Source organism: Rattus rattus, chromosome 15, assembly GCF_011064425.1.
Source record: "Rattus rattus isolate New Zealand chromosome 15, Rrattus_CSIRO_v1, whole genome shotgun sequence".
NCBI classification, from domain to species: Eukaryota; Metazoa; Chordata; class Mammalia; order Rodentia; family Muridae; genus Rattus; species Rattus rattus.
Genome location: NC_046168.1, coordinates 830,369 through 902,457, shown reverse-complemented (window position 1 = coordinate 902,457; position 72,089 = coordinate 830,369). Strand labels below are relative to the sequence as shown.

Below are 72,089 nucleotides of genomic sequence, written 5' to 3'. Positions count from 1 at the left end.
AGTTTATTGGCCATTTATCATTCATCTTTTTATTATTGTGAGAAGTGGCATGGTTTATAATGTATGTATGAAGATCAGAAGAAGACATTGTGGATAAGGTTTACAATACTTTCTGGAGATGAAACCCCAATTGTCAAATCTGTATGGCAAGCACCTTTGCCCCACTGAGCTATCTCACTTGCCCCCAGTGTACTTCATTCTGGAGAACTGGCTACTCATTTAATTAGTTCCATTTTGGATTAGGTTGTTTGATCAAGGCAGATTTAATTTGTGTTTTCTCTTATAGCTAAGGATATTGAATACTTCTTAGGTATTTACTGGGTATTTGTGTTTCCTACTGGAACTGTTAATTTCAGTTATTGGTCTTTTTATTCACTAGATGATCTAAGTTGGAGGTATTTAATTTTTGCAGTCCTTTAAATACCCTTGATGTTAAATCCATGTATGACATGCAGTTGGTGAGGAATTTTCTTTACCAGTCTGGAGGTTATTTTTAGGCTTATATTTTTCAAAATCCACCTTTAATAAGGATTCTGAAATGCTTTAGATTCCTCCTAGCCACTAGTGGAAAAGAAAGGTTAATAGGGCAAAGGAAGATGTGGACCTGCTAAGAAATAGTTCTTTGGAGAGAATCCAATCTGTGTGGCCAGTGTATCAGCAGTTCAGTCCACATAAATCAGCAGTTGTAGCTTAACCCATTTGCAAACACCATTCATGAATCAACAATGGCAGTCCTATCCAGCAGAAACTGAGAGACTGCCATTCTGTGCAAGTCAACAGAAGGGGCAAGAAGGTGCCAGAACACCACCAGAAATTCTTTGGTGTGTTTCTATGAAGTCACAACAAATGAGAACCCACAAAGAATGGTAAGGCAAACCAATACCATCAGCACCATCAGTGAGGACCAGTATCACTGAAGCCCAAGGATGACCAACGAAAAATTATAAGGTATATAAATACCACACAGCATTATCCACTGTTTGTTGGGTTATATTCATACCTTTTCCAAACACCACATGTTTCTCAAGCATCCACCTTAATAAAACAACACACGACCTTTTCAAGGCTACTTGCAGAAAAACACCATGAGTCTGTTCTCAGCAAAACATCCTCCCACGTGTCTGTTTCAGCAACAAAAAAAAATTGCCCTCTCATAAAACAGTTTCCAGAAAAACATCACCTGGCAAAATTGAGTCTCCAAAGATACCCAAAATTTCCACTTCAACTACTTCCTTACTTTAGTAATTATTTCCTTTACTGTGTAGAAACTTCTAACTCTTTTTCAGCTTTCCGACTCTTCTTCAGAAAATTATTTCCTAAACATATATTTGAAATGCTTTTGTCTAGAAGTTTCAAAGTCTTAGATCTTACATTTAAGATTTTTGACACATTTTGAATTAATCTTTATTCAGTGTGAGAGACATGGGTCTAGTTTCATTCTACTTAAGGAAGTCCAATTTTCCTTTTATTGAAAAGGCTATTTTTTTTCTACAATGAATTTTTGACAGCTTTGTCAAAAATGGGTCTCTTGTAGCTGTGTGGCTCATTTCAGGGTCATCTATTTTATTTCATTAGTGTACTTGTCTTATTCTGCCAGTAGTGTCCTTTTTTAATTATCATGTTTCTATATTTAAGATCATTGCTCTTTCTACTTTAGTTATTTGGAGACTTGTATGCCTCTAAGTGAATCTTAGGCTTTCTTTCTAATTCTGTGAAGAATGTTATTATTATTTCTATGTGTATTGTGTTTAATCTGTAGGTTAATTTTTGTAATATAACTATTTTCATGCTGTTAATTCTCTAACTCATGAATATGGTATGTCTTTCCACCCAATACTTCTTCAATTGCTTTCTTTGGTATCTTAATTTTTTTTACCATAGAGGTCTTTTGCATCTGTGGCTATATTTATTCCTAGATATTTTTTAATTTTGCCTTTTTTTAAATTTCTTTTTTCCTTTTTTGGATTTTTTATTTACATTTCAAATGTTATTCCCTTTCCCAGTTTCCTGAACATAAGCCCCGTATCCCATCCCCCTTCTCTTCTTCTATAAGGGTGTTCTCCTCCCCATCCACCCCCTTTCCCACCACTCTGACATTCCCATACAATGGGGGTCCAACCTTGGCAGGACCAAGGGCTTCTCTTTCATTGGTGCCCAACAAGGTCATCCTCTGCTACATATGTAGCTGGAGCAGAGCATGTATAATCTTTGGGTAGTGGTTTAGTCCCTGGGAGCTCTGGTTCCTAGCATTGTTGTTCTTATGGGGTTGTAAGCTCCTTCAGCTCAGTCAATCCTTTCTCTAATTCCTCCAATTGGGGTCCCATTCTCAGTTCAATGGCTTGCTGCTAGCATTCGCCTCTGTATTTGACATGCTCTGGCTGCGTCTCTCAGGAGATATGTATCCGGTTCCTGTCAGCGTGTGTGTGTGTGTGTGTGTGTGTGTGTGTGTGTGTGTGTGTGTGTGTGTGTGTGTGTGTGTATACAGACATATATATGCGCCATGTGTGGGGCAGGCTCTAAAAGGCTACTCCTTTAATCTCTGCTCCAAACTTTGCCTCCATATCCCCTCCTATGAATATTTTTGTTCACCCTTCTAAGAAGGAGTGAAGCATCCACTTTTTGGTCATCCTTCTTCTTGAGCTTTATGTGATCTGTGGATTGTATTTTGGGTACTATGAACTTTTGGGCTAATATCCACTTATCAGTGAGTGCATACCATATGTGTTTTGTGTTATTGGATTACCTCACTCAGGTTGATATTTTCCAGTTCAATCCATTTGCCTATGAATTTCATGAAGTCATTATTTTTGTTGATTGAGTAGTAGTCCATTGGGTAGATGTACCACATTTTCTGTATCCATTCTTCTGTTAAAAGGCATCTGAGTTCTTTCCACCTTCTGGCTATTATAAATAAGGCTGTTATGAACATAGTGGAGCACAAGTCTTTGTTGTATGTTGGAGCGTTTTTTGGGTATATGCCAAGGAAAGGTATATCTGTGTCCTCAGGTACTGTGAATGTCCAATTTTCTGAGGAACCTCCAGATTGATTTCTAGAGTGGTTGTACCAGTTTGCAATCCCACCAACAATGGAGGAGTGTTCCACTTTCTCCACATCCTCGCTAGCATATGTTGTCACCTGAGTTTTTTATCTTAGCCATTCTGACTGGTGTGAGGTGGAATCTCGTGGTTGTTTTGATTTGCATGTCCCTGATGACTAAGGATGTTGAACATTTCTTTAGGTATTTCTCAGCCATTCAATATTCCTCAGCTGGAAATTCTTTGTTTAGGACTGTACCCCATTTTAACAGGGTTGTCTTGCTCTCTGGAGTCTAACTTCTTAAGTTCTTTGTATATTTTGGATATTAGCTTTCTCAGGTCTTTCATTTTTGAGACAAGATTTTATGTAGCCAGAATAGAGTCCTATGATTGCAGGAATGTACCATGATGTCTGGATTTGTATGTGATGCTGCAGATTGGACCCAGGTCTTAGTGTGTTCGGTGTCAGCACTATACCAACTGAGAGATATATGCTGCCTTTAGATTTTGAAAAGCCATTACCAGTGAGATTTCACCACTGTGACCACCCAATTTCTTCCTCAATGTTTAGTTTTGGTATATATAAAAGCTACAGTTTTGTGTTGATTTTTCTGTTAGATCTAACAGTTTTTTGAGTGAGATCTTTCGGCATCTAAGTTAGTTAGTTAGTTAGTTAGTTAGTTAGTTAGTTAGTTAGTTAGGTTTTCTAAGACAGGGTCTCTGACTTAGAACTCACTATATAAACCAAAATGGCATCACATTCAATGAGATCGGCTTGCTTCTGCCTCCCAAGTGCTGTATTTAAGGGTATTTCCCATCACACTCAGCCTATCTTTAGAGTCTTTAAAGTATGAAACAATATCATCTGAAAATTGGAACAATTTGACTTCTATCCTATTTACTTTCCCTTTATTGCTTTCTTGTGTTACTCTCACTAAGACTTCAATCACTGCATTGAATAAATGCACAGACCGGGTATTCTTCTCTCATTCTTAGTGTTGTTGTTGGTGGTGGTGGTTTGCTTTTTCTGTTTGTTTTGTGTTTTCTTGGCTTGATTAGATTATTGATTATTCTTTACTTTCTCCTTTATCATCATTAAAGGTTTGTTGGTTTATTGTGTAGAACACAACAAGGTCTTTACTGGTTCTGTTTCTCAGCTATTCTTTTCAAGAAATTTCTTCATGAATTTATGAAATTGGAGAATTCAATGGAAATAGTAAGTTTCTTTTGTTAAGTTATCCCATATCACTTATAAGGTTTACAGTTTTCTCCAAATTGATTCTCTGACTATTTTATTTTTCTTATCCTATGGATTTTGTTACTGTGTGATATATTACTTTACATACTTTTATTTAGCTGAACATTAATCTTATCTTTTCCACACCTTATGCAACTAAAGTCTTTTTCCAGACTTAAAGCAATTTTTAAAGTGAACAGTTAACTCTTCTAAAAATTAGTAGTTATCATTTGGGCTATCAGATATTGGAGAATCCAAAACTACTACTGACCTAGAAGCTTCCTCCCTACTGGCTAGATTTCATAGTGCCTGAAGGTTTTATATTAGCTATTGAGGACAAAAGTAATCAGTAGTCTACTCAACTATTAACACTGTAAAATATAATAACAACTGTTCTGGAAAGTTGTGTAGCTATTGTTGAAAGAATGGTATGAATGATATGGGGGTAACCATCCACTTTCTGATTGGATTTAAGATCCAATTGACAGGATGGGACTCATGTCTGGTACTATAAGCTTAGCCAAGAATTGTGGCTAAAGATTTTATAGGCCACTTTTATTTTGCTATATAGACATACATCAAATTGGTCTCCACATACTTATCTTTACACTCATGGCATAGTGCAGCTCTCAGCCTTTATCAGTAGAACTTCTTTTTGAAGTTAATAGAAGTTAATATAGAGATTTACAACTGCTCAAAGTACGGAGAATAAGTGAATGTTAGCCACACATGCAACATTCAACCCCAAGCTTAATGGAAAATAGTAGAAATAGGGACAGAAAGAGTCTAAAGGTCAAAGATTGCTTGAAAAACACTGTCTTCTGAATATGACAGGACCATTGTACTCATGATAGAACAAGACTAGACTTGCACAAGACCAGGCCAGCCAAAAATTCTAGCTAGAATGGAGAGGATATTATGAAGTTCTTCCTGTTGGCTGAGGATCTATTCTCAGTTGATTGTTGTTAAGGGATAAAAAGTCAGTTTTCTTCAGGGATGTGGCCCCCTTGTAGGTATCCAATGCTGTAGTGTGTGGACTGACATCCATGTAAGCGACATTGTCTGGACTTAATGGGTTATTTTTTTTATTTTTTTATTTTTTGAAACAAGGTTTCTCTGTGTATCCCTGGATGTCCTGAAACTTGCTTTGTGGACCAAGTTAGCCTGGAACTTAAAGATTAGTCTGTTTCTACCTCCTTAATTTTAGGATTAAAGCCATGCACCACCATACCTGATGTTAAATGGGATTTTTCTAAAGAGGACTTGTATTCTTCCTCAATCTATATATTCAGAGATTTTTAATTTTCTTTAGTCTTTCTCCCCCACTTGACTAAAGGAGGTCTAATCTTAAGTATTTTATTTTCTTTGAGGCTATAGTGAATTGGAGTGTGTTATCGATCTTTTTTGGCATACTTAGTGGTGGTGTACAGAAAGGCTAAATGTGTTTGTAAGTTGATTTTGTATACTGCTGAAACTGCTGGTTGTAGCCATACTTTTTGGTTACTTTATTGTCTTCTTTTCCCCAGAATCCTTCTCTACCTTTGTGCTATGAAAGGAAGATTAGAATAAAAAGGGGTTGTCAATGTTGTTAGACTACTTCCTGCTGATTAGGTGTCATCGAGTTCCTTGGAGCAACTCTAGTCTTCATCATCAGGATATCTTCAACCAGTGATCCAGCAAACAACAACCAGCATAAGGATGCGCAGCAGCAGCTACCTTTCTGAGGGCTCTGGCATTTTTATACTCTGAAGAGTCCCCAGGACTTCAAAGTAGTTTATCTTCATTTGGCAAAATCATACCCCTGCCAGAACATGAGACAAATCATAGTTAGCTGCTCTGGATATTCTGAAGCAGCCTCATATCCCACACCTGGGATTAAAGCAAAAACATATTCACATAACATGTTTGTGTTGTTAAAGAAACCAAAATTCCCACTTGTCTTAGTGTTTTATTGCTTGGAACAGACATCATGACTGAGGCAACTCTCTTATAAGGACAACAATTAACTGAGGTTGGCTTACAGGTTCAGAGGTTCGGTCCATTATCACCAAGGTTGCATCCAGGCAGGTGCGGTGCAGGAGGACCTGAAAGTTCTACATCTTCACCTGAAGGCTGCTAACAGAATACTGACTTCCAGGCAACTAGGACTAGGGTATTAAAGTGATACAGTGACACACCTACTCCAACAAGGCCACACCTACTCTGACAAGACGACATCTCCAAATAGTGCCATTCATTGGGCCAACATCACACCACTATAGTTGGTCATTCCCAGAAATTTTCTGGTAGAATTTTTGGGACCTCATATGTAGTATATCATTGGCCAATAGAAATATTTGATTTCTCTTTCTATTTTCATCTGCTTACTTTCTCTTTTGTCTTACTGTTCTAGTCAGTGGTACAAACACTGTATTTAAAGGGAGTGGAAATAATGCAGATTCCTGTATCATTCCTGGTTTTAACGAAATCGTTTTTGAGGTTTTCTTTTTCTCTATTTAATATGTGTTAGAAGTAGTGTGTTGACAGTGCTGGGGTTAAATCTAGAGCCTTTGTGTCCTAGGTAAGATGTTGCCACTGTGTTATATACCCAGCTCCTTCTTATATAGTTTATGGTGTTGTATTTTCAAGGTCATTATGCCTTAGTATTCTGTATTCTTTTTATAGTTGTTTTTAGATAGTCTTGATTACTATTAAAGTTATTTTGTATTTTATTGGGTTATGGTATATAATTTTCTTCTCACCTGTTTGCATCTGACTTTCCTTATAACAGTTGAGAATACTCCTCTTGGGCTTAATATTTCTCAGCCTTGATTTGACTCATTAAACACTTGACAAATGAGCTTCATCACATTTAAATTTTTCCACAGTTGTGATTTTTAAACCTCCCTTCTTGTCTTCTTCTAAGTAGGAGGGATTTTCTTTTTCTAACTACAAAGTCATACATTGTATTTTAATTTTTCTGGTCACTACTTCAAAATTCTTTTTTTTTTTTTTTTGGTTCTTTTTTTTCGGAGCTGGGGACCGAACCCAGGGCCTTGCACTTTCTAGGCAAGCGCTCTACCACTGATTCAAAATTCTTAATATGCAACCTTACATTCACTTTCTTTCTCTGTTTCTTAAACAATTTGTGTGGCACCTGTAAATTATTTCTCCTGGTTCATGAATGAACTTCAGTCTAAGATTCGGGAGAAGGTGAAGATACTTTCAGAACTCTCTAGTACATGACAGGTAGTAACTAATTCAAGGGAACTTCTACAATTTCTATTTCTGTGAACAAAGGTAAGAAAACTATAATGCATCTGAAAATCCTGAACCCACCTGGATTCTGAATTTTATGATGCTTGACTGGTTTTGTAAGTCTTTTCTAGAAACCAGATCTATATTTTGCTTGTACTCAGTGTCACCAATAAAAAATTCGTTGTTAGTCTGACTCTTAGCTCTCTGTGTATAATATATTCTTTTGGTCACTGGCATTCTTAAATTTCTTCAAAATCTGCTGCTGCTGCTTTACATTTTGTTTTGTAATCATGGGAATTTCTTCAATCAAAAGTCATTTTCAGCATTCTTTAATATTTAACCATCTCTTTCTATTATTTCTTCAACAAACAATTCTCAAGTGATAGTCCTTGAAGCACACAGCTCTAATTGGGATTCCTTCATTATGTACCACCCTCAGAGCTTAGGGAACCCCTCTGAAGAGGAGGCAGAAATAGAGTAAGAGCAAGAAGTGATGGAAGACATGCAGAGAACAAGGTTCTCTGAATCAACTGAACAAAGCCTGTGTGGATCACAGGGACTAAAGCAGCAAGCACAGGTCCTACATGTGTCAGCACTAGGTCTTCTGTGTACATATTACAGCTTTGAAATGGAAATTTCTAGTTGTCTCATACAGAGTCATATGATGTTTTGCTGAAGCAAGAGCCATAAGAGGACAAATGATGTTTGTATAAACAGGACTCAACAGATAGTGACAGTGAGAGGATACTTGCAAAGCTACCTGTGTGATGCTTTGCTGTTCTCACATCTTCGCTAGTCTTCACTTTATTAGTGAGAGAAGTATGGCAGAGAACTTCTCTTGTATTTTTCCTGGTTCTGTTTGCTCCCTGCTGAATTGTGCTGATTTGATAAAGGGCTAGATCCTTCTGCTGGATCATGCCATGCTGCTGATTTGTGCTTAGTGACATTCTTTTATTTATTTATTTATTTATTTATTTATTTATTTATTTATTTAAACACTTCAGATTTTTTATTGGATATTTTTTATTTACATTTCAAATGTTAACCCCTTTCCTCATTTCCCGTCCATAGCCCCCCTATCCTATCCCCCTTCTTCTATGAGGGTGTCCCCCAACCCAACCACCCACCTCTTCCAGACTCCCTGCCCTGACATTCACCTATACTGAGGGGTTCAGCCTTGGCAGGATCAAGGGCTTTCCTCCTATTGGTGCCCAACAAGGCATCTTCTGCTATATATGCAGCTGGAGCCATGGGTCTGTCCATGTGTACTCTAGATGGTGGCTTAGTCCCCGGGAGCTCTAGTTGGTTGGTATTGTTGTTCTTATGGGATTGCAAGGCACTTCAGCTCCTTCAATCCTTTCTCTATCTCCTCAAATAAGGAACACATTCTCAGTTCAATGGCTGGCTGGGAGCATTCACCTCTGTATTTGTCATACTCTGGCAGAGACTTTCAGGAGACAGCTAGATCAGACTCCTGTCAGCATGCACTTCTTGGCATCAGCAATATTGTCTGGGTTTGGTGGCTGTGTGTATATGAGCTGGATCCCCAGGTGAGGCAGCCTTTGAATGGCCATTCTTTCAGTCTCTGCTCCAAACATTGTCTCCATATCTCCTCCTATGAATATTTTGGCTCTCCCTTTAAGAAGGACTGAAGCATCTGCACTTTGGTCTTCCTTCTTCTTGAGTTTAATATGGTCTGTGAATTGTATCTTAGGTAATCAGAGCTTTGGGACTAATACCCACATATCAGTCAATGCATATCATGTGTGGGATATTTTGTGATTGGCTTACCTCACTCAGGATGATATTTTCTAGTTCCATCCATTTGCCTATAAATTTCATGAAGTCATTGTTTTTAATACCTGAGTATACTCCATTGTGTAGATGTACCACAGTTTCTGTATCCATTCCTCTGTTGAAGGACATCTTGGTTCTTTCCAGCTTCTGGCTATTATAAATTGGACTGATATGAACATAGTGGAGCAAGTGTGCTTGTGACTTGGAGCATCTTTTGGGTATATGCCAAGGAGAGGTATAATTGGGTCCAATTTTCTGAGGAACTGCAAAACTAAATTCCAGCATGGTTATACCAGCTTGCAATCTCACCAACAATGAAGGAGTGTTCTTCTTTCTCCACATCCTCACAGGCATCTGTTGTCACCTCAGTTTTTATCTTAGCCATTCTGTGAGCCATGGTGTGAGGTGGAATCTAAGGGTTCTTTTGATTTGCATTTCCCTGATAACTAAGGATAATGTTGAACATTTGTTTAGGTACTTCTCACCCATTCCATATCCCTCAGCTGAGAATTCAGTGTTTAGTGTTTATTTGGTTGTTTGATTCTCTGGAGTCTAACTTCTTGAGTTCTTTGTATATATTGGATATCGGCTCTCTATCAGATGTAGGATTAGTAAAGATCTTTTTGCAATCTGTTGGTTGCCGTTTTGTCCTAATGACAGTGTCCTTTGCCTTACAGAGGCTTTCCAGTTTTATGAGGTCCCATTTGTCAATTCTTGGTCTTAAAGCATAAACCATTGGTGTTCTGTTGAGGAAATTTTCCCCAGTGCCCATATGTTTAAGGCTCTTCCCCAATTTTACTTCTATTAGTTTAAGTATATCTGGTTTGATATGGAGGTCCTTGATCCATTTGGACTTAAGCTTTGTACAGGGTGATAAGAATGGATCAATTTGCCTCCTTCTATATGCTGACCTCCAGTTGAACCATTTGTTGAAAATGCTATCTTTTTCCCACTGGATGCTTTTAGTGACTTTATAAAAGATCAGTGACTTTATATGTGTGTGGATTCATTTCTTGGTCTTCAATTCTATTCCACTGCTCTATCTTCCTGTCTCTGTACCAGTACCATGCATTTTTATCACTATTGCTCTGTAATACAGCTTGAGGTCAGGGTTGGTGATTCCCCAAAAAGTTCTTTTATTGGTGAGCATAGTTTTCTCTATCCTGTGTTTTTTCTTATTCAAAATGAATTTGCAAATTGCTCTTTCTAACTCTATGAAGAATTGAGTTGGAATTTTGACGGAGATTGCATTGAGACTGTATATTGCTTAGGGCAAGATGGCCATTTTACTACATTAATCCTGCAATCCATGAGCATGGGAAATCTTTCCATTTTCTGAGATCTACGTCAATTTCTTTCTTCAGGGACTTGAAGTTCTTGTCATACAGATCTTTCACTTGATTAGTTAGAGTCATACCAAGGTATTTTATGTTATTTGTGACTATTGTGAAGGATGTCCTTTGCCTAATTTCTTTCTCAGCCTGTTTATCTTTTGAGTAGAGGAATGCTATTTATTTGTTGAGTTAATTTTATATCCAGCCACTTTGCTGAAGTTGTTTATCAGGCTGAGGACTTCTCTAGTGGAACTTTTGGGGTCACTTTCATACTATCATATCATATCATATCATATCATATCACTATTTTGACTTCTTCCCTTGTGATTTATATCCAATTGACCTCCTTTTGTTGTCTGATTGCTGTGGCTAGGACGTTGAGTACTATATTGAATAAGTAGGGAGAGAGTAGGCAGCCTTATCTACTTCCTGATTGTAGTGGGATTACTTCAGGTTTCTCACCATTTGGTTTGGTGTTGGCTACTGGTTTCCTGTATATTTATTTTACTTTGTTTAGGTATGGGCCTTGAATTTCTGATCTTTCCAAGACTTTTATCATGAAGGGGTGTGGAATTTTGTCAAATGATTTCTCAGCATCTAGTGAAATGATCATCTGGTTTTTTTCTTTGAGTTTATTTATATAGTGGATTATATTGATGGATTTCCATATATTGAACCATCCCTGCATCCCTAGAATGAAACCTCCTTGATCATGGTGAATGACCATTTTGATGTATTCTTGAATTTGGTTTGGGAGAATTTTATTGAATATTTTGCATCAATATTCATAAGGGAAATTGGTCTGAAATTCTCTTTGTTGGATCTTTGTGTGATTTAGGTATAAGTATACTTGTGACTTCATAGAAGGACTGGGTAGTGTTCCTTCTGTTTCGACTTTGTGGAATAGTTTTGGCAGTATTGGTATTAGTTCTTCTATAATGATCTGATAGAGAATTCTTCACTAACCCATCTGGTTCTGGGCTTTCTTTGATTGGCAGACAGTTTACAACTGCTTCTATTTCTTTAAAAGTTATGGGACAGTTTAGCTTTTACTTGTCCTGATTTAACTATGGTACCTAGTGTCTGTCTAGAAAATTGTCCATTTCTCCAGATTTTCCAGTTTTGTTGAATATAGGCTTTTGTAGTAGGATTTGATGATTTTTTTCATTTTCTTCAGATTCTGCTGTTATGTCTTCCATTTCTGATTTTGTTAATTTGAATATTGTCTCTGTGCCCTCTGGTTAGTCTGTCTATGGGTTTATCTATCTTGTTGATTTTCTAAAAGAACCAGCTCCTGGTTTTATTTATCCTTTGGATAGTTCTTTTTGTTCTACTTGGTTGATTTCAGCCCTGAGTTTGATAATTTCCTGCCTTTACTCCTCTTGCGTGTATTTGTTTCCTTTTGTTCTAGAAATTTTAGGTGTACTGTCAAGCTGCTAGTGTATGCTCTCTCCAATTTCTTTTTGGAGGCACTCAGAGCTATGAGTTTTCCTCTTATCACTGCTTTCGTTGTGTCCCTTAAGTTTGGGTATGTTGTGCTTTCATTGTCATCAAATTCTAAAAAGTCTTAATTTCTTTTTTTATTTCTTTCTTAACCAAGTTATCATTAAGTAGAGCATTGTTCAACTTCCATATGTATGTGGGCTTTCTGCTTTATTTTTTATATTATTATTATTATTATAGACCAGACTTAGACCATGGTGAACTGATAGGATGCATGGGATTATATTTAAATCTTCTTGTATCTGTTGAGGCCTGCTTTGTGACTGATTATATGGCCAATTTTGGAGAAGGTACAATGAGGTGCTGAGAAGAAGGTATATTCTTTTGTTTTAGAATGAAATGTTCTATAGATATCTGATAAATCCATTTGGTTCATAACTTCTGTTGGTAGCTCTGTCTCTCTCTTTAGTGTCTGTTTTCATGAACTGTCCATTTTTGAGAGTAGGGTGTTTCAGTCTCCCACTATTATTGTGTGAAGAGCAATGTATGTTTTGAGCTTAGTAAGGTTTCTTTTATGAATGTAAGTGCCTTTGCATTTGGAGCATACATATTCAGGATTGAGAGTTCATCTTGGTAGATTTTTTCCTTCGATGAATATGAAGTGTCCTTCCTTATACTTTTCGATAACTTTTGGTTAAAAGTCGATTTTACTCTTTATTAGAATGGCTACTCCAGCTTGTTTCTTGAGACCATTTGCTTGGAAATTTTTTTCCAGTCTTTTACTCTGAGGTAGTGTCTGTTGTTGTCACTGAGATGTGTTTCCTGTATGCAGCAAAATGCTGGGTCCTCATTATGTATCCAGCCTTTTGGTCTCTGTCTTTTTTTATTGGGGAATTGAATCTACTGATATTAATTGATATTAAGGAACATTGATTGTTGTTTCCTGGTATTTTTGTTGTCAAAGGTGGGATTATGTTTGTATGGTCTTGTATTTTGTGTTTGTTGCAAGAAAATTACTTTCTTGCTTTTCCTAGGGTGCACTTTCCCTCCTTGTGTTGGAGTTTTCCTTTTCTTATCCTTTGTAGGGATGGATTTGTGGAAAGATATTGTGTAAAGTTGGTATTGTGTAAATTTTTCATGGAATGTCTTGGTTTCTCATCTATGTTAATTGAGAGTTTTGCTGGATGTAGTAGCCTGGGCTGGCATTTGTGTTCTCTTCAGAACTGTATGACATCTGCCCAGGTTTTTCTGGCTTTTAGAGTCTTTGGTGAGAAGTCTGGTGTAATTCTTATAGGTCTACTTTTATATGTTACTTGACTTTTTTCCCTTACAACTTTTAAAATTCTTTCTTTGTTTTGTGCATTTGGTATTTTGACTATTATGTGATGTGAGGAATTTATTTTCTTGCCCAATCTATTTGGAGTTCTGTAGGCTTTTTGTATGTTCGTGGGCATCTCTTTCTTTAGGTTAGGGAAGTTTTCTTCTGTAAATTTGTTGAAGATATTTACTGGCTCTTTAAGTTGGGAATCTTTGCTCTCTTCTAAACCTATTATCCTTAGTTTTGATCTTCGCATTGTGTTCTGTGTTTCCTGGATGTTTTGAGTTAGGAACTTTTTTTGCGTTTTGCATTTTCTTTGATGGTTTTGTCCATGTTTTCTATGGTATCTTCTGCCCTTGAGATTCTTTCTTCTATCTCTTGTATTCTGTTGGTGATGCTTGCTTCTATGACTCCTGATCTCTTTCCTAGGATTTCTATATCCAGGGTTGTTTGCCTTTGTGATTTCTTAATTGTTTCTATTTCCATTTTAGATCCTGGATGGTTTTGTCCAGTTCCTTCGTCTGTTGGGTTGTGCTTTCCTGTAACTCTTTAAGGGATTTTTCTGTTTTCTCTTTAAGGGCTTCTATTTGTTTACCTGTGTTGTTCTGTATTTCTTTAAGGGAATTATTTATGTCCTTCTTAATGTCCACTATCTTCATCATGAGTTGTGATTTTAAGTCCAAATCTTGCTTTTCCAGTGTATTGAGATATCCAGTATTTTCTGTGGTAGGAGAACTGGTCTCTAATGATCCCAAGTAGTCTCGGTTTCTGTTGCTTACATCCTTGTGTTTCCCTCTTGCCAGTTTGTTGTCTCTGGTGTTAGCTGGTCTTGCTGTCTTTGACAGTGGCTTGACCCTCTCATGAGACTGTGTGTCAGCACTTCTGGGGACTGGCTTTCTCTCAGCAGGATCTTCGTACATAGAGCTGTGTCAGCTCTGAGCACAGGCAGAAACTGGAAGGATCCTGTCCCAGACTGCTCCTGGGTTCCTGTGTTTTGAGGGCTCCAGCCAGGTCCCTCAGAGCAGGAGTGGTGGTCTTATCTCTGCTCTCAGGTATGTCAGAGCTCCTAGAAATAGGCTTTCATCTCTGGAAAGTTCCTGTCCCTGACTACTTCTAGGTTTCTATGTCCAGAGGCCTCTAGGCAGGTTCCTCTTGGACCAGGAATGTGAGCCAAAGTGTTGGTCTCCCTGAGTTCTCAGGTTTTTCCCCACTTCTGAGCTTCCAGCTCTCTCCCCCATGAAATTGTTGTACAGAGCCCTGTGGGTCTGGGTCAGACACAGGCAGTAACTTGCACTCCAGATTTTATTCCCCTCCAGGTCCACCTCCAAAGGGTTTCAGAAACCATACCTCCCCCCTGCTCTGCCCCTCACTCTCCTCTCACCAACTCCCATCTCCAAAAAGGATGTCCACACCCCACCCACCCCACCAGACCTCTAAACTTCCTCGGGCTGCCAGTCTCTTGAGGAATAGGTGCATCTTCTCTGACTGAATCCAGACCCAGGAGTCCTCTGCTATAAATGTGTTGGAGGCCTCATCTCAGCTGAGGTAGCCTGGTTGGTGATCCAGTGTCCAAGAGATCTCACGGGTCCAAGTTAATTGAGTCTGTTGTTCCTCCTACAGGGTTGTGCTCCTCAGCTTCTTCCAACTTTACCCTAATTAAACCAAAAGGGTCTGCAGCTTCCATTCATTGATTGGGTGCACATATCTGTATATGACTCTCTCAGTGCTTGTTGGGTCTTTTGGAGGGCAGTCAAGTTAGGTCCCTTTTTGTGGCTGCTCCATAGCCTAAGTAATGGTGTCAGGTCTTGGGGCCTACACTTGAGCTAGATCCCACTTTGAGCTTGTTGCTGGACCTTCTTTTCCTCAGGTTCTTTTCCATTTCCATCCCTGCAGTTCTTTCAAACAGGAAGAATTATTGGCTGTGGGATAACAATCACATCCCTCACTTGATGCCCTGTCTTTCTGCTGTAGTGTGTTAAATAAGTTCCCTCTCCCCACTGTAGCATCATTTATCTAGAGTCCCCCACCCCTTGAACCCTGAGAGTCTCTCACTTCCCAAGTCTCTGGTACATTCTAGAGGGTCCTCCCAACCTCTTTCCTCCCAATGTCGCCTGTTTCCATTCTTTCTGCTGACCCTCAGGCTTCAGTTGGTTCTCCTCACCCAATACCAGATCATATTTTCCTCTTTCCCCAACCCCATTCTCTTTCCTGTACCCCCTCCATTCCTCCTTGTGGTTGCTTTCTTCTTTATCCCAAGTGGGACTGGGGCATCCTCATTTGGGCTCTTTAGCTTGTTGACTTTCTTGAATTCTGTGGACTGAATCTTGGGTATTCTATATTTTTTTTACTAATATCCACTTATTGGTGAGAACATACCATGCATGTCCTTTGGGGTCTGAGTTACTTCACTCAGGATGGTTCCATCCAAATGCTGTAAAACTTAGGATGCCCTCATTCTTAAAAGCTGAGTAGTATTCTATTGTGGACATGGACCACATTTTCTGTATCCATTCTTCTGTCATGGGACATCTGGGTTATTTCTAGCTCCTGGCTATCACAAATAGGCTGCTATGAACATAGTGGATCATGTACCCCTGTGGCATGGTGGGGCAACATTGGGGTATGATCAAAAGGTGTACTGCTGTGTCTTTAGGTAGGTCTATTTCCAATTTTCTAAGGAACCTTAAAATTGATTTCCAGAGTTGTTATACAACACTATTTAGTCATAGTCACACTTCCCCCAATCACTTCTGTGGGGCAGTGAGCTTTGAAAAGCACCCTAATTCCTGGTCAAGACAGGATGAATCCTTGGAAACCCTAATAGGGATGGCAGGTGAATTCCCAGACTCTCAGATCAAGGCCTTACTAGCTGCAGCCCCCCACAAACTCCTGTAGAGAGCTTTGAAACATACCAGTCACATACCTCCTCCACAGGTGAGGACTTGACCACACGTCATGTAGGCTCAAGACAGATCAGTCATAGAAACGGGATCACGTCCCCAAAAATATAGGTGAGGTCTTCTCCCAAGTTCTCAGGCCAAACAAATGTGAAGTACCTACTGTCAGACACTGACATATCCAAAAAAACTGTATGCACATGTCATGTTCAAAATTAAAAGGTACAGGAATTATTCCATCTGAGAGCTTCTGTGATAAGAGCTCTAACAACACCGCTTGAGGAAGAGATCTGCTCCCCCAAAATCGCCTCCAGAAGCTCTCTTGAACATCTTGCTGGCTAGTTAGTATCCTGCTGGCTCAGCCTGGCCCAGGCAACTGAAGTGGCAGTGGCAGAAAGGAGCAGAACTGGCAGTGGGGGAGGTGGAAGCTGTTTCCCATCCCTGCCTGAGTTCTGAGCCCTACCTACACACTCCCAGATCTAACCTCATTCTCTACCCATCCAACTATATTTATTCTTTCCCCCTTTCTGTTTCTCATTAGATAATAACAGGATTCTAAAAGATAACAACCAAATTAGCAAAATAAAGTACAATAAGGTAAAATAAAAACCATCACATTAAGGCTAGACAAGGCAACCCAATAGAAGGAAAAAACCCCAAGAACAGGCACTAAAATCAGAGACACACTCATTCACTTACTGAGGAGTCACATAAAAATATTAAGCAGTGTAGGATTGAATTTTAAAAACCCACTTTACTAAGGGTTTTCCAAAACTTTAGCCCCCCATTTTTAGCCACCATTCAAAAGCAGGAGAGAAAAGATGGTAAATAGGACAAGGGGATGTGGGCTTGTTTAGAAGTAGTTCTTTAGGGCAATTCCAATTTCCATTTGTCAGGATACCAACAGTCCAATTAAAGAATGTCACTACACAGTGAAACCAATAGAGGTTATGAACCAAATGGATTTAACAGATATCTACAGAACATTTCACCCTAAAACAAACGAATACACCTTCTTTTCAGCACCTCATGGTACTGTCTTAAAAACTGATCATACAATTGGTCACAAAACAACCCTCAACAGATACAAGAAGATTAAAATAATTAAATGCACTCCATCAGACCACCATGGCCTAAAGCTGGTCTTCAACAACAGCAAAAGCAACAGAAAACCCACAGACATGTAGAAACTGAACAACTATGTACTCAATGATAATTTGGTCAAGGATGATGTAAAGAAAGAAATTGAAGACTTCTTGGAATTTAATGAAAATGTTGACAAATCATTCCCAAACCTATGGTACACAATGAAAGCAGTGCTAAGAGGAAAGTTCATAGCACTAAGTACACTGGTAAAGAAACTGAAGAGATCTTACACTAGCAACTTAACAACACACCTGAGAGCTCTAGAAAAAAGAAGCAAACTCACCCAAGAGGAGTAGAATGAAGGTAATAGTCAAATTTAGGGCTGAAATCAACCAAATGGAAACAAAGAGAACAATACAGAGAATCAGTAAAATCAAAAGCTGATTCTTTGAAAGAATAAAAAATATAGATAAACCCTTACCCAAACTAACTAAATGGTCCAGAGGCAGTATCCATATTAATAAAATCAGAAATGAAAAAGGAGACATAACAACAGAAATGGAAGAAATTCAAAAAATCATCAAAAACTACTACAAAAGCCTATACTCAATAAAACTGGCAAATCTAGATGAAATGGATGGTTTTCTAGAAAGATACTACATACCAAAGTTAAATCAAGAGCAGGTAAACTTTCTAAAGAGGCCTATATCCCATAAGGAAATAGAAGACATTGAAAACCTCCCCAACAAACAAACAAACAAACAAAAAACAAAAAAAATAAAACAAACCAAACCGAACCAAAACAGCAATAACAAAACAACAACAACAACAACAAACCAGGGCCCAATGGATTTAACTCAGAATTCTACCAGACCTTCAAAGAAGACCTGATACCAATATTTCTTAAACTACTCCATAAAATAGAAACAGAAGGAACACTACCTAATTCATTCTATGAAGCCACAATTACTCTGATACCTAAATCACACAAGAATCCTACCAAAATGAGAACTTCAGACCAATCTCACTTATGAATATTGATGCAAATGTACTCAATAAGATTCTCCCAAACAGAATCCAAGAACACATCAACACAATCATTCATCACAATCAAGTAGGCTTCATCCCAGGAATGCAAGGTTGGTTCAATATATGAAAATCCATTAATGTAATCCACTATGTAGACAAACTCAGAAAAAATCACATGAGCATCTCCTCAGTTGCAGAAAAAGCATTTAACAAAATACACCTTCATGCTAAAAGTATTGGAGAGATCAGGAATTCAAGGCTCATACACAAACATAATAAAAGCAATTTACTGAAAACCAACAGCCAATATATTAAATGAAGAGATACTTGAAGCAATCCCACTAAAGTCAGGGACAAGACAAGGATGACCACTCTCCCAATATCTATTCAACATAGCATTGGAACTGCTATCTAGAACAACAAGAGATTAAGGGGATACGAATTGGCAAAAAATAATTAAATGAATCACTATTTGCAGGTGATATGATAGTATACAAAAGTGATCCCAAAAATTCTACTAGAGAACTTCTCCAGCTGATAAACAACTTCAGCAAAGTGGATGGATGTAAAATTAACCCAAATAAATCAGAAGCCTTCCTTTATACAAATGATAAACAGAATGAGAAAGAAATTAGAGAGACAATTCACTTCACAATAGCAACAGATAATATAAAATATCTTGAAATAACTCTAACCAAACAAGTGAAAGGCCTTTATGATAAGAACTTCAAGTCTCTCAAGAAAGAAATCAAAGATCTCAGAAAGTGGAGAGATCTCCCATGCTCATGGCCTGGCAGAACTGACAGTAAATATAGCCATCCTACCAAAGGCAATCTACAGATTCAATGAAATCTCCATCAAAATCCCAACACAATTGTTCAAGGACATGGAAAGATCAATTCTAAACTTCATCTGGAAAGGCAAAAACCCAGGACAGCAAAAAAAAATTCTTAACAATAAAACAACAGCCAGGGGAATCACCAGCCATAAACTCAAGCTCTACTACAGAACAATAGTGATAAAAACTGAATGGTATTGGTACAGAGACAGGTTGATCAATGGAATAAGATTGAAGACCTAGAAATAAAGTCACACACTTATCCACACCTGATCTTTGACAAAGAAGCTGAAAATATACAATGGAAAAAAAGAAAACATCTTAAATAGATGAGGCTCATTTAATTAAATGTCTGTATGTAGAAAAATGAAAGTAGACCTATATTTGTCACCATGTACAAAGCTCAAGTCCAAGTGAATCAAGGACCTCAACATAAAACCAGATAAACTGAATCTAGTAGAAGAAAAAGAGTCTTGAAGTCATTGGCACAGGCAGAAATTTCTTAAACAGAACTCCAATGACTCACACTCTAAGATTGAAAATTGATAAATGGGACCTCATGGATGGGCAGGATTAATATAGTAAAAATGGCCATTTTGCCAAAAGTGATCTACAGATTCAATGTAATCCCTATCAAAATTCCAACCCAACTCTTCATAGAGTTAGACAGAACAATTTACAAATTCATCTGGAATTACAAAAAACCCAGGATAGCTAAAACTATCCTCAGCAATAAAAGGACTTCCGGGGGAATCACTATCCCTGAACTCAAGCAGTATTACAAAGCAATAGTGATAAAAACTGCATGGCATTGGTACCCCGACGGACAGATAGACTAGTGGAATAGAATTGAAGACCCAGAAATGAACCCACACACCTGTGGGCACTTGATTTTTGACAGAGGAGCCAAAACAATCCAATGGAAAAAAGATAGCATTTTCAGCAAATGGTGCTGGTTCAACTGGAGGTCAACATGTAGAAGAATGCAGATCGATCCATTCTTATCACCCTGTACAGAGCTTAAGTCCAAGTGGATCAAGGACTTCCACATCAAACCATATACACTCAAACTAATAGAAGAAATATTGGGGAACCATCTCGAACACATGGGCACTGGAGAAAATTTCCTGAACAAAACACCAATGGCTTATGCTCTAAGATCAAGAATCAACAAATGGGATCTCATAAAACTGCAAAGCTTCTGTAAGGCAAAGGACACTGTTGTTAGGACAAAACTGCAACCAGCAGATTGGGAAAAGATCTTTACCAATCCTACAAGTGACAGAGGGCTTATATCCATAATACACAAAGAACTCAAGAAGTTATACTGCAGGGAGAGAAATAACCCTATCAAAAATTGGGGTTCAGAGTTAATCAAGGAATTCACAGCTGAGGAATGCCAAATTGCTGAGAAACACCTAAAGAAATGTTCAACATCTTTAGTCATAAGGGAAATGCAAATCAAAACAACCCTGAGATTCCACCTCACACCAGTGAGAATGGCTAAGATCAAAAACTCAGGTGACAGCAAATGCTGTTGAGAATGTGGAGAAAGAGGAACACTTCTCCATTGTTGGTGGGATTGCAGACTGGTACAACCATTCTGGAAATCAGTCTGGAGGTTCCTCAGAAAATTGGACATTGAACTACCTGAGGATGCAGCTATACCTCTCTTGGGCATATACCCTAGAGATGCCCCAACATATAACAAAGACACATACTCCACTATGTTCATAGCAGCCTTATTTATAATAGCCAGAAGCAGGAAAGAACCCAAATGCCCCTTTTTTCATGTATTTATTCATTTATTTTTTTATCCTTATTAAATTGGGTATTTCTAATTTACATTTCGATTGTCATTCCCTCTCCCAGTTTCTGGGCCACCATCTCCCTAACCCCTCCCCTTCCCCTTCTTTATGGGTGTTCTCCTCCCCATCCCCCCCACCACCCTTCCCCCAACAATCACGTTCACTGGGGGTTCAGTCTTGGCAGGACCAAGGTCTTCCCCCTTCCACTGGTGCTCTTACTAGGCTATTCATTGCTACCTATGCTGTTGGAGCCCAGGGTCAGTCCATGTATACTCTTTGGGTAGTGGCTTAGTCCCTTGAAGCTCTGATTAGTTGGCATTGTTGTTCATATGGGGTCTCAAGCCCTTCAAGCTCTTTCATTCTTTTCTAAGATTTCCTCAACAGGGGTCCCGTTCTCAGTTCAGTGCTTTAATGATGGCAATCGCCTGTGTATTTGCTGTATTTTGGCTGTGTCTCTCAGGAGAGATCTACATCCAGTCCCTGTTGTCCTGCACTTCTTTGCTTCATCCATCTTATCTAGTTTGGTGGCTGTATATGTATGGGCCACATGTGGGGCAGGCTCTGAATGGGTGTTCCTTCTACCTCTGTTCTAAACTTTGCCTCCCTATTCCCTCCCAAGGGTATTGTTCCCCTTTTAAAGAGGGTGTGAAGCATTCGTATTTTGGTCATCCTTCTTGAGTTTCATGTGTCCTGTGCCTCTAGGGTAATTCAAGCATTTGGGCTAATAGCTACTTATCAATGAGTGCATACCATGTGTGTTTTTCTGTGATTGGGTTAGCTTACTCAGGATGATATTTTCCAGTTCCATCCATTTGCCTATGAATTTCATAAAGTCTTTGTTTTTGATAGCTGAGTAATATTCCATTGTGTAGATGTACCACATTTGCTGTATCCATTCCTCTGTTGAAGGGCATCTGGGTTCTTTCCAACTTCTGGCTATTATATCGTTGTTGTTTTTTGTTAGTTCATACAACAATTATGATAGTTCAGGTAACAAATGTAATTGTTTTAGGTAGGTATGCTTTCTTACATTACTATGAGTCAGTTATTTCTCTTGATAAATACATATAAGAAAGAGATACATGTTTCAGTACTTTATAGAACTTTTAAAGGAAAGAGCATGTGCTTTAAGATGGAAAGATAGTAATAAGTACCAGAGAACCCTAGTTAATCATTACTGTCTCTTAACTCCCTCATCTAGAAATTCTTCAGGGCTGGAGACATGGCTCCATTGGTAAGAACACTTGAAAAACAAGTGTGAGAACCTGAGTTTGAATTCAAGCACCCAGGTAAAAAGATGGTTTTGGCTATGTACTCCTCTAAACCAGTGCTGTGGGGGATACAAGCAAGAGGATCACTTTGTCTTGCTGGCAGCCAGACTAACTCTGTGTTCAGAGAAAGACCCTGTTCTCAAGAGGTAAGTACACTCAATGTCCTCCTCTGGCTTTTGTAGATATGTACATGTGCATCATATGAAGAGTTAGTGTAAATTGTTACCTACCAGCTATTGAGTTTGAGAACAGAAAGAGAGAGAGCAAATACTCAAGTCTTAGTCAATGTACAATTATTCAATGAATATCTTTACCTGCAATGTGTATTGTCACTTGTTTCCAGGACTCTGGTATTCAGTGTCCAGAAACAAAAGTAGATAGTTTATTTTTAACTTGCCATTCAACAGATACAGTAGATCTTTCCCCTTCCCAGGCAGCGGTCACCATTGAGACTTGGGCTATCAGTCTAAAATAGCCTTCAGCTTCCCTGGAATTTTTCTTAGGGTTTGCCATCATGTAATAGATTCTATAATGTTTGCCAAATGATTCTTTGGGGCTAATATTGAAGTCAGGAATCCATAACCCATACTAACCTGCCATATTGACAAGAATCAGATAGGCTATTAACCTCCCTCTGTCATTTCTACATTGCCTATATTGAGTTTATGACCATAATAAAATGGCTGTTGTGTGGTTTCAAGTTTTGAGGTGACTTTTTGCATAACAATAGGCAACTGTAATTTCTTTTGTACTAATTTCCCAAAAAATTTACTTTGTTCCATGGTGTGGTTGAGTTTCTCAGTACCAGTTGACTACTTTGTTTGTCAATAGGTTCCAGCCTATTTCTATGACATCGGCTAAAGTTCTATTACAATGACTAGGCTCCATGTCTAAAAATTTTATTGGTTATATTTTTATCCATTTATTTCCTTTTACTATGAATTTTTGTTTCAAAATATTATTCATCTCTGCAAGTGTCTTAAACTATCTTAGTCTGAATGATACTTTTAAAAACTACTATCTCATTTTTTTCTTCTACTTCTCCCCTCTATTTATATCCTAGGCAACCTGGGTATGGCCAATAATTATGTCTTACAATAATTATTCAGACTTCACCTAACTGGGAATATATATATATATATATATATATATATATATATATATATATATATATGGTTTTGTCAAGTTTGTTGGGCTGAAAGTGCTATAAAGTCTGGAGGCTGTGTCTGTTTTATAGTCTATAAATACAACATGCTAATGAATAGCTTCAGGTATCTGAAGCATAGTTTTTCAACTAAATTTCGTAATAGTAGATGCACTCCAGATTCTGATGTAAACAGAGACTATAATTTCTATTCTCCATTTGTCACAGAGAAGATTTGATTTAAATAATAACCATGTTAATAGCAGCCAATACCAGAATTCCACTCTTACACTCAGAGAACCAAGATATTGTTTGATATAGGTTGTACCTGATACTATAGAGAGGGAAGCTCAACAAGATGCTAAGCCTTCAATTTCTAAAGGACCAGAGAGCATGTAGTTTTGCTACACTGTCTAAGCTCCAGGAATGGTCTGTGGTACCAGCCCCCACCCAGCTTCCCTTGAAATCACAGATAAAAGACATACACACAGGTTCAACTTACCTTCTTGGCACAATTGCTGGGCACTACTATCGTTCACCTGGAAATGCATGCCCTTATCAATTATCTCCATACCTCACACATGCCCTAATTTTTAGTTGCTAAGATACATCTAGTCCCTGCTAAACATTCCCAACCAACCACATATAGGAGCAGCCATAGCCCCCCACTCCTCCCAAAACCTCTCATGGCTGTTTGGTTCTTCTCTCTCCAAAGCATAATAAACCTGTCTCCTCCCTTGTGTCTGTTTCTTTTTCTCCAGGAACTCAGAAGTCCCACCTATTCCTTCCATCCAGCAATTGGCCCATGGCTTCTTTACTGACAGATCAGAGCCAATTGGGGAACAGGACCTAAGGGTCAGAACTGCCCCTATATCTTACCTTTTCTGTCCAATAAAAAAGTTAAAAAAAAAACCTCTGCTCCCAGACATAAATTGAACAAAATCATACAGTTAGCAGTTGTGTAAATTGCACAGGATATACAAATGGCATCCAGTCCATCATATTTGTTAATTAGATAAAGTACTCTACCATCATTCCTAATTTAAAGAATTATGTTCCTATCCCTAGATTATTTTTAGATTTTAGCCTGTAATTCCATCTGAAAACCATGTCTTCCATTCTATAATGTTCAAACTTGAGTTTTATTATGAGACTAAAACTAGTCTTCCACCCCCTCAGAAATCTGAGAATGACTTAAACATTACTGGATATATAGGAATCACCAAACAAAGCTTCTCAAACGTGAACAATTGTAGAGACAGATGACTACCTGGACAGCCCCCTAATTTCTCAAAATGTTGGAGTATCAGTCTTCAGCCTTCTGGCCCAGGGTCATCGGACAGACTTTTGAAAAGCAGTATTACAAAGGATTGTTTACCCTTTTTTGGCAAAGCCAACAGTCGACTAGTCTGTATAATGTGTCCTTTTCCTGGACTGTATTTTGTCAACAGATTAAACAGTCAATTTCTGCTCAGTGGCTACCTTGCCACAATATGCAGCCTCACTTGGAGTGGGGATGCTCTAATTCTTCTTTGAACAAGAAGGTGCTATCAAGAGCAGACATGCCTCATTGTCAAATGATTTAAATAACGTTAAATGTCACATTCTGTGGATTTTTGATGTTTTTGAAGAATATACGAACGTTAAACCTTGACTACTCTTAGCTATATCTAATTGAAATATATCAAAAACACCATTTTGTAATTAAATCTGGATCTAATATAACCATGGGTTTGCTATCCGGCCCTTAACTTGTATTGCTTAATCATCTAATCAGTTTGTAATAGCAGTTATTAGAAGGACTGTATCTAAGCTTTATGTTCTTAAATGCATTGCATAGGCACAATGCCTATCTAAGAGTAACAATATTAATCTCAAATTTTGTATCAATATAAGAAATTCATACCAATAAAAACCTTAAATCTGTATCAAAATAAATTCTGTACCAATGTAAGAAATTAAAACTTCAACTTTACATCAATTATAAAGATTTCTACCAATTGAAATTATGGCTACACAATCCAACCCACCTATTTCTTCCCTGTTCAAAATTATGACCATACCCAAATTATCCCTTAAAATGACAACTTTAAAATAACCATTACCAGACCCCAAAACCCAGGGAATTTAGCTGACAACTCTCATAACTTCTTCCTCTTGGACAGGGGTGACAAAAATTCTTTAAAAGAGTGTGGAGGTGTAGGAAAACTAAAAAATTTGGTTAGACTTTAAAAAATTAACTTTAGCATCTGTTATCCAGTCTTTGTATGCATAGAAGGTTCAGGGTTTGATTGAAGTTCTGACTAGATCGACTTGAAAGGTTGGATGAGGCAAGGTGACCTGGAATTCATGACAATCTCTGAACCTTTTTTGGGCAGCAACCAGAAGCAGGAGTCCAAGCAGGTCAGTTCAGCATCTCTGAGGATGAATCTCAGCAAAACTGTACATCCTATATAATATACAAATCTTACAACAAAAATTTTAGTACCATTAAGATATCTGTATGGATTGTGCAGGGTGCAAAGATTAGTAAAGGATGAAATTTTGCTTCTTGTTTGAGCATGGAAAAGAAAACTGCCTTTTACATGAGTTAATTTTATTAATACCCAATTATAATAAGTCTTCATTCATGCCATGTGAAGAATGTCAAAAAGAATCTTTACCTGTCCTGTTTGATTCTCTTGAGTTTTTCTAGTTTTTCCGGGTGGTATTCCCATGTCAGATCTGGTCCATATCACTCTGGAAGGGGTCCAGAGCATATTCTCCTTTCCTTTCAATACAAACTGACACACACTCCACTTACTTTATTCAAACATTATACTATGTTAATTGGAGCTGGGAAAGGTTGAAGTTGCCAAAGTTATCTTGCCTTTTACTGCCTTGAGAGCAGACAATCCATACAAATCTCAGTCCCTTTTGACCATGGCTAGCCATAAATCGAAAATAAGAACTCCAAGTTTGAGGGGAGTACCTTAAGACCAAGGTTGGTGCAGGTGCATGTTCTCAGGCAACACCAAGTGAAGATTCTCTAGAGAAACAACATTTCTTCAAGGTTCAAACAGTCTCATAACAATTTCTTATTCTTTACTGATAGATCCAAACATAGCAGAGACATGGCTGAAACATTTCACTCAAAGCCAGAAACACATTTGCACATAAATTCAAATCATAAATCAAATAAGTTTTTTCTACACTCCAGATTTTATTTCCCTCCCGGTCTACCCCTCAACTGTTCCACATCCCATACCCCCTCCCCACACCCAGTCTTCACAAGGATGCCCCCACCCCACCCACCCCAGCAGATCTTTAAACTTCCTGGGGCCTCCATTCTCTTAAGGGTTAGGTGCATCTTCCCTGACTGAACCCAGACGCGGGAGTTCTCTGATGTATATGTGTTGGAGACCTCACTTCAGCTGGTGTATGCTACCTGGTTGGTGATCCAGTATCTGAGGGATCTCAGCAGCCAGGTTAATTGAGACTGCTGTTCCTCCTACAGGGTTGTTTTCCCCAACTTCCTCCAGCTTTACCCCAATACAACCAGAGGGGTCAGCAACTTCTGTTCATTGGTTGGTTGCACATATCTGCATTTGAGTGTTTCAGCGGCTTGTTGGGTCTTTTGGAGGGCAGTCATGATAGGTCCCTTTTTGTGGCTGTCCCGTAGCCTAAGTAATGGTGTCAGGTCTTGGGGCCTAACCTTGAGCTACATCACACACTTTGGGCCTATCACTGGACCTTCTTTTCCTCAGGCTCTTCTCCATTTCCATCCCTGCATTTCTTTCAGACAGGAAGAATTATGGGTCAGAGCTTTGACTGTGGGGCATGATACCCTGTCTTTCTGCTGGAGGTGGCTTCAGTAAGCTCCCTCTCTTCACTGTAGTGCACTTTATCTAGGGCCTGATCCTTTGAGTCCTGAGAGTGCCTCACTTTCAAGGTCTCTGGTACATTCTAGAGGGTCCTCTCAACCTCATTCCTCCAGAGGTCACCTGTTTCCATTTTTTCTGCTGGCCCTCAGGGCTTCAGTCCTTTCCCCCAATCCAATGCCAGATCATGTTCTCCTCTTCCCCAAACCTCATCCCCCTTTCCTCTCCTCTCCCTCCCTCCATGCCTCCTTGTGCTTTCTTTCTTCTCTCTCCCAAGTGAAACTGAGGCATCTTCATTTGGACCCTCAGTTTGTTGACATTTTTATGTTCTGTGGAGTGTATCTTGGGTATTCTGTACTAATAAGTGCTAATATTCACTTATTAGTGAGAGCATACCATGCATGTCCTTTGGGGTCTGAGTTACCTCACTCAGGATGGTATTTTCTAGTCCCATCCATTTGCCTGCAAAACTCAAGATGTCCTCATTCTTTTTTTTTTATTATTAACTTGAGTATTTCTTATATACATTGGGAGTGTTATTCCCTTTCCTGGTTTCCGGGCAAACATCCCCCTAATCCCCCTCCCCTTCGTTATGGGTGTTCCCCTCCCCATCCTCCCCCCATTGCCACCCTCCCCCAACAATCTAGTTCACTGGGGTTCAGTCTTATGGGACCCAGGGGCTTCCCTTCCACTGGTGCTCTTACTAGGATATTCATTTGCTACCTATGAGGTCAGAGTCCAGGGTCAGTCCATGTATAGTCTTTAGGTAGTGGCTGAGTCCTGGAAGCTCTGGTTTGCTTGGCATTGTTGTACATATGGGGTCTCGAGCCCTTCAAGCTCTTCAGTTCTTTCTCTGATTCCTCCAACGGGGATCCTATTCTCAGTTCAGTGGTTTGCTGCTGGCATTCGCCTCTGTATTTGCTGTATTCTGGCTGTGTCTCTCAGGAGCGATCTACATCCGGCTCCTGTCGACCTGCACTTCTTTGCTTCATCCATCTTGTCTAATTGGATGGCTGTATATGTATGGGCCACATGTGGGGCAGGCTCTGAATAGGTGTTCCTTCTGTGTCTGTTTTAATCTTTGCCTCTCTATTCCCTGCCAAGGGTATTCTTGTTCCCCTTTTAAAGGAGTGAAGCATTCACATTTTGATCATCTGTCTTGAGTTTCATTTGTTCTAGGCATCTAGGGTAATTCAAGCATTTGGGCTAATAGCCACTTATCAATGAGTGAATACCATGTGTGTTTTTCTGTGATTGGGTTAGCTCACTCAGGATGATATTTTCCAGTTCCAACCATTTGCCTACGAATTTCATAAAGTCATTGTTTTTGATAGCTGAGTAATATTCCATTGTGTAGATGTACCACATTTTCTGTATCCATTCCTCTGTTGAAGGGCATCTGGGTTCTTTCCAGCTTCTGGCTATTATAAATAAGGCTGCGATGAACATAGTGGAGCACGTGTCTTTTTATGTTGGGGCATCTTGTGGGTATATGCCCAAGAGAGGTATAGCTGGATCCTCAGGCAGTTCAATGTCCAATTTTCTGAGGAACCTCCAGACTGATTTCCAGAATGGTTGTACCAGTCTGCAATCCCACCAACAACGGGGGAGTGTTCCTCTTTCTCTGCATCCTCGCCAGCATCTGCTGTCACCTGAGTTTTTGATCTTAGCCATTCTCACTGGTGTGAGGTGAAATCTCAGGGTTGTTTTGATTTGCATTTCCTTATGACTAAAGATGTTGAACATTTCTTTTAGGTGTTTCTCAGCCATTCGGCATTCCTCAGCTGTGAATTCTTTGTTTAGCTCTGAACCCCATTTTTTAATAGGGTTATTTGTCTCCCCTCTTGGTCTAACTTCTTGAGTTCTTTGTATATTTTGGATATAAGGCCTCTATCTGTTGTAGGATTGGTAAAGATCTTTTCCCAATCTGTTGGTTGCCGTTTTGTCCTAACCACAGTGTTAGGACACTTTGCCTTACAGAAGCTTTGCAGTTTTATGAGATCCCATTTGTCGATTCTTGATCTTAGAGCATAAGCTCTAAGATTTGGTGTTTTGTTCAGGAAATTTTTTCCAGTGCCCATGTGTTCCAGATGCTTCCCTAGTTTTTCTTCTATTAGTTTGAGTGTATCTGGTTTGATGTGGAGGTCCTTGATCCACTTGGATTTAAGCTTTGTACAGGGTGATAAGCATGGATCGATCTGTATTCTTCTACATGTTGACCTCCAGTTGAACCAGCACCATTTGCTGAAAATGCTATCTTTTTTCCATTGGATGGTTTTGGCTCCTTTGTGAAAAATCAAGTGCCCATAGGTGTGTGGGTTCATTTCTGGGTCTTCAATTCTGTTCCATTGGTCTATCTGTCTGTCTCAGTACCAATACCATGCAGTTTTTATCACTATTGCTCTGTAATACTACTTGAGTTCAGGGATAGTGATTCCCCCTGAATAGCTGAGTAGTATTCCATTGTGTGCATGAACCACATTGTCTCTATCCATTCTTCTGTCGTGGGACATCTGGCTTGTTTCCAGCTTCTGGCTATCACAAATAAGGCTTCTATGAAATAGTTGAACATGTGCCCCTGTGGCATGGTGGGGCATCTTTTGGGTATATTTCCAAGAGTGGTATTTTTGGGTCTTTAGGTAAGTCTATTTCCAATTTTCTGAGGAACCTCCAAATTGATTTCCAGAGTAGTTGTACCAGTTTGCAATCTGACAAGCAATGAAGGAGTGTTCTTCTTTCTCAACATTTTTGCTAACATGTATTGTCACCTGAGGTTTTGATTTTATCTATCCTAACTGGTGTAAGGTGGAATCTCAGGGTCATTTTGATTTGCATTTCTCTGATCACTAAGGACTTTGATGAAGTTTACAACAGTGAATGTTTACATTCATATTCATTAGGGGTAATTATCTGGAACATTCATCACTTGTCACAACTCTACAGGTTCATGAAGAGTTAAAAAACCTAAGTTATTAGTGAACTTTCATAAAGATAAACTGAGTTAATATTCTATTTGCTGTCCCAGCACCTATACCAAATCATAGTTCCCTTTTTATGACCTTTGATTAATAGTTTCCCAACCCCTAAGATGTGCTCTGAGTAGTAGAAGCAATTAACTAGTGACATCTAGAGACCGGCAGAGTTCTCATTGCATATTTTACTATCAGAAAGGATCTAGTAGCAATTTCTCTATAAAAGAGCTTAATAAATGCTGATATAATTTTAGAAAGTCCTACAGAAAGTCATCTATTTGTCTATAAACCATCACTACAAGGCATTGCATCTCTGTAGCTCTGCAGAGATCTGCTAAAAAGGGTAGGCTAATAACTGGTTATTGTTATGTATGTTTAATAATAACAGGAAAAGCAAATTAAGAGCAGGAATCTTTCCTAAAATGATTTTCTCCTGGCCTTGCCAATGGAAGCAAGTCTTTCAAGGATTATTTGCTAATCTAAAGCAGACTCATCTCAGAAAAATCACCTTCTGGTTATTTGGTTGTCCTATGATGGCTCCTGACAGCTCTTCCCTTCCAATAATATAAATGAAGCATATAAATCTCCCTTTGAGCAGATCTGAGAGCAGACTAAGCACTTGAAGATGACTGGAAGAAGAAACAGAGGCAGGATAATTAACCCTATAATTCCCAATTTTTAAGAAAATTACATAAAAATTATCTTTAAGAAAAATTATGATTGAATTTGAAATATAATCAAATAATTCTGTTGCTGAAGAACTCTTCAGTCTGGAGTAACAGATGGCACTCATCTGGAAATATAAGTATGCATATTAATAGCAAGTTGTGAATTGTTCCTCCCACTGTATGCATGTGTTTGTATCTGTTTTTAGGACATTTCTGACCCATTGTAGGGGAGAGAGGTGACAGAAATCCATTTATAATTAGCATGTCATTGGGTAGTTAAATGTATTTTAATATTTTGATCCTGAGTTCCTATATAAAGGATGGCTTCCTCTAATGTATTGATTCTATCTGTCAAACCGCTGTCAATTCTATCCTGAGTAATCAGTGCTAAAGAAATATATTTTGTCAAGGAATTTACATGATTAGCAGTGTATACCTGTTGGACTAGGGAGGCAGCAGAAGCTGCGACCAACCCTAAGAAAGCAATCGAAAATGCAATGCCTAAGATGAGTTTGGCTATAAATCTATTAAGTTAAGAAGGGTTTTAATGGTCTGTACCAAGGCAAACAAAGCAGAAGCATTACATCAAGGTTATTAAAATTAATTGGTAACAAAATGTAAGCTAGCTAGTATATAATGAAAAAAAGCATTATGACACAAGGTGAAATTATACAATTGTCAAATATCATTCTGGAAGGAAATGATACATATAGATTTACATGTAATTATTTTAATATTCCCTGTGCCCCCTCAATATAGAATTAAAAGTCCAACAAGATGAAATCAGTGTCTTCAGTGTCTTCTTTTGTTGGGGTCTCTGGCACAGGTGGAGAGTCTGCAGATGATGATGGCATGAAGGAAATGGCAGTTGTGGAAATCTCTATCCATGGAGAAGGCCTGGTACAATCAATTGGTCTGGTATCTAATGATCCTGTAAATATATAAGCAGAGCTTCTCCCAGAAAAATATCCAGTCATTTTTTATTATCCAGTTAGTAGGTCATAGTGGACATTATGAATATAGTGAACACATGTTGGAGCATCTATTGTATAGATACCAAGGGATGGTATAGCTGGGTCCTCAGGTAGTACTATGTCCAATTTTCTGAGGAACAGCCAGACTGATTTCCAGAGTGGTTGTACCAGCTTGCAACCCAACTAAAAATGGAGGAGTGTTCCTATTTCTCCACATCCTTGCCAGCATCTGCTGTCACCTGAGCTTTTTATCTTAGCCATTCTGACTTGTGTGAGGTGGAATCTCAGGGTTATTTTCACTGGAAATTCCCTGATGATTAAGGATGTTGGACATTTCTTTTTGTGCTTCTTGGCCATTCAATATTTCTCAGTTGTGAATTCTTTGTTTAGCTCTGTACCCCTTTAATAGGGTTATTTGGTTTTCTGGACACTAACGTCTTGAACTTTTTATATTTATTGGATATTAGCCCTGTATCAGATGTAGGATTGGTAAAAGACTTTTTCCCAATCTGTGGTTTGCCATTTTGTTCTAATGACAGTATCATTTGCCTTACAGAAACTTTGCAATTTTGTGCGGTCCCATTTGTCAATTATTGATCTTAGACCATAAGTCATTGGTGTTTTGTACAAGAAATTTTCCAGGGTTTGGGGATTTAGCTCAGTGGTAGAGCGCTTGCCTAGCAAGCGCAAGGCCCTGGGTTCGGTCCCCAGCTCCGAGAAAAAGAAAAAGAAAAAAAGAAATTTTCCCCAGTGCCCATGTGTTTGAGACTTTTCCCCACTTTTTCTTCTATTAGTTTGAGTGTATCTGGTTTTATATGAAGGCCTTTGATCCACATGGACTTGAGCTTGGTCCAGGGCAATAAGAATTTATTGATTTGCTTCCTTCTCTATGCTGACCTCCACTTGAACCAGCACCATTTGTTGCAAATGCTGTCTTTTTTCATTGGATTGTTTTAGCTCTTTTGTTAAAGATCAAATGACCATAGATGTATGGGTTCATTTCTGGGTCTTTGATTCTATTCCATTGATCAACCTGCCTGTCTCTGAACCAATACCATACAGTTTTTATCACAATTGCTCTATAAAGCAGCTTGATGTCAGGGATGGTGATTCTCCCAGAAGTTCTGTTTTGTTTTTGTATCCTGGGTTTTTGTTATTCCAGATGAATTTGAAAATTGCTCTTTCTAACTCTATGAAGAATTGAGTTGTAATTTTCATAGGTATTTCATTGAATCTGTAGATTGCTTTTGGTTAAATGGCCATTTTTACTATCAGGTGTTTTTCTTTGAATTTATTTATATATTGGATCATACTGATGGATTTCCATGTATTAAACCATCCCTGCATCCCTGAGATGAAGCCTACTTGATAAGGATGGATGATCATTTTGATATGGTGTTGGATTCGGTTTCCTAGAATTTTACTGAGTATTTTTGTATTGATATTCATAAGGGGGAAATTGGCCTGAAGTTCTTGTTCCTTGTTGGATCTTTGTGTGGGTTAGGTATAAGTGTGATTGTGTCTTCATAGAAAGTATTGCATAGTGTTCCTTCTGTTTCTATTTTGTGGGATAGTTTAAAGAGTATTAGTATTATGTCTTCTTTAAAAGTATGATAGAATTATCCACTAAACCCTTTTGGTTTTTGGTTTTTTTTGGTTTTGGTTTTGTTTGGTTCGGTTTGGTTGGGTTGGGAGACTTGTAGTGACTGCTTCTATTTCTTTACGGATTATGAGATTGTTTAGATGGTCTATCTGATCCTGATTTAACTTTGGTACCTGGAATCTGACTAAAATATTGTCAACTTCATCCACATTTTCCAGTATTGTTGAGTATAGGCTTTTGTAATAGGATTTGATAATTTTTTCAACTTTCTCATTTTCCGTTGTTATATCTCCCTTTTCATGTCTGATTTGGATATTGTATCTGTGTCCTCTGGTTAGTCTGGCTAAGGGTTTCTATATATTGTTGATTTTCTCAAAGAACCAGCTACTGGATTTGTTGATTCTTTCTATAGTTCTTTTTGTTTCTACTTGGTTGATTTCAGCTCTGAGTCTGATTATTTCCTGCTGTCTACTCCTCTTGGGTGTATTTGCTTCCTTTTGTTCTAGAGCTTTCAGGTGTGCTGTCAAACTGTTAATATGTGCTCTCTCCAATTTCTCTTTCCAGGCACTCAGAGCTATAAGTTTTCCTCTTAGCACTGTTTTCATTGTATGCCATAAGTTTGGGTATGTTGTGCCTTAATTTTCATTAAATTCTAATAAGTCTTTAATTTCTGTCTTTATTTCTTCCTTGACCAAGTTATCATTGAGGAGAGTATTGTTCAGCTTCTATGTATTTGTGGGCTTTCTATTGGTTTTTGTTTGGTTGGTTTTGGTTTTGTTATTGAAGATCAGCCTTAGTCCATGGTGAGCTGATAGGATGCACGGGATTATTTCAGTCTTCTTGTATCTATTGAGACCTGTTTTCTGACCAATTATATGGTCAGTTTTTGAGAAGGTACTATGAGGTTCTAAGAAGAAGGTATTTTTTTGTTTTGTTTTAGGATGAAATGTTCCATAGATATGTTAGATCCATTTGGTTCATAACTTCTCTATGTTTCACTGTTTCTCTGTTTAGTTTCTGTTTTCATGGTCTGTCCATTGATGATAGTGGGGTGTTGAAGTCTCCCACTATTATTGTGTGAGCTCCATTGTGTGCTTTGAGCTGTAGTAAAGTTTTTTTATGAATGTTGGTCCTCTTGCATTTGGAGTATAGATATTCAGAATTATAGTTCATCTTGGTAGATTTTTCTTTGATGAGTATGAAGTGTCCTTCCTTATCTTTTTTGATAACTTTTGATTGAAAGTCGAAATGGTTACTCCAACTTGTTTCTTGGGACCATTTGCTTGGAAAATGTTTTACCAGCCTTTTACTCTGAGATAGTGTCTGACTTTGTCACTGAGGTGTGTTTCCTATATGCAGCAAAATGCTGGGTCCTGTTTACATATTCAGTTAGTCTTTGTCTTTTTATTCAGGAATTTATGTTAAGAGATATTAAGATAAAGTGATTGTTGTTTCTGTGTTCTAGTCTATTTAGAGTCCAGTAGGCTTTGTATATGTTCATGGATATCTTTTTCTTTAGGTTAGGGAAATTGTCTTCCTTAATTTTGTTGAAGATATTTACTGGTACCTTAAGTTGGAAATCTTTGCTGTCTTCTATACCTATTATCTTTAGGTTTGGTCTTCTCATTGTTTCCTAGATTTCCTGGATGTTTTAGGTAGGGAGACTTTTGCCTTTTGCATGTTCTTTGATTGTAATGCCAATGTTTTCTATAGTATCTTCTGCACCTGAGAGTCTCTCTTCCATCTGCTGTATTCTGCTGGTGAAGCTGGCATCTATGACTCTTAATCTCTTTCCTAGGTTTTCTATCTCCAGGGTTGTCTCCCTTTGTGATTTCTTAACTGTTTCTATTTCCATTTTTAGATCCTGAATAGTTTTGTCCAATTTCTTCACTGTTTGGTTATGTTTTCCTGTAATTCTTTAAGGGATTTTTATGTTTCCTCTTTAAGGGCTTCTACTTGTTTACCTGTGTTCTCCTGTATTTTTTAAGGGATTTATTTATGTCCTTCCTAAAGTCCTCTATCATCTTCAATAGATGTGATTTTAAATTCAAATATTGCTTTTCCAGTGTGATAGCATATCCAGAACTTGTTGTAGTTGAAGAACTAGGTTCTGATGATACCAAGTAGTCTTGGTTTCTTTTACTTATGTTCTTGTCCTTGCCTCTACCACCCGACTATTTCTAGTGCTACTTGCCCTTACTGTCTCTGACTGGATTCTGTCTCTCCTGTGATCCTGGTTGTGTCAGGACTCCTCAGAGTCCAGCTGTCTCCATGATTCTATGAATCTGTGATCCTGTGATACTGAAGTCCTGTTGTGTCAGAGCTCCTGAGAGTCAAGCTTCTCAGTGTGTTGCAGGAGTGGATGAGGAGCCAGAGCCTGGGTTTGCTCTGGGCACTGGTATAATCTGGAAGGAACCAATGCCTCTGATAGGGAGGGGGTGTGTTTCCCTGGTTCCTGTGAGGGTCCCAGATATGCTGGGTTTTGGGAAAGATAGTGTGGCCTCAACTGTGATCTTGAGTGTATCAGAACTCCAGTGCTCCTTGGTGTGTCTTATCTCCTGAGAGCCATGCTTCCTCTGTGATCCTGTGGTCCTGTGATCCTGGGCATTTCGGAACACATGGATGTCAAGCTCCCTCTAAGTGTTGTAAGAGTGGATGCAGAGCCAGTACCCCAGGTCTGCTCTGGGTCCAGGTTCAGACAGAAAGGAACCCGTGCCACTGGCTGGGTAGAGGTTCCTGCATCCCTGGGTCCTGGGAGACCAGTTACCATGCATGTTGGGGCAGAAGTTGTGGTCTTGGGTGTTTCAGAGCAATTGGGAATTAGGCTTCCTCTGGGTGTTGTTGGGAATCTCTTCTGTATTTCTTGAAGGGATTTATTTACATCTTCATGGTATGGGATTTTAGGTCAGAATATTGTTTTCCGGGTATGTTAGAGTATCCAGGGCCCTCTGTGGTGGGAGAACTGGGCCTGTTGGTACCAAGTAGCATTAGTTTCTGTCGCTTATATTCTTACACTTGCCTCTTATTATCTGTTAATCTCAGGTGTTAATTAGCCTTGCTGTCTCTGACTGCATCCTGTCCCTCCTATAAGCCTAGTTTTGATGTACTTCCTGGGATTCAAGCTATCCCTGGGTGTGGGCATGGGTGGTTGTGGATGTGGGGGTGTGTGGACATAGAGATGTGAGGTGGAGTGCCTGATCTGCTCTGGCTGCAGTTTTAGGCCGGAAGGAAGATGTGTCTCAGGCAGGGCAGGGCAGAGCAGATAAGGGTGGGGGTCCCACTTAAGCCAGGTTTGGGGATAGGGGGTATCTCACCTGTGAGCCCGGTTGTGACAGACTTCTGGGAGTCAAGCTGACTCTGGGTGTGGGAGAGGGCTGGAATGCTGGCTCTGCCCCAGGCCTAGTTGTGGGCCAGAAGAAAGATCACATGTCTGTTTTCTAAGCATATGTTTATCTCACTATCTTGATGGGCAATGTTTTATTTTGTCACTTCTTAACATATTTCAATGTTTCAACATAACTAATACTAACATAGTGTTTTCAGAAAGCAATACACAGACTGGGAAATTAAGTTAAACTTTAGGTTGAAGAATATGCAAGTTAGTCACATGCTTTGAGGATATTAAATTTTACAGAAAATATTTATATGGGGAGTTATATATAGTTGGTTCTGTGTCTAGAAATGAAGCAAATTTCATCCTTACAGGAAAAAAAAACAAAAGACACACGAACATGGTCATTTATTTATTATTCATTTAATTTTAAGAGCAGTACACAAAACTAGATGAACCAATTCCATTTATATATGTATATTTCATTTCAGCATATAAATCTATTTTAAATTATACCTCTATTATATAGCTCATAAATATATAAATGCATGTTAATAATAAAATTTAAGTTTTATGCTTAATATCTATTTTATATGTATAATTAAAACTTTAAATAATGTCAATGTATTTTCTTTATAGTTAAAATACTCCTCACAAATAAATCTTTACAAGATAAAAGAAATTAATGCTTGATTAAAAGAACCGAAGTAGGAGTAAAGTATTAATTTTAGTCAAAATGTGTTCTGTATGGGTAATTCCATTGTTAAATACTAGCCTAAGCTAGCTTGTTAAACAAAAATAAATAGCTAATGATGTCATTGTGTTATACTTTATTAAAGTAAGTATCCATAACAAAATGAACATGTAGAAGTAACAAGTATTTCTTATCAAGAACTAAAAGCATTGGGGAAATAAAAAGTAATTTAGAATACCATGATATTGTTGTCTCTGTAAATATTCAGCTGGAATACTAAAGTTAATTGAAGCTGAAGCATGACTTGTGTATAATTTCAAACTTTCTTTCTCTAAGTATTAGTTACAAATTTAAAAAGCTGTTTTAAATAGAAATGCATGGCTAACACAATAAAGTTCAACATCACTTTGACAACACTGAACTGTGCACACTGCTTAGTGACAAATGTAGTAAATTTTACGTTTTTATCCTTACAATAGTGTTATGACATCTACATTATGTGCTTGTTGAAACCCCGATGCTCTGGAGAGTGCACAGCATCATTTCTGTGGTTTTCTTCTCAACTGATGCATAATCTCAATCTAATAGTGAAAAATAAAAATAATCTCAAATGCAGAGGTTTCCTCCTAACTGGAACCCTTCAAAATGCCAAAGTCATGAAAGGCTGGACAAATCCAAGAAACCACCACACACATTAGGGACAAAGAAGACATAACAACTAAATGCCACTTGGAATCTTATGTTAGATTTTCCTCTCTGACTTAAAGCCTCCAATATAAATGCAGATTTATAGATGCCAATTAAAGAGGTAACAGATGCATTTTGCCTAAACCAGCTAGACAGTTTTAGTTTCTAAGTTATATACCGTGGCCTTTTTGCAAATGATACTCTTTAAAGATTTGAGTTATTTCTACAAATGCATGTGAGTGTTTCTGAAATTAACATGTTGGAAAGAGGAATTGTCTTAATTATTTACATTCTTTATCTAACTTTCTGATGTAGACTTAGACTTTATCTCAACTGATGTACAAAGTTCTGTCCAAATATAGTTTTAATCTGAGATAGTGTAAAAAATATTCTTAGTTTTTTATTTACCAGGTGGCATTCTCATGAGATCTTCAAGCCAAATAAAAAAAATAGAGTAAATAATCATTTAATCCAGCAGGTCATAAACCAGCAGTGAATAAAATGTTCACTGGCCTAAGGCAAAAATGTGAAAATCATCATCTATAAACTCATTTACTGCTTCACTATTTACAATAACCAACTTGTAGCATTTCCCTAAGAACCTGTCAAAGGAAGAATAAAGAAATTAGGCATAAATCTACAATGAGTTTTAATTCTGCCATCAAGAATCTTTTGTAGGAAAGTAGATGGAACAGGAGACCATCATATTAAATAAAAAAAACTAGTCTCACAAAGATGAGTTATCATGTGTATTCTCTTATATGTGCAAATTGAGTGGAAAGGCATAAAAATAAAGAGGAATGTGGAAGGAAAAGGGGGAAGGAAAGATAAAGAAGGAAAACAAAGAGTGGTGAAGATGATACAATGTATTATACGAAGGTTGAAAAGAACAAAGTACCATTGCTTTGCACAATGAATGGGCATTAATCTTTAAAAAGGGAGATAGTCTGAGATGGACCAGTCACTCAGTCCCACAGACAGTCCCAGACTTCTTATGGTTCAAACTAACAGTTCATTTACTTTATGGTGGTGTGTAAAGCAATATCAGAAGAAAATCATTTACAGATTCTCCATTAAACCATATTTTAACTTGAAAAATAGTTTCTTTCATGACCTTGACTCACCATTTTATATCAAAATATCTTTCCCTTGTGAAATAATCATGATATAAAGTGGTAGGTTTTATTTCATTTAAGGCAAAACAAAGTTGACAAATCTAGATCTCCTCTTCATTGTGTCTGTTCATGTGTGTAGGCAAGTGTGAATATTGTGAAATATACTGAATAATCTTCCCATTTGTTCAAGAAAGGTATATACTTCAAATAAACAGCATTATAACTCAACTCATGGGAAATATTTAGTATTAATAAACAAATTTATTATTTATATTTACTTTCATCTATTTTCAAAATAATAAATAATATATTGAAGGTCCTCATAAGTTATAACAGCTCAACTCAAAGCATTTAAAAAGTACCATTAAGGTTTAGTATATCCCTGGCTACCAAAGAGCATCCATTTGGTATCACAAGGTATCAGTCAGAAAAGAATCTATCAGTAAATAGGATATGGTATATTAAGAAGCATTTTTGAGAACTACTCCCCTACTCTTACAATTCCAGATATAAATATTGTGCCTCAGCCAGGTGTAGTGGCACACACTATTAATTCCAGCGCTAAGATTGAGGCATGTGGACCTCTGATTTAGAAGCCAGCTTGGTCTACAGAGCAAGTTCCAGGACAGCCAAGGTTATACAGAGAAACTCTGTCTCAAAAACATACAAACAAAACAACAAATGTTATGCCTCTTGTATAAAAGGAATCAGGATGCCTTCAGTAAGTCTAAATTAAGACACATTTGTTGAAAGGAAAGGACACATTAAAGCAAACTGACTTGAAAGGTACATTTAGTAGTTTCATTGGCATCCACAAACTACAACGTTTTGGAGTCAGTTTTTGTGTTTTAACATTAGAAGAAGAGCACCTTGTGAGGGTTAAAAATTATTTTTTTTAAAGTAGCCTAACTTGTTTCCCCACCCCAAGTCATTTTATGCATGATTTATTTGAAATAGACCCTCTCTTACATTTACAATGCTTTAGTGATAGCTTGGGGCACTCAGAGAGGAGGGGCTTACCACCAAATCAAGTACTACCTGAAAATGCATCTCTCAAGGCAATTTAACTGATACTAATGAACTTCTTTATTTGGTGCCTTATTTTACAGTTGTTCTACAAATTACAAAATTATTTAAAAGTATAAAACTTCTACAGCATTTAGTACAAATGACTTAAATTAAGTATTCTATAGCTAATTAACTATAGCAAAAAATTCTGTTTATATTCTATCAAACCCCTAATTTACTGTATTCACTAAGTACTGCTTGATAAGGCAAGGATATCTATACATGAGAGAGAGAGAGTTGAGACCTGCCTAACATCCCAAATAAGTCTTAAGGAGCTGTATCTGACAACTCTGGAAAATATTTCTTTACTGAACTCTAGCTTTATATCTGCTCTTACATTTAAAAATAAATTAAACCCTTTTCTTATTTTAATCTCTGTCTGCCACCTAAGTAAGAATCGCCACTTTTCCTGAGCACTTCCACGATTATAAATGATGACATGCAAGTACAAAATATAAAGATTTCTGAATTATAAACTATAGGTCTGCCTGCCATTGTTTTGGAGATAGGGTCTCACAGTGTATTTCTGGCTAGCCTGGACCTCACAGAGATCCACCTGATTCTACCTCCCAAGTTCTGGGATTAAAAGAATTCACCACCACTCTCAAGCAAACTCAATTTTTAATCAGAACCAAGAGCCAGTTCTCTTCCCTGTGCATGAATAACTTTCAACTGCGGAAGTTATTTAAAGGTAAAATTAACAGCCTCTCTCTCTCTCTCTCTCTCTCTCTCTCTCTCTCTCTCTCTCTCTCTCTCTCCTTCTCAAGTCAGGGCCAGTGAAATGCCATGGAAAACATGAGAAAATGGCTTGTTCACTTCTTGCCTAGCACACAAGAAAGGGGAAAGTAGAATTTACACACACAGTAGCACTTCTTTAAAAGAATTCCAGATGTATATATAATGTAGGGAGTGGGATAGTTGTTTTATACTAAGCCAATACCCGATCTGAGTTTCCTATTTTCATCAAACTAGGTATTTCTGTTTCCATTAGAATTGCAGTCTATGGTGATTGGTCCTCTTTTTCCATTCTCCAAACTAGCAACAGCTTAGTCACCTATTTTTCCATGGCCATGCTAGGACTTTTTTTCTGACTTCCTGGTTTACCTTTGAAAACACTTGTGACTGCATCACACTTACTGACTTCACTCCGGATCAACCACTGCTTTATGTTCTCTAATTAATGAATGTATATAGTCACACACAAACAAGCCATAATATGGTTGTTAAAAGTATTGCTGTGGTCCATTTAGTAATAATCAATTTCAGAAACAGTAACACATAAATGACTGTTTCTCTGTAATTTTGACACAGAAAAGCAATAAAAGCCTAGCTGAATCAACCAGTTTTTGGGTCATTGAGAGGTTCTTTCTCAGAATATAAGGTAAAGAGTAAGTGAGGAAGGCACATGGCCAGTACACATACACACATGAATGAACACACACACACACACACGCATGCATGCACACACATACACAATATACACACCTGCACACACACATACACACATACATGCAAATGCACACATACACACATATACACAAACGTGCATGTGCACACACACACACACCATCACAAAACAAGCAAAAAGATAGAGTGGGGTTATTGTGTCCTATGCCATTTGATGGTAGAGTTGGTGTTTATGTGCATGTAATACTTTGTTAAAGACTCTTTTAAGTTGCTGAGTTTCATTGAATATCCTTGTAATCTAGTAACCTTGTGCATTTGCATAAATATGACTTTTACAACTAAAACATTGCAGTCTACTGTTTCCATGAGGATGACTCTTTCAAGATGGACTATAACATCCTGTTTCTCTTCTTGTGAGAGATGTTAGCCAGAATTACATATAGTCATCTCCTGCCCTGGCATGGCCCTCTGAACCCCGAGACCGATTTCTATTAGAATCTGGAGGCAAACTGGCGTCATTCTCTGTTTTCACCTCCCCACTGGCATGGGGGAATGGGAAATTGGGCATAAATCGCTTAAGAAAACGGAACTCGCTGTTTCCAGTTCCAGTGGCTGAGCACATATCATATGGACAAGGCTGGGATAAGGAGCCATTGCCTCTTCCTTGCACCAAGTTGTTAGGGAAATTACAGTCGTCATAGAAGTGCTCTTGAACTGTAAATTTCTCTCTGTGTTTAATCTTCTGGTAGAGGTGTATAATAATAATCACAGTGACGGAGAAGAGAAAAAGAAATGAAAGCACAGCCAGAGAAATGACCAAATATTTTGTGGTTGGATTTACCTTTCTAGAATGCTTGGATGGATCCTGGAACTGCAAGTAAGGCTCTGAAAAGCCATCCACCAGCAGGATGTTGAGTGAGGCAGTAGTGGAGAGAGCTGGTTGGCCATGATCCTGAACAAGAATGACCAGTTTCTGCATCATAGGGTCTCTCTCAGATATCTGCCTCAGTGTACGTATTTCCCCATTTTGTCTTTGAACAGAAAATAACCCAAGGTCTGTAGCTTTAAGAAGATGGTATGAAAGCCAAGAATTCTGCCCCGAATCACCGTCAACAGCCACTACTTTGGTCACCAGGTATCCTGCCTCTGCAGACCTTGGCACCAGGTCATTGCAGGGCAAAGTGCCATTCTGCAGTGGGTACAGGATCATCGGACGATTGTCGTTGTCATCCAGGACAACCACTCTGACAGTAACTTGGCTACTCAACGACAGAAAGCCACCATCAGTTGCCTTGACTACAAACTGAAAGTCTTGAATGGCCTCATAATCCATAGTTCTTAGCGCATAGAGCTTTCCGTTATCTGAGTTTATGGAGATGTAAGCAAACACTGACAGATCGCCACTCTTTGGAGGCAGCAGGGAGTATGTTACTTGAGCATTTTCACCCAAATCTAGATCCTCTGCGTGGACTTTGCCAATAAAAACTGCAGGACTGTTGTTTTCACGGACAGTCAAGACATAGGAATCCTCCTGAAAGACTGGAGAATTGTCATTTATATCAGATATTACCACTTCAATCACAGTCTCCGTGGACAGACTGGGCGGTCCAGTATCCATGGCAACGAGGGTGATATTATAGTTGGAGACTTCCTCCCTATCCAAGATTCTGTCAGTGACTAGCGAGTAAGAATTCCGGAATGTGTGTTTGACTACAAAAGGCAAATCTTCTTTGAGGAAACAGGTGATTTTCCCTCCAACTCGCACATCCCGGTCTCGGATAGAGAAGAGAGCCACTACAGTCTGGAGTGGAGAATCCTCAGGAAGAGGGCTGGACACCGAGGAGATTGTCACTTCTGGAGGATTGTCGTTTACATCCACCACTTCCACCAAGACTTTGCTGTGAGCAGAAAGACCCCCTCCATCTGTAGCTTGAATGTCAATGTCGTAGGTTTCTATCGTTTCAAAATCTAAGGGCCCACGGAGTCGAACCTCTCCAGTTTGTGGGTCAACAAGAAATGTCCGTAGAACTGCTTCTGGATTTTCAGCTAAAGAGTAAGTTATCTGCTTATTGGTGCCCTCATCCAGGTCTGTGGCAGTCACTACCACCACCAAAGAGCCATTGTCACTGTTCTCTGGCACCTGAGCACGGTACACCAAGCGAGAGAACTGGGGCACGTGGTCATTGACGTCCAGGACAACCACTCGAATGTTGGCGGTGCCAGATTTGGGAGGGGACCCACCATCCACCGCTGTAATGGTCAAGTTGACTTCAGGCTGCGCCTCTCTATCTAGGGGATTATCCAACACAAGTTCTGCATATTTGGGACCATGGCTTCGGAAGCGTGTGTGCAGGTGGAAATAGGTGTTTACACTCAAGGTGTAGTTTTGAAGACCATTGAGTCCCACGTCCAGATCTTGGGCACTCTGCAGTGGAAAGCGTGAGCCCAATGGGGTGCTCTCTGGAATCTTTAAAAGAGGCTCTTTGTTTAGAAAAACTGGTGCATTGTCATTGATATCAAATACTCTGACTTCCACCCGGAAGGACTGGAGCGGCTCGGCGAGAATAATTTCAAAGTGCAGCACACACGGGTCCGCTTTGCCACAAAGTGCCTCGCGATCTAGTTTCTCTTTGACGAACAAATCTCCAGTCTTGCGATGGAGCCGGAAATGCAACCTGTTGCCCTCGGCAACCAGCCGCGCCCCACGCTCTGCCAGCTTCCCCACCTCTAGCCCTAGGTCCTTAGCCACATTAGCCACAAACGAACCGCTCTCCATCTCCTCTGCCACCGAATAGCGGATAGTGGCCGCACCTCCCACAGACACACACCAGAGAAGGAGAAGAGAGCCCACCTGCCTGTTCTGCCAAGGCTTCCTGCGCGCAGCTGCCATGATTCCTCACAAATGCACTCCCCTCCGCTGCCGCCAGCTCTAGGGGCACGCCGGCTTTCACTTTTGGCAACAGGTTGCACAAACACCAGCCTCTCCTATTACTAGCCTCTAACCGCAGTGCGGCCAAAGGCTGGCTCCTCCAGCCAGGTAAGCTGTTTTTGCACTTGAAAGAAAATCTGCATTGAGTAACTTAATTCCCTAGGCTATTGAACGTATTAATAGGTATGTGCTCATTCCGTAATGTTGAGCAGAGGTTGGAAGTTTGTTGCTACAGCAACCGGTAGGCTCCCTGTTAATTCCCTTTCAAGAAAAAAGTCCTTGGGAATTGAGGAGCACGGGTGAGGATATGCGCTCCTGCTGAGGTCACCCTGTTTGTGGGCTGGGGCCACTGCAGCAATGAACAAACAACAGGAATTAAAACTACATTTCCACAGTTCACTTAGAGCCCACGGGAAAAGGAGAATGGCTCCTGCATTGTCCTTCGAAGCCCAAATGAAACACATGGAGTGAATGAGGTGGGAAGGGCAGGTGGAAGGATTGAAGAAAAGTGAGCAAACATACTTTTCAGGCACATGAGGTCCTGTAGAAACACACGTCTTTGTTTGCACAAATCCCCTACTTGGTCCAAAGGAAGCACTAAACTGCTTGTCTCTTATGATTATTGGTCAGGCAGAAATATTGAGCAGGCATCGCTCCTGTGAACGAAAACTGTGATAAGTAATTCGTATGCATTATCCAATGTAAACTTGCAGAAACCTTATGAGAAAGGCAATTTTCTATCTTAAAAGATGAGGAAATCTGACAAGAGAGATGTTTTGCACACCTCCCAGTTCCTATACCTGGTAAACAGAAATATTTGTTATACACTGCAGTTTTGCCTGACCCAAAATCTATGCACTTTATCAATATAATGCTCTGTTTCTTGGGTCACATAATGGATAAATCAAGCTATCAACCAAAGATTAATTTAGGACTGATGATTTCAAAATAGGAAGATGAGATCTGATCCTCCTACATTTTTTTTTAAACAGATGAAACTGAAGTCCTTAGCTCTGAGGTTGGAGTTCAGTAGTACAGCCTTGCCTAGCATCTACCAGGCCCTAGGTTCAATTCCCAGTGCTGCAACAAACAGAAAGGCAAAGGTCTCAAATGGTGGAATATAAAATGAAACCTATCTCTCTCTCTTTTTTAATTTGTTTGTTAGATGTATTTCTTTACTTACATTTCAAATGTTATTCCCTTTCCCGGTTTCCTGTCCATAAGCCCCCATCCTCTCCCCTCCCCCTCCCCCATAAGGGTATTCCCCTCATACATCCCCTTACTGCCCCCCCATATTCCCCTGCACTGGGGATCCAACCTTGGCAGGACCAAGGGCTTCCCCTTCCACTGGTGCCCCAACAAGGTTATTCTCTGCTATAGATGCAGTTGGAGCCCTGGGTCAATCCGTATATAGACTTTCGGTAGTTAAACCTAGCTCTTGATGATTATCTTAAATATATGATTTTCCATTTGTACTTAGCATTTAAAACCTAGATACTATAATAATGATTGCTATCATTTAAAGGAAGCCTATATTTCTCAGTGAGGACAAAGTGAATGAAAACAGAAAGTATACAAAATATTAGGCTGAGCATAGTGGGGTATGACTGTAATTCTAGCATTTAGGAGGCAGAGGCAAGAGAATCAGGACTACACAGCTATGTAGTCCTGTACATAGGGATTTCAAGGTTATACTGAGTTTCATGAAAGCTTGTCTCAAAAAATAAAAGATATACAAAATGTTAATATCTTGGGACCATTAACAGCCCCTTCTATCTCTATCAGGTACCTCAACACCTGGTGCAAATGTATACCCCCAAATTGTTTGCTTTCTCCTCTTCTTAAAACTAGGTATGAAGTATATACCAGAGAGTCCACTGACTCTAGTTTCTTTGCTATTTATATGAAATTAGTGGTGTTTGTTGACTTCCATTAGCACTGTATAGAAATCTAGTGATGTTGGGGGCAACAGAACTCCTGCTGTTGCTAAATAAAGTTGCATTTACTGACTTATTGCAACAGTGAAAATTGAGTAGCCTTGGAAACATGGGGACTATCAGTAAGAAGTTACAAAGGACGCATGCTATGTGGCTTTGTGTTGAGTAATTTAGGAGATATTTCAAGTTAGATCTGGACTGGGTGTCATAGGTAAAGTTAACTAAAGATGAGTAAATTATAATTTTATGTGGAATATAAGAAATGTGTGAGGATAATACTGTCATATTAGTAAACCAGTTACAGATATGTGCAGTCTAGAGGGGCATTTGGTCATTTTTTTAATGAACTGATTAATGTTCTTCTCTACCTATGTGTATACTGATTGTATTGCACTCTTGCCTCTGATCCATCACCATCACAGAGTAGCCTTGTCTAAGTGTTATATGAAATTGTCTTTATTCAACAGTAATACACTGTGACTTATCTATATTATTAACCCAGTTCCTAGATATCAAAGACTGTTTTTTCCAGTATAATTTCACCCAAATTCTGTTGCTCATTTTATTGTTATACACTTAATTTAAAATTATTGCATATTGTGCATGTCACTTTGTGTGTATGTGCACAGATCTGGTGGACAGAAAATCCGCCTAGAAGTGACACTGACATCATAATGTTTTTCTGTTATAAGTTATAATGACAAACTGCTAAAAATTCTGTATCAACTCATACTGAATTTGTATGGTCATCAGCAGTGTAACCACTGGTTGTTCAAATTATATCCAATGTCTAGTGTCTTTGTTGCTAATAACATAGTACCATTGGGGTAATTTATACTTAAAATAGCTTTGTTTTGTCATATGATTCCAGTCCAATATTAAGGAGTCATTCCAGTGAGGAACTTCCTGCTATCCTCAGCAATGAAGGGAATCATGTGGTGAGAAAGACAGGGTGTGTAAAAGAGACCTGAACTTTATATCAGACCTACTATTGAGATAATCTATCAATCATCTCATAAGGAACTTCTGAAAAGTCTCAGCCTTCCCCCATTCTGTAACAGCTCAAAATAGGGATTAAGTATTAGCATGAGTTCTAGAGTGAACAAATTGTACTTAAACTGTACTTAATAATACTTAGCATTATTAGTATTCTAAAATTTTATCATGTCTATGTCTGTGTTCATATCTTGTTGCTTAAGTTTTGTTTCTCTGGTTACTAGCTTCATTTTTTGCAGTACTGGAACTTTACATATACCAAAAAAATCATCCCACCATGGAGCCACATTGTTGCCCTGATTGTTGATTATTTAATACACTTTCACTCATCTGGAATTCTTTGGGAGGAGGAGTTTTTGTTCAGTTCTCTTGCCTTTTCCCTATAGATTTGTAGAAGTGGATTTGAATTTTTACATATTATGATTTTGAATCTTGGGTAATCAAAAGAGACACATTTACACCTAGTCAATAGAAAAACCCTCAATTATCAGAAAATTTTCTCACATCAATTACTAAGCAATAAAATGCTCCTACAGATTTGCCTGCAAGCCAGTCTGATGGAGAGGCATTTTCACGGTTGAGGTTCCCTCTTCCCAGATGATCTTAGCTTGTGTCAAGGTGACAAAAACACAGCCATATAAAACCAATTACTGCATTGTTTAGGAATATCTATGTATATAAAAAACAATAAAAACCAAAGGCAATATCTACCAAACTTTGGGATAGTGGTCACTTCTAAGGATCTTAGTTTCAGGTCAACATGTAGAAGAATGCAGATCGATCCATGCTTATCACCCTGTACAAAGCTTAAGTCCAAGTGGATCAAGGACCTCCACATCAAACCAGACACCTCAAACTAATAGAAAAAAACTAGGGATCATCTGGAACACATGGCACTGGAAAAAAAATTCCTGAACAAAACACCAATGGCTTATGCTCTAAGATCAAGAATTGACAAATGGGATCTCATAAAACTGCAAAGCTTCTGTAAGGCAAAGGACACTGTGGTTAGAACAAAACGGCAACCAACAGATTGGGAAAAGATCTTTACCAATCCTACAACAGATAGATTCCTTATATCCAAAATATACAAAGAACTCAAGAAGTTAGACCGCAGGGAAACAAATAACCCTATTAAAAAATGGGGTTCAGAGCTAAACAAAGAATTCACAGCTGAGGAATGCCGAATGGCTGAGAAACACCTAAAGAAATGTTCAACATCTTTAGTCATAAGGGAAATGCATATCAAAACAACCCTGATATTTCACCTCACACCATTTAAAATGTCTAATATCAAAAACTCAGTTGACAGCAAATTCTTGTGAGTATTCTGATAAAGAGGAACACTCCTCCATTGTTGGTGGGGTTTCAGACTGGTACAACCATTCTGGAAATCATTCTGTAGTTTCCTCAGAAAATTGTACATTTAACTGCCTGAATATCCATCTATACCTCTCTTTGTCATATACCCAAAATGCCCCAACATATAAAAAAGACACGTGCTCCACTATGTTCATAGCAGCCTTATTTATAATAGCCAGAAGCTGGAAAGAACCAGATGCCCTTCAATAGAGGAATGGATACAGAAAATGTGGTACATCTACACAATGGAATATTACTCAGCTATCAAAAACAATGACTTTATGAAATTCGAAGGCAAATGGTTGGAACTGGAAAATATCATCCTGAGTGAGCTAACCCAATCACAGAAGACATACATGGTATGCACTCACTGATAAGTGGCTATTAGCCCAAATGCTTGAATTACCCTAGATGCCTAGAACAAATGAAACTCAAGACGGATGATCAAAATGTGAAGGCTTCACTCCTTCTTTAAAAGGGGAACAAGAATACCCTTGGCAGGGAAGAGAGAGGCAAAGATTAAAACAGAGACTGAAGGGACACCCATTCAGAGCCTGCCCCACATGTGGCCCATATATATACAGCCACCCAATTAGACAAGATGGATGAAGCAAAGAAGTGCAGAAGTGTGGATCGCTCCTGAGAGACACAGCCAGAATACAGCAAATACAGAGTTAATGCCAGCAAAAACCACTGAACTGAGAATAGGACCCCCCCGGAATCAGAGAAAGAACTGGAAGAGTTTGACTCAGACCCCATATGTCAACAATGCCAAGCAACAGAGCTTCCAGGGACTAAGCCACTACCTAAAGACTATACCATGGACTGACCCTGGACTCTGACCTCATGGTAGCAATGAATATCCTAGTAAGAGCACCAGTGGAAGGGGAAGCCCTGGGTCCTGCTAAGACTGAACCCCCAGTGAACTAGACTGTTGGGGGGGCGGCAATGGAGGGAGGGTGGGGAGGGGAACACCCATAAGGAAGGGGGGGGGGAGGGGATGTTTGTCTGGAAACCGGGAGAGGGAATAACACTCGAAATGTATATAAGAAATATTCAAGTTAATAAAATAAATAAATAAATAAATAAATAAATAAATAAATAAAAGGATCTTAGTTTCAAACATATCGCTGAATTATCATATTGATGTGACATAACTGGTAGGATAAGTATTTGTAACTGTTTAAATTATTTGCCATGTATATAGGGTCAGTCAATAAACATAAAATTAATAAAATGTATCCATTCTGTTTCTGATACTTAAAATAATAGCACAAGCCATTAATTTCTTTACTGAATCTACTGAGTGCTGCGGTTTCAAATGTTATTGAGCCATCATGCCTGTCTAATACGTATATATGTTGCTGTCATTTTTTTGAAACAGGATCTCCCTATCCACCCAATCTGTCCTCAAAATTCATTGCAATCCTCAGACACTCGACTATAGAAATTAGAGTCATGAGTCACATTACTGTTCAGTCCACAAGGCTGGATATCTCAGCTAGTTTTCAGGTTGTTGGAGTAGCTGGACCACAGTAAGACTCTAATAAATACTCTAATAAATCCCTTCTTAATATAAATAGATTGGGTCTATCATTTCAGTTCATTTACAGAACCCCGACTAATACAGATATATAACTGACAAAGACTTTCTTTTGTCTATAGGTTGTTTCTTCATTCGCTGTGAAGGTCTTTTAATGCACTATCATTCAAACTCATTTGTCAAGTCTGGGAACTATTTCCATGGCTGGTGGAAATTCCTCTATTTTACAGGTTTTAGCTTGTGTCTTTTTTTAATTTTAATTTTCTTGGATATTTTAAGTATTTACATTTGAAATATACCTCCTTTTCCCTCTCCCAAACCCTTTACCCCTTCACCTGCTTCTATGATGATGCACCACCCACACCCACCACTCCAACCTCAACACCTGGCATTACCCTACATTGGGGAAATAAGCCTTCACAGGACCAGTGTCTTTTCTTCCTAATGATGCCTGACAATGACATCCTCTCTGCTTTCATATGTGACTGGAGCCATGGGTCCCTCCATGTGAAAACATTGGTTGGTGGTTTAGCCCCAATATCTGGTGGGGCCTGGTTGGTTGATATTGTTGTTCTTCCTATGGGTTGCAAACCCCTTCACCTCCTTCAGTCTTTTCTCTAACTCCTCCATTGTGGCCTACTGTTCAGGCCACTGGTTAATCTTCTCAATTGAAATCATCATCATCTTTATCAAGCAGGACTCTGGCAGAGAATCTCAGGAGACACACATATCTGTCTCCGTCAACAAGCACTTCATGGCATCAGCAATAGTGACTGCGTTTGGTGGCTGTATACAGAATGAAACCCCAGGTAGGGCAGTCTCTGGATGACCTTTTCTTCAGTCCCTGCTCCACTCCTGGTTGCTGTATTTACTCCCATGAGTTTTTTGTTCTCTCTTCTAAGAAGAAATGAGGCATCCAAACTTTGGCTTTCCTTCTTGAGCTTCATATGGTCTATGAATTTTTTCTTAGGTATTCCAAGCTTTTGGGCTAATATCCACTTATCAGTAAGTGCATACCATGTGTGTTATTTTGTGACTGTGTTACCTCTCAGGATGATATTTTCTAGTTCCATCCATTTGCCTATGAATTTCATGTAGTCATTATTTTGTTGTTGTTGTATTTATTGGATATTTAATTTTTCCATTTTTATTAAATTTTTTCTTATTTACATTTCAAATGTTATTTCCTTTACCAGTTTCCTATCAGACCCCTAACCCTTCTTCCCCCTTGTATATGGGTGTTACCCTCCCCATCCACCGCCTATTATCACCCCCCCAACAATCCCCTACACTGATGTTCCAACCATGGCAGGAGCTTCTTCCCCTTCCACTGGTGCCCCAACAAGGCTATTCACTGCTACATATGCAGTTGGAGCCCAGAGTCAGTCCATGTATAGTCTTTTGGTTAGTGGTTTTGTCCTTGGAAGCTCTGGTTGGTTGGCATTGTTGTTCTTATGGGGTTGAAAAAATCCCTTCAGTTCTTTCAGTCCTTTTTCTAACTCCTCCACACTTTCTTGTTCTCAATTTCAGTGGTTTGCTGCTAGGATTCGCCTCTGTATTTGACATGTTATGGCTGTGTCTCTCAGAGATAAAATCTATGTCAGTTCCTGTCACATGCACTTCTTAGTTTCATCCATATTATCTAGTTTTAGTGGCTGTATATACATGGGCCCCACATGTGGGGCAAATTTCTAGAATGGCCATTCCTTCAGCCTCTGCTCTAAACTTTGCCTCCATATCCCTCCTTTTTTTTTTAAATTAACAAGGCTTATATACATTTCAGGTGTTATTCCTTTCCAGGTTTCAACATCCCCCCCCTCCCCTTCCTTATGGGTGTTCCCCTCCCCACCCTCCCCCCATTGCCGCCCTCCCCCCAACAGTCTAGTTCACTGGGGGTTCAGTCTTAGCAGGACCCAGGGCTTCCCCTTCCACTGGTGCTCTTACTAGGATATTCATTGCTACCTATGAGGTCAGAGTCCAGGGTCAGTCCATGCATAGTCTTTAGGTAGTGGCTTAGTCCTGGAAGCTCTGGTTGCTTGGCATTGTTGTACATATGGGGTCTCAGCCCCTTCAAGCTCTTCCAGTTCTTTCTCTGATTCCTTCAGACTGAGGTCCTATTCTCAATCAGTGGTTTGCAGACTGGCATTACTCTGTATTTGCTGTATTCTGGCTGTGTCTCTCAGCAGACACATCCGGATCATGTTGGTCTGCACTTCTTTGCTTCATCCATCTTGTCTAATAGGGTGGCTGTATATGTATGGGCCACATGTGGGGCAGGCTCTGAATGGGTGTTCCTTCAGTCTCTATTTTAATCTTTGCCTCTCTCTTCCCTGCCAAGGGTATTCTTATTCCCCTTTTAAAGAAGGAGTGAAGCATTCACATTTTGATCATCCGTCTTGAGTTTCATGTGTTCTCGGCCTCTAGGGTAATTCAACCATTTGGGCTAATACCACTTATCAATGATGCATACCATGTATGTCTTTCTGTGATTGAAAAACTCACTCAGGATGATATTTTCCAAATTCAACCATTTGCCTACAGATTTCATAAAGATTGTTTTTGAACAAAATGAAATATTCCATTGTGTGTAGATGTACCACATTTTCTGTATCCATTCCTGTTGAAAAGGGCATCTGGGTTCTTTCCAGCTTCTAGGCTTAAATAAGGCTAAAACGATGAACATAAGGAACACCTATTCTTTTTTTATATGTTGGGGCATCTTTTGGTATATGCCCAAAGAATAATGGATCCTCAGGCAGTTCAATGTCCAATTTTCTGAGGAGACAGGAGCTGATTTCCAGAATGGTTGTACCAGTCTGAAACACAGCCAACAATGGAGGTGTTCCTCTTTCCACATCCTCGCAGCATTTGCTGTCACCTGAGAATTTGATCTTAGGGACCCTCACTGGTGAAGGAAATCTCAGGGTTGTTTTGAAATTCCCTGAACTAAAGATGTTGAACATTTCTTTAGGTGTTTCTGAACATTCGCATTCCTCAACTAGAGAATTCTTTGTTTTAGGACTAACCCCATTTTTAAAGACTGGGGTATGGACTCCCTCTGCGGTCTAACTCTGACCTTCTTTGGTATAATTTTGGATATATCCTCTATCTGTTGTAGGGATTGGTAAGCTTTTCCCAATCTGTTGTCCTTTTGTCTAACCCCCCAGTGTCCTTTGATTGTTGGGGGAGGGCTTTGCAGTTTTATGAGATCCCATTTGTCGATTCTTGATCTTAGAAGGGGATAAGCCATTGGATGTTTTGTTCCAGAAACCAGGAAAGGGTTCAATGCTTCCCTAAATTTAAATAGTTTGAATATCTGGTTTGATATAAATCCAATTGGATTAAATTTGTAATCCCTAAATTTTGTTCCCCAAATAAATAAATCCAATTTTGCAGTCCTTCTTCTATTGGATTGTTCTTGAGCTATTTTGTTTGGGCTAGATCCAATCAATGAGTGCATACCATGTATGTTTTTTCTGGGGTTAAATCTATTCCATTGATGATATTTTCTAGTTCTATCCATTTCCTATGAGTTTTTTTTTTAATCATTGTTTTTTAATAGCTTGAGGTCAGAATGGTGATTTCCCAGTAGTTCTTTTTATGTATCCATTCCTCTGTTTTCATCTATCTTTCTATTTTTTGCCATTCTGCTATGAACATTGGCAAATTTCTTTGCTATATGTTGGGGCATCCCTTTGAATATTGAGTTGGAAATTTGATGGGGATATGTCCAATTTTCTGTAGGCTCTTTCTGAAAAGACAGCCATTTTATGATATTCAAATCCCAACAATGGCATGGAAGGTTCTTTTTCATCTTCTGAATCTTCAGCATTTCTTTCTTCAAAGACTTGAGTTTTTTATCTTAGCCAACCTTTCACAGGTTGGTTAGAATCTGACCAATATTCTGATTTATATTTTGTGGCTATTAAGGGTGTTGGACATTTATTTCTTTCTTCAGCCATTCCTCAGTTTGTCTTTTTTAGCTCAATGGTTTACTGATTTGATTTGATCTTATATCTAGCCCTTTGCTAAAGTTCTTTATATAGCTAGAGATTAACCCTCTAAAGGATTTTGATTGGTGGTTGCTTTTATCATCTTGCAAAAATTTGATATTTTGACACTTTCCTTTCCAATTTGTAAACTTTGAAATTTTGTGAAGGTACCTTTTTGTTCTTCAATTACTTAGCTAACATAAGCCATTGTATTCTGTTCAGGAAGAAAAATTCCCTTGCTGTCCCTGATTTTAGTGGGATTTCCACAGTTTCTCTTCTATTTTTTTGATGTTGGTTTTTATGTGGACATTGATGCAGTAAACTGCTTTTTACTATGTTTAAGAATGGACCTTGAATTTGATTCTTCTAAGACTTTTCCATTTAACCAGAATCCATTTTGTTTAAAATGAAATCCTCTTTCCATTGGATTTTTCACGAGTTTGATTATGACCATGGATTACATTGGTTCATTTCTGGGTCTATTGATTCCATGCTTGCATCCCTGGTATGTACCAATTGATCATGGTGAATTTTTTTTAATGTGTTCTATTCAGTTTTGCAAGAACTTTATTCAAATATTTTTCATCAATTATTCATGAGGAAATTGATTTTTCAAGTATCTTGAATTTTTTTTGCCATTTTGAATTTGATTTCTCTTTATAACTCTATAAAGGCTTGAAAGGAATTTTGATGGGGATTGTTTTTCTATTTCTTTTGATTTTGTGGATATTAATCCTGCCAATCCATGAGCATGGAAGAGGTTTTCTTCTGAAGATCTTCCTCAATTTCTTTCATTCAAACCCATCTTGGGTTTTTCTTTTTCTTTTTTTTTTTTTTTTTTTTTTTTGGTTGGAAGACTTTTTATACTATTTCTATTTCTTTAGGGAAGGGACTGTTTAGATTTTATTTGATCCTTTTAACTTTCTCACCTGGTTTGTCCTTTGAGGAAAATTTGTCCATTTTATCTAGATATTTGCTAAAGTTTTTATTGAGTATAGGCTTTGTAGTATTTTCTGGTTACTTTTTTTGTCATCTGCAAATTCTGTTTTATTCTTCCTTTCCTGATTTATTTAATTTGGATTCTGTTTTGTTATCTAATTACTCTGGCTAGGGTCTTCAATACTATATTCAATTTCTCAAAGAACCAGATCAGGTTTTGCCTGATCTCTTTTTAGTTCTTTTTAGTTTCTCTCCATTTATTTGATTTCACCTCTGGCTTGCCTTTCCTGCCATCTACTATTTTGGGTGGATTTGAGTTCCTTTCTTTCTATAACATTTTTTTTTATCATGAAGGGGTGTTGAATTTTTAGTCATATGTTTTCTCAATTTAATTTTTTGGAATGATTATGAGCTTTTGTTCTTTCTCTTGGCACTTTTTCATTGTATCCCTAAAGTTTGAAATGTTGTACCTTCATTTTCATTAAATTCTAAAAAGTCTTTAATTTCTTCCTTTATCTCTTTCTTGATCAAGTTGTCATGGAGTACAGCATTGTTCAGCTTCCATGTGTATGTGTGCTTTCTGTGGTTTTGGTGTTATTGAAAACCAGCCTTACTCCATGGTGATCTGATAAGATACATGGGATTACTTCAATCTTCTTGTATCTATTGAGGCCTGTTTGGTGACCAATTATGTGGTCAGTTTTGGAGAAGGTACCATGAGGTTCTGAGAAGAACGCATGTTCTTTTGTTTTAGGATGAAATGTTCTATAGATATCTTCTAAATATATTTGGTTCATAACTTCTGTTAGTTTCACTGTGTCTCTGTTTACTTTCTGTTTTCAAGATACGGACATTGAGTTGAGTGGTGTTTTGAAGTCTCCCACTATTTTTGTGGGTGGTACAATGTATGCTTTGAACTATAGTAAAGGTTTTGGGGTTTTTGTGATTCCCTTGCATTTGGAGCATAGATATTCAGAATTGAGAGTTCATCTTGCTAAATTTTTCCTTTGATGAGTATAAAGTATGCTTCTTTAACTTTTTTTGATAACTTTTGGTTGAAAGTTGATTTTATTCAATATTAGAACAGCTATTCAAGCTTGTTTCTGGGGACCATTTGCTTGGAAATTTTTTCCCCAGCCTTTTACTCTGAGGTAGTGTCTGTTTTTGTCACTGAGGTGCATTTCCTATATGTAGCAAAATTCTGGATATTGTTGTAGAATTCTATCAGACCTTCAAAGAAAACCTCATACCAATAATCTTCAAGCTATTCCACAAAATAGAAATAGAAGAAACACTACCCAGTTTGTTTTTGAAGCCACAGTTATGCTTATACCTACATCACACAAAGACCCAACAAATAACAATAACTTCAGACCAATTTCTCTCATGAATATCGATGCAAAAATATTCAATACAATTGTTGCAAACTGTATCCAAAAAAGCATGAAATTGATCATTCAGCCATGACCAAATAGGCTTAATGCCAGGGATGCAAACATGGTTCAATATACGAAAATTCACCAATGTATTCCACTATATAAACAAATTCAAGAAAAAAAACCAGATGATCATTCAATAGATGCTGAGAAAGCATTTTACAAAATTCAACACCACTTCATGATAAAAGCCCTGGAAAGATCAGGAATTCAAGGCCCATACCTAACATAGTAAAAGCAATATATAGCAAGCCAGTAGCCAACATCAAACTAAATGGAAAGCAACTTGAAGCAATCCCACTAAAATCAGGGACTAGACAAGGCTTCCCACTCTCTCCCTACCTATTCAAAATAATACTTAAAGTCCTAGCCAGAGAAATTAGACAACAAAAATAGCTCATAAAGATATAGATTGGACAGGGAGAAGTCAAAATATTACTATTTGCAGATGATATGATAGTATACTTAAATGACCCCAAAAATTCCACCGGAGAACTCTTACAGCTCAGAAACAACTTTAGCCAAGTGGCTGGACATAAAATTAACTCAAATAAATCAATAGCCTTCCTCCGTTCAAAGGATAAACATACTGAGCAAGAAATTGGGGAAAGGGCACCCTTCACAATAGCCACAGAAAATATAAATACCTTGGTGTGACTCTAACCAAGCAAGTGAAAGATCTGTATGACAAGAACTTCAAGTCTATGAAGCAAGGAATTGAGGAAGAGCTCAGAAAATGAACAGATCTCCCATGCTCATGGATTGGCAGGATTAATATCATTAAAATGGCTGTCTTTTCAAAAGCAATCTATAGATTAAATGCAATCCCCATCAAAATTCCAACTCAATTCTTCATAGAGTTAGAAAGAGCAATTTTCAAATTCATTTGTAATAACAAACACCCCAGGATAGTGAAAATTACATTCAACAATAAAAGAACTTCTGGGGAAATCACCAACCCTGACTTCAACCAGGATTACAGAACAATAGTCATAAAGAAAACTGCACGATATTGGCACAGAGATAGGCAAGTCAATCAATGGATTAGAATTGAAAACCCAGAAATGAACCCACACACCTATCGTCACTTGATTTTTGACAAAGCTAAAACCATACAATGTAAAAAGGACCAAATTTTCAACAAATTGTGCTGGTTCAACTGGAGATCAGCATGTAAAGGAATACAAATTGACCCATTCTTACATCTGTGTACAAAGCCAAGTCCAAATGGACTAAGGACCTCCACATAAAACCAGATACATTGAGACTAATAGAAGAGAAAGTGGGGAAGACCTTCAAACACATAGGCACAGGGAAAGTTTCCTTAACAGAATATATGGCTTATGTTCTAAGATCAAGAATCAACAAACGGGACTTCATGAAATTGCAAAGCTTCTGTAAGGCAAAGGACACTGTCAATAGGACAATCTTTTTGAAAACTTTTGGTTGAAAGTTGATTTTATTCGATATTGGAATGGCTACTCCAGCTTGTTTCTTTGGACCATTTGCTTGAAAAGTTGTTTTCCAGCCTTCTGTTCTGAGGTAGTGTCTGTCTTTGTCTCTGAGGTGTGTTTCCTGCATGCAGCAAAACATGGTTCCTCTTTATGTATTGTCTGTTAATCTATGCCTTTTTATTGGGGAATTGAGTCCATTGATGTTAACAGATATTAAGGAATAGTGATTGTTGCTTACTGCTATTGTTGTTGTTAGAGTTGGTATTATGCTTGTGTGGCTATCTTCTTTTGGTTTGTTGCAAGAAGATTGCTTTCTTGCTTTTTCTATAGCGTAATTTCCCTCCTTCTGTTGGAGTTTTCCATCTATTATCCTTCGTAGGGCTGGATTTGTAGAAAGATATTGTGTAAATTTGGTTATGTCCTGGAATATCTTAGTTTCTTCATCTACAGTTAGTGAGAGTTTTGGTGGATATAGTAGCCTGAGCTGACATTTGTTTTCTCTTAGGGTCTGTATGACATCTGCCCAGGATCTTCTAGTTTTCATAGTCTCTGTTGAGAAGTCTGGTGTAATTCTGATAGGTCTGCCTTTATACATTACTTGACCTTTTTCCCTTAATGCTTTTAATATTCTTTCTTTGTTTTGTGCATTTTGTGTTTTGACTATTTGTGACAGGAGGAATTTCTTTTCTTGTCCAATCTATTTGGAATTTTGTCGGCTTCTTGTATGTTCATGGGCATCTCTTTCTTTAGGTTTGGGAAGTTTTCCTCTATAATTTTGTGGAATATATTTACTGGAAATCTCTCCTTTCTTCTATATCTATTATCCTTTTTCTTGGTCTTCTCATTGTGTCCGGGAAGTTTTGGGTTAGGAACTTTTTGCTTTCTGCATTTTCTTTGATTAATGTGTCAATGTTTTCTATGGTTATCTTCTGCACTTGGGGTTCTCTCTTCAGTCTCTTGTATTCTGTTGGTGATGCTTGCTTCTGTGACTACTGATCTCTTGTCCTAGGTTTTCTGTCTCCATGGATTTTTTTTCTCTTTGTGATTTCTTTCTCTTTTTTCATCTTTATTAATTTGAGTATTATTTACATTTTGATTGTTATTCCCTTTCCAGATTTCTGGGCCATATCCCCCTAACCCTTCCCCCTCCCCTGCTATCTGGGTGTTCCCCTCCCCATCCTACCCCAATTACCATGTCCCCACAACAATCACATTCACCGGGGGTTCAGTTTTGGCAGGACCAAGGGCTTCCCCTGGCACTGGTGCTCTTACTAGGCTATTCATTACTACCTATGAGGTTGGAGTCCAGGGTCAGTCCATGTATAGTCTTTGGGTAGTGGCTTAGTCCCTGGAAGCTCTGGTTGGTTGGCATTGTCGTTCATATGGGGTCTCAAGCCCCTTCAAGCTTTTCCAGTTCTTAATCTGATTCCTTCAACAGGGGTCCCATTCTCAGTTCAGTTGTTTGTGATGGCATTCACCTATGTATTTGCTGTATTCTGGCTGTGTCTCTCAGGAGAGATCTACATCTGGTTCCTGTTGGCCTGCACTGTCTTTGCTTCCTCCATCTTATCTAGTTTGCTGGCTGTATATGTATGGGCCGCATGTGGGGCAGGCTCTGAATGGCTGTTCCTTCTTCCTCTGTTCTAAACTTTGCCTCCCTATTCCCTCCCAAGGGTATTCTTGTTCCCCTTTTAAAGGAGTGAACCATTCGCATTTTGGTCATCCTTCTTGAGTTTCATGTGTTCTGTGCATCTAGGTAATTCGAACATTTGGACTAATATCCACTTATCAAGGAGTGAATACGATGTGTGTTTTTCTGTGATTGAGTTAGCTCACTCAGGATGATATTTTATAGTTCCATCCATTTGCCTATGAATTTCATGAAATCATTGTTTTTGATAGCTGAGTAATATTCCATTGTGTAAATGGACCACATTTTCTGTATCCATTCCTCTGTTGAAGGGCACCTAAGTTTTTTCCAGCTTCTGCCTATTATAAATAAGGCTGCTATTAACATAGTGGAGCATGTGTCTTTGTTGTATGTTGGGGCATCTTTTGGGTATATGTCCAAGAGCGGTATAGCTGGGTCGTCAGGTAGTTCAATGTCCAATTTTGTGAGGAACTTCCAGACTGATTTCACGAATGGTTGTACCAGTCTGTAATCCCACCAACAATGGAGGAATGTTCCTCTTTCTCCACATCCTCGCTGGCATTTGCTTTGACCTGAGTTTTTGACCTTAGCCATTCTCACTGGTGTGAGGTGAAATCTCAGGGTTGTTTTGATTTGCATTTCCCTTATGACTAAAGATGTTGAACATTTCTTTAGGTGTGTCTCAGCCATTCGGCATTCCTCAGCTGTGAATTCTTTGTTTAGCTCTGAACCCCATTTTTAATAGGGTTATTTGTCTCCCTGCAGTCTAACTTCTTGAGTTCTTTGTATATTTTGGATATAAGCCCTCTATAAGTTGTAGGATTGGTAAAGATCTTTTCCCACTCTGTTGGTTGCCATTTTGTCCTAACCACAATGTCCTTTGCCTTACAGAAGCTTTGCATTTTTATGAGATCCCATTTGTCCATTCTTGATCTTAGAGCATAAGCCATGGGTGTTTAGTTCAGGAAATTTTTTCCAGTGCCCATGTGTTCAAGATGTTTCCCCACTTTTTCTTCTATTACTTTGGCATATCTGGTTTGATGTGGAGGCCCTTGATCCACTTGGACTTAAGCTTTGTACAGAGTGATAAGCATGGATCGATCTGCATTCTTCTACATGTTGCCCTCCAGTTGAACCAGCACCATTTTGCTGAAAATGCTATCTCATTTCCATTGGATGGTTTTTGCTCCTTGTCTCTTCCTTTGGTTTTCTATACCTATTATCCTTAGGTTTGATCTTCTCATTGAGTCCTGGATTTCCTGTATGTATTGGACCAGTAGCTTTTTCTGTTTTACATTATCTTTTACAGTTGTGTCAATGATTTCTATGGAATCTTCTGCTCCTGAGATTCCCTCTTCTATCTCTTGTATGCTGTTGGTGATGCTTTCCAGTGCCCATGTGTTCAGATGCTTCCCTAGTTTTTTCTTCTATTAGTTTGAGTGTGTCTGGTTTGATGTGGAGGTCCTTGATCCACTTGGACTTAAGCTTTGTACAGGGTGATAAGCATGGATTGATCTGCATTCTTCTACATGTTGACCTCCAGTTGAACCACACCATTTGCTGAAAATGCTATCTTTTTTCCATTGGATGGTTTTGGCTCCTTTGTCAAAAACAAGTGACCATAGGTGTGTGGGTTCATTTCTGGGTCTTCAATTCTGTTCCATTGGTCTATCTGTCTGTCTCTGTACCAATACCATGCAGTTTTTATCGCTATTGCTCTGTAATACTGCTTGAGTTCAGGGATAGTGATTCCTCCTGAAGTCCTTTTATTGTTGAGGATAGCTTTAGCTATCCTGGGTTTTTTGTTATTCCAGATGAATTTGCAAATTGTTCTGTCTAACTCTTTGAAGAATTGGATTGGTATTTTGATGGGGATTGCATTGAATCTGTAGATTGCTTTTGGTAAAATGGCCATTTTTACTATATTAATCCTGCCAATCCATGAGCATGGGAGATCTTTCCATCTTCTGAGGTCTTCTTCAATTTCTTTTTTCAGTGTCTTGAAGTTCTTATTGTACAGATCTTTTACTTGCTTGGTTAAAGTCACACCGAGGTACTTTATATTATTCGGGTCTATTATGAAGGGTGTCGTTTCCCAAATTTCTTTCTCGGCTTGTTTCTCTTCTGTGTAGAGGAAGGCTACTGATTTATTTGAGTTAATTTTATACCCAGCCACCTTGCTGAAGTTGTTTATCAGCTTTAGTAGTTCTCTGGTGGAACTTTTGGGATCACTTAAATGTACTATCATATCATCTGCAAATAGTGATATTTTGACTTCTTCTTTTCCGATCTGTATCCCCTTGACCTCCTTTTGTTGTCTGATTGCTCTGGCTAGAACTTCAAGAACTATATTGAATAAGTAGGGAGAGAGTGGGCAGCCTTGTCTAGTCCCTGATTTTAGTGGGATTGCTTCAAGTTTCTCTCCATTTACTTTAATGTTAGCAACTGGTTTTTGCTGTATATAGCTTTACTATGTTTAGGTATGGGCCTTGAATTCCTATTCTTTCCAGGACTTTTATCATGAAGGGGTGTTGAATTTTGTCAAATGCTTTCTCAGCATCTAATGAAATGATCATGTGGTTTTTGTTCTTTCAGTTTGTTTATATAATGGATCACGTTGATGGTTTTCCAGTATTAAACCATCCCTGCATGCCTGGGATGAAACCTACTTGATCATGGTGGATGATTGTTTTGATGCGCTCTTGGATTCGGTTTGCCAGAATTTTATTGAGTATTTTTGCGTCGATATTCATAAGGGAAATTGGTCTGAAGTTCTCTTTCTTTGGGGTCTTTGTGTGGTTTATGTATAAGAGTAATTGTGGCTTCATAGAAGGAATTCGGTAGAGCTCCATCAGTTTCAATTGTGTGGAATAGTTTGGATAATATTGGTATGAGGTCTTCTCTGAAGGTCTGATAGAATTCTGCACTAAACCCATCTGGACCTGGGCTCTTTTTGGTTGGGAGACCTTTAATGACTGCTTCTATTTCCTTAGGAGTTATGGGGCTGTTTAACTGGTTTATCTGTTCCTGATTTAACTTCGGTGCCTGGTATCTGTCTAGGAAATTGTCCATTTCCTGTAGATTTTCAAGTTTTGTTGAATATAGGCTTTTATAGTAAGATCTGATGATTTTTTGAATTTCCTCTGAATCTGTAGTTATGTCTCCCTTTTCATTTCTGATTTTCTTAATTTGGACACACTCTAAGGGTTTATCTATCTTGTTGATTTTCTCAAAGAACCAACTTTTGGTTCTGTTGATTCTTTCTATGGTCCTTTTTTTGTTTCTACTTGGTTGATTTCAGCTCTGAGTTTGATTATTTCCTGCCTTCTCCCTCCTGGGTGTATTTGCTTCTTTTTTTGTTCTAGAGCTTTTAGGTGTGCTGTCAAGCTGCTGACATATGCTCTTTCCTGTTTCTTTCTGCAGGCACTCAGCGCTATGAGTTTTCCTCTTAGCACAGCTTTCATCGTGTCCCATAAGTTTGGGTATGTTGTACCTTCATTTTCATTAAATTCTAAAAACTTTTTAATTTCTTTCTTTATTTCTTCCTTGACCAGGTTATCATTGAGTAGAGCATTGTTCAATTTCCACGTATATGTGGGCGTTCTTCCCTTATTGTTATTGAAGACCAGCTTTAGGCCGTGGTGGTCCGATAGCACACATGGGATTATTTCTATCTTTCTGTACCTGTTGAGGCCCGTTTTTTGACCAATTATATGGTCAATTTTGGAGAAAGTACCATGAGGAGCTGAGAAGAAGGTATATCCTTTTGCATTAGGGTAGAACGTTCTATAAATATCCGTTAAGTCCATTTTGCTCATGACTTCTCTTAGTCTGTCTACGTCTCTGTTTAATTTCTGTTTCCATGATCTGTCCATTGATGAGAGTGGGGTGTTGAAGTCTCCTACTACTATTGTGTGAGGTGCAATGTGTGCTTTGAGCTTTAGTAAGGTTTCTTTTACGTATGTAGGTGCCCTTGTATTTTTGGCATAGATATTTAGGATTGAGAGTTCATCTTGGTGGATTTTTCCTTTGATAAATATAAAGTGTCCTTCCTTATCTTTTTTGATGACTTTTAGTTGAAAATTGACTTTATTTGATATTAGAATGGTTACTCCAGCTTGCTTCTTCCGACCATTTGCTTGGAAAGTTGTTTTCCAGCCTTTCACTCTGAGGTAGTGTCTGTCTTTGTCTCTGAGGTGTGTTTCCTGTAGGCAGCAGAATGCAGGGTCCTCGTTGCGTATCCAGTTTGTTAATCTATGTCTTTTTATTGGGGAGTTGAGGCCATTGATGTTGAGAGATATTAAGGAATAGTGATTATTGCTTCCTGTTATATTCATATTTGGATGTGTTATGTTTATGTGCTTTTTCTTCTCTTTGTTTTGTTGCCAAGACGATTAGTTTCTTGCCTCTTCTTGGGTATAGCTTGCCTCCTTATGTTGGGCTTTACCATTTATTATCCTTTGTAGTGCTGGGATTTGTAGAAAGATATTGTGTAAATTTGGTTTGTCATGGAATATCTTGGTTTCTCCATCTATGTTAATTGAGAGTTTTGCAGGATACAGTAGCCTGGGCTGGCATTTGTGTTCTCTTAGGGTCTGTATGACATCAGTCCAGGATCTTCTGGCCTTCATAGTTTCTGGCGAAAAGTCTGGTGTGATTCTGATAGGTCTGCCTTTATATGTTACTTGACCTTTTCCCTTACTGCTTTTTAATATTCTTTCTTTATTTTTGCGTTTTGTGTTTGGACTATTATGTGATGGGAGGTGTTTCTTTTCTGGTCCAATCTATTTGGAGTTCTGTAGGCTTCTTGTATGCCTATGGGTATCTCGTTTTTTAGGTTAGGGAAGTTTTCTTCTATGATTTTGTTGAAGATATTTACTGGTCCTTTGAGCTAGGAGTCTTCACTCTCTTCTATACCTATTATCCTTAGGTTTGATCTTCTCATTGAGTCCTGGATTTCCTGTATGTTTTGGACCAGTAGCTTTTTCCGCTTTACATTATCTTTGACAGTTGAGTCAATGATTTCTATGGAATCTTCTGCTCCTGAGATTCTCTCTTCCATCTCTTGTATTCTGTTGGTAAAGCTTGTATCTACAGCTCCTTGTCTCTTCTTTTGGTTTTCTATATCCAGGGTTGTTTCCATGTGTTCTTTCTTGATTGCTTCTATTTCCATTTTTAATTCCTTCCACTGTTTGATTGTGTTTTCCTGGAATTCTTTCAGGGATTTTTGTGTCTCCTCTCTATGGGCTTCTACTTGTTTATTTATGTTTTCCTGGAATTCTTTCAGGCATTTTTGCGATTCCTCTCTGTAGGCTTCTACTTGTTCTCTAAGGGAGTTCATCATGTCTTTCTTGAAGTTCTCCAGCATCATGGTCAAATATGATTTTGAATCTAGATCTTGCTTTTCTGGTGTGTTTGGATATTCCATGTTTGTTTTGATGGGAGAATTGGGCTCCGATGGTGCCATGTAGTCTTGGTTTCTGTTGCTTGGGTTCCTGCGCTTGCCTCTCGCCATCAAGTTATCTCTAGTGTTACTTTGTTCTGCTATTTCTGACAGTGGCTAGACTGTCCTATAGGCCTGTGTGTCAGGAGTGCTGTAGACCTGTTTTCCTCTCTTTCAGTCAGTTATGGGGACAGAGTGTTCTGCTTTCGGGCGTGTAGTTTTTCCTTTCTACAGGTCTTCAGCTGTTCCTGTGGACTTGTGCCTTGAGTTCACCAGGCAGGTCACTTGCAGCAGAAAAGTTGGTCTTACCTGTGGTCCCGAGGCTCAAGTTCGCTCGTGGGGTGCTGCCCACGGGCTCTCCGGGAGGCAGCAGCGACCAGGAAGATCTCGCCACCCCTTCCGGGAGCCTCCGTGCACCAGGGTTCCAGATGGATTCTGGTGCTCCTCTGGAATCAGTAATGTGTGCAGAGAGCAGTCTCTTCTGGTTTACGGTGAGGCGTGTCTGCCTCTCTGAAGGTTTAGCTCTCCCTCCCACAGGATTTGGGTGCAGAGAACTGTTTATCCGGTCTGTTTCCTTCAGGTTCGGGGGTGTCTCAGGCAGGGCTCCTGCACGCTCCTGGCCCTCCCACAGGAACCCAGAGGCCTTGTACAGTTTCCTCTTGGGCCAGGGATGTGGGCAGGGGTGGGCAGTGTTGGTGGTCTCTTCAGCTCTGCAGCCTCAGGAGTGCCCACCTGACCAGGCGGTAAGGTCTGTCTCCCACGGGGTCTGGGAGCAGAGAGCTGCTGCGGGCCGGGATCCACGGGTGTGGGACTTCCGGTAAACACAGGACGTGCCCGGTCCTAGAGGAATTCTGCCTCTGTTTGTCCCGATTCCACCAGGCAAGTCACTTGCAGCAGATAAGTTAGTCTTACCTGTGGTCCCGAGGCTCAAGTTCGCTCTCGGGGTGCTGCCCACGGGCTCTCCGCGGCGGCAGCGACCAGGAAGATCTGCGCCGCCCCTTCCGGGAGCCTCCGTGCACCAGGGTTCCAGATGGATTCTGGTGCTTTCCTCTGGAATCAGTAATGTGTGCAGAGAGCAGTCTCTTCTGGTTTCGCAGGCGTGTCTGCCTCTCTGAAGGTTTAGCTCTCCCTCCCACGAGATTTGGGTGCAGAGAACTGTTTATCCGGTATGTTTCCTTCAGGTTCCGGCGGTGTCTCAGGCAGGGCTCCTGCCGCTCTCTATTTCCATTTTTAATTCCTTCAACTGTTTGATTGTGTTTTCCTGGAATTCTTTCAGGGATATTTGTGATTCCTCTCTATAGGCTTCTACTTGTTTATTTATGTTTTCCTGCGTTTCTCTAAGGGAGTTCTTTGTCTTTCTTGAAGTCCTCCATCATCATGAACAAATGTGATTTAAAATCAAGATCTTGCTTTTCTGGTGTGTTTGGATATTCAGTGTTTGCTTTGGTGGGAGAATTGGGCTCTGATGATGCCATGTAGTCTTGGTTTCTGTTGCTTGGGTTCCTGCACTTGCCTCTCACCATCAGGTTATCTCTGATGTTACCTGTTCTGCTATTTCTGACAGTGGCTAGACCATCCTATAGGCCTGTGTGTCAGAAGTGCTATAGACCTGTTTTCCTTTTTTCTTTCAGTCTGTTATGGGAACAGAGTATTCCACTTTCAGGCGTGTAGTCTTTCCTGTCTACTGGTCTTCAGCTGTTACTGTGGGCGTGTGTCTTGAGTTCACCTGGCAGGTCACTTGGAGCAGAAAAGTTGATCTTACCTCTGTTCCCTGGCCTGAAGTTGCTCCTGTGGGTCTGTGTTTGAGCTCTCCATGAGGGCGGCAACCAGAAGGACCTGCCCCACCTTTTGTCTGGCCCCTGTGCACAGGGTTCCCAGATGGCGTTAGGTGTTTTCCTCTAGAGTCAGAAATGTGGGCAGAGTGTTGTCTCTTCTGGCTTCCCAGGTGTGTCCATCCCTCTGAAGGTTTAGATATCCCTCCCACAGGATTTGGGTGCAGGGAGCCATTGACCGGGTCCCTTCAGATCTGGGTGGTGTCTGGACAGCAGGGTACCTGCCACTTGAGTGCCCCTATCTTCCTGTTCCCAGAGGCCCTATACAGTTTCCTCTTGGGCCAGATATGTGGGCAGTGGTGGGCAGTGCTGGGAATCTCTCCTGCCCTGAAGTTAGAAGTGCCCACCTGTCTGGGCGGTGAGCTCTCTCTCCCACAGGATTTGGGAGCAGAGAGCTGTGAGACTGAATCAGCGAAGTTTGGACCCTAGCTAAAAATTGGAAGTGTCCGGTCCCAGAGGAATTTTGCCTCTGTATGTCCTGAGTCCACCAGACAGGTCGCTTGGAGCAGAAAAGTTGGTCTTACCTCTGGTCCCCAGCCCTAAGCCACTCCTGTGGGGCTGCGTTTGACCTCTCCCTCTTTGTGATTTCTTTATTGTCTCTAATTCCATTTTTAAGTCCTGGATGGTTTTGTTCAATTCCTTCACCTGTTTGTTTGTGTTTTCCTATAATTTTGTGTTTCTTCTTTAAGTGCTGTCCTCTGTTTCTTTAAGGGAGTTATTTATGTCCTTCTTAAAGTCCTCTATCATCATCAGGAGATGAGATTATAAATTCTAATCTTGCTTTTCTGGTGTGTTGGGATATCCAGTATTTCCTGTGGTGGGAGAACTAGGTTCTGATGATCCAAAGTAATCTGTTTCTGTTGTTTAGGGTCTTGCACTTGCTTCTCGCCATCTGATTATCTCTGATATTTGTTTGTCTTGCTGTCTCTGACTGGAGCTTGTCCCTCCTTTGGACCTGTGATCCTGTGATCTTAGGAGTGAGAGCCTCATGAGAGGCCTGATCTCTACAGAAAGGTTTTGGGTCCAGAGTGCTGTGGGACAGCCTCAGGTCTGGGTGCAGATGGAGATCAGAAGGATCCCATCCCAGGCAGCTCTGCAGTTCCTTGCCCTGTGTGCTTCTGGAGGGTCTCTCTTTGGACAGTCATGGAGAGAAAATGGAGTCTCAGCTGTGGGCTTAGGAGACCAGCTCTCTCCGGAAAGATTTTTGGTTGGGAAGGCTGTGGGACAGCTTTAGCTCTGGGCACAGATAGGTTGTTCTGTTGTTTGGTTGCTATTGTCCACTCTGGATTCTAACTAAGTGTCAGTGACTGTGAAGTTTCTAGTAGAGAGTGGTTTTTTTCAGTTGGCTGGTGACACCAAGAATTGGAGATGAGCTAGGAAGAATGGCTGAGAAGTTCAGCAAATATTTTTGAGGACTTTGGTTATAAGAGCTTAAGGGACCCTGATTCTGCACCAAGAGATGGAGTCTCCGGGGAATGAAAGTAGGCTAGAAGAAGTGGCTCCTACCAACAGACTCAAAAAGACTAAGAGTAAACCTGAAGAGACTGGAAAGAAAGAACTAAGGAACCATAGATTATCAGATCTTATGTCCAAATCTGTGATCTACTTGGAGTTGATTGCCTGAAGGATGTTATATATACATATCTAGTTTCATATTTTTACATATTACTATCCAACTTGACCAGCACCATTTTTTGAAGATAATGTCTTTAATCTGGTGTGGGCTTTTTTTTAAATTTTTGTTTCTTCATTTGTTTGTTTTGCTTCTTTGTAAATTATCAGGAAAAATGATATGTCCATTATTTCTTTTATTGTTCAGAATTGTTTTAAATGTTCTTGAAGTTTGTGGTTCCAAATAAAATGGAAAGGTAATCTTTGTTTTGGTGTGTGGGAGGCACAATAATAATAATAATAATAATAATAATAATAGTAACAATAATAATAATAATAATAATATTTTAAAACTGAATAGAACAGAACAAACAAGCAAACAGAAGAAAATGGTAAAGAAACATATAGATGCAGAGACACATACATTCACAATCATAAAAGCACAAAGTCAAAAAACTAACATATACAAAGGCCATGACAAAGAATTATGAGACAACATCCAGTAATACCATTGAATTCATTTTGTATTGGCCATCTACTGCTAGGCATGAAGCCTGGCCTTAAAAGTTGCCAGTAGACCGCCATTGGAGACAACTGATTTTTCATTTATAAGTGATTATTAACTGGGGATAGCTTCTCGAATGGTGATGTAGCTTTTGTGGCCATACCCCTCTCTGAACTAGAACCTCACCAGGCCCCCAGCCTGTGGAGACGCTGCACATTCTGCCACAGTCTCTGTGAGTTCATATTGCAGCAGTCCTGCTGTATTTAGGAAACCTTGTTTCCTTGGTGTTCTCCATACCCTTCAGCTCTTCCATTCTTTGTAGCTCCACTTGAAGCCACAGGGTTCCCTTAGTTCTGTGGGTAGAGAATTAATGGGGACATCCCACTTAAGGAGGTTTCCAAGCTCTCTTATTATCTGCACTATTAAAGTAGGACAGAGGATTTTCTTCTGGCTTCCTCTTATACAAAAAGCCTGCAATAATACTTCTAGGTTTTATTATGTGCCCTAAGGAAGGACATTTCTAGTTTCTATTACCCACTTAAGAAAGAAGAATTCTTGTTTCTATTGTTTTAGTGGAGAAGGATAGAGGGTAGAGGCTGAAAGGAAGGAGGAAATCGGAGAGATTGTATAACTAAGGTCTTCCAATGGATCTCCTTCAGTTTGAAGTATTCAGTATGCAAAAAAGCCCACCACTATACTTTAGGGTGCTGTTTTCTGAGCCCCCAAAATGGATAAAAACTGTTTTACTCTTAATGTGTTCTTCAAGATAGTATTTCCTGATTATAAAATTAGTTCAGAGTTAAATTTATTCTAAAATTTGAGGAAAATTTATTGACTTGCTTTCATTTATTTACCCCCAAATCATAGATGCAAATGTTTCTAAAATTGTTTAGTTGAGAATTTTGTCATTATTCTGAACACCTTTAAAATAGAGATGAACTATAGTAGTGGAGAGTCATCTCCCATGTATTGTGTCTGTTGTGCCCATTTTAGTGTTAAAATATTTATTATTGTGGTAATTTAAATAAACATTAATATCTGGGATACCCTCTGATTTTCGCTTACATAGGTACTGTTTAAACTGAGGGGGGCATCCTGTTTTAGGAGCAGATGTACTTTAAAATATTGAGGTCGCACCTGCAGTTTTAAACCTCACTGCTATATTAGAAGTCTACTCTTCTATTGTGTTCTTTCATGCATTCAATGTTTTGTGAGGGACTTTTCCCCCATTGTGGCAGGAGCTGGATAATTTGGGGATATACTTTTGGCAGCCAGACTTGCTGCAGCTGTTCGTGGTCTCCCGTCGGTTGCTTTATATGACAATGCCCTTTATTGTATAACATGTGCTTGTGAATATAATGTTTCCTCCCTTCACAGTAATACAAGAAGCTGAAATAGAGACTAACACCACTAATAGAGCAGACTTTCATTACACTCTTATTTTAAGCTGATGGCTTTTGTGACTTTATGTGTTGCCTTCTTATTGGTGGTACAGATTATGGTGGCTTTCCAGGAAAGCTTGAGTGTGTTTGGAAACCTCTCAATTTACTCAAATGAAGACTAAAAAGAAAGTTCTTTTCCTTACTATTCTCTGATAGTCCTCTCAATTTCTCATTTGAGGACAATGCAATTAATCCTAAATCCACTGTGTAAGTTTTGATTAAACTTAATATCTTTGAAAGTAAAATGTGTTTTACCCTTGGAGCAGAAATGATAATTGTTATTAAGGCTCAGATGTAGAAACCTCTATAATAATACCAAATAATAAACGTGTTGGCTGACAAATATGGATATGTCTTTTAGATGAGTCTATGTTTTTATTTTGAGAATGGTAAATTTGTTTGAGAATGATATTCATTTTACGTCAATTTGCTAGGACTGATTTTTATATCTGAACACACATGCAATAGTAACTGTTTCAAAAGGTGGAAAGAGTTGCACCAAAGTAATAGGGGATAAGAAGTTACCATGAGTAACACAGAAATTTGATGGTCATTTGGAATTCTGACTTCATAATCTCTAAAAGATATAACCATCTTCAAATAAAAATCTTCTGTATTTTTATTTTTCAAAACTGGAAATACATATAATTATATTTCTCCCAAGTTTTGTTACATATTAAACAGTCTCTACATTCAAAGCAACTTGATGTTTCCTTACTCACCTGAAGGGATATATACATATTCACACTGACTTGGTGTAGGATAGTATAAAATAAAGTTTAAAAATAAGCATAACACGAAGTTTCTCTTCCCAACATTCTCATAGCCTAAATACTAGGTCTAAAAGAAAATAAAACATTTCCTCCTAGATTTTCTATTACTTTTTACCACTTTTCAAATATAATTGATATTTTTATTTTCCCAAAATCGATTTTAGTTAAGAACACTCAGTTACGATTTTTAATGTATTTGATTTCATAGCTTTATTTTAATGTTTCAGTGAATATTTTTAAATTACTGTAAAGATACTTTAAAATACATATTTGATAGCAAAATGTGTTGAAAATATGTGTGGCAGCATTTATTTAAACATACTTGTGGATATTTTCTTGAGTGGTAACGAGAGATCATCCTAAAAATTCAACATTCTTCTATGCCCTAGA

At 38.8% G+C, this 72,089-nt stretch overlaps 1 protein-coding gene across 1 annotated transcript; it reads right to left on the bottom strand.

Moving 5' to 3' along the window:
* Positions 1-42,287: 42,287 nt before the first annotated feature.
* Positions 42,288-44,744, bottom strand: Pcdhb1 (protocadherin beta 1). The gene has a single exon (XM_032885351.1). The coding sequence runs from the start codon at positions 44,742-44,744 to the stop codon at positions 42,288-42,290; it is 2,457 nt and encodes an 818-aa protein (XP_032741242.1).
* Between the last annotated feature and the right edge of the window lie 27,345 nt (positions 44,745-72,089).

Excerpts from the sequence above, each read along its gene's own strand:
- Pcdhb1 (XM_032885351.1), bottom strand. The coding sequence starts at position 44,744 with ATGGCAGCTGCGCGCAGGAAGCCTTGGCAGAACAGGCAGGTGGGCTCT.